The 71,662-nt window shown below is 47.5% G+C and overlaps 2 protein-coding genes and 2 long non-coding RNA genes across 4 annotated transcripts; 3 read left to right on the forward strand and 1 right to left on the reverse strand.

Moving 5' to 3' along the window:
* Positions 1–7,964: 7,964 nt before the first annotated feature.
* LOC126525765 (uncharacterized) lies at positions 7,965–11,359 on the reverse strand. The gene is made up of 2 exons (XR_007598287.3): positions 11,194–11,359; positions 7,965–8,131 (listed from the first exon to the last, which is right to left on the reverse strand). It is a non-coding gene; the product is annotated as an uncharacterized lncRNA (long non-coding RNA).
* A 329-nt stretch (positions 11,360–11,688) lies between these two features.
* LOC129383407 (uncharacterized) lies at positions 11,689–13,062 on the forward strand. The gene is made up of 2 exons (XM_055067971.1): positions 11,689–11,780; positions 12,626–13,062. The coding sequence occupies exons 1-2, from the start codon at positions 11,693–11,695 to the stop codon at positions 13,060–13,062; spliced, it is 525 nt and encodes a 174-aa protein (XP_054923946.1). The 5' UTR covers positions 11,689–11,692.
* Positions 13,063–15,288: 2,226 nt separating this feature from the next.
* Positions 15,289–32,360, forward strand: LOC129383268 (uncharacterized). Its single transcript, XM_055067650.1, has 7 exons — positions 15,289–15,574; positions 17,271–17,421; positions 18,408–18,520; positions 20,596–20,746; positions 28,179–28,352; positions 29,716–29,847; positions 31,915–32,360. The coding sequence occupies exons 1-7, from the start codon at positions 15,372–15,374 to the stop codon at positions 32,122–32,124; spliced, it is 1,134 nt and encodes a 377-aa protein (XP_054923625.1). The 5' UTR covers positions 15,289–15,371; the 3' UTR covers positions 32,125–32,360.
* Positions 32,361–56,719: 24,359 nt separating this feature from the next.
* LOC129383269 (uncharacterized) lies at positions 56,720–58,288 on the forward strand. The gene is made up of 3 exons (XR_011889945.1): positions 56,720–56,881; positions 56,957–57,155; positions 57,234–58,288. It is a non-coding gene; the product is annotated as an uncharacterized lncRNA (long non-coding RNA).
* Positions 58,289–71,662: the final 13,374 nt, after the last annotated feature.

A 71,662-nucleotide genomic window follows, 5' to 3' on the forward strand; every position in this document is an offset into this window, starting at 1 on the left:
TAAAATCGGCAATTCGCTTCGTTATATAGAAATTTCGTTGCATTGAAATTCGATCTGTTATGCAAATGAGTACAGTCGCCGATCGATTTTTATTGCACAGAAAGGGGCCATGCAATTTTCTGAACTATTTGGCAATAAAAAAAAGCGTTTGAATGAGAAAACAATTTATTTTGAGAAATATAGGAGTCAGCGGCGATGAATGATACGGTTTCATGCCACGTTGATATCTTCACATCAGCGGTACGAATTAAGTGACGCCATATGCTTTCGCGTGCACTCCGCCCCCAAAGCGTCGCCCGGTCGCACTGCGACGACGCTATCATGAAAAGCGCCGGCAGCTGGGAGCGAATGCTTCGTCTGCTTCTCGTTCCAACGGGTCATCAAAACTCGAGATTGCGCAACCTTCAATACTAAACGTACTGGAAAACAGCTTACATGATGCCACGCCATCTTGGCATCCCCGCTCTTTCCACATGCAGCAGATTACCTCTAGAGCAGGGTGCGCGGCTGCATATGCGCTCAGCCGCGCTTACAGCCACGCGCAGTCATGGCCGAGACGCGCGTCAACTTACCCCCCCCCCCCCCCACTCCGCCCCCTCGCGCGCGCTTGATCGCGTTACCGCCAGCTCGCTTTCCTTCCCCACTTTGCCATTGCTCGCGTGGGAAGGGCGCACTTATGAAGCCACCATCTTTCTTGTCTCACTCTCGCACACTTTCACTCGCACCTAAAGCACAAGTGCGCGGGGCGCGATAGGATCTGATCGCACTTGGACTTAATTTATACGGAACATGATGCGGCTCCAAGCTGTTCTTGTCGCGCTGCACGCCGTTTGAGAGGTGCGTTTGCAAGCAGCCGCTTGTAATTCAATCATTTGACTATCTGCGTCCGCGGAAGTTACCATTGATTGTCTTGGCACTCCTCTGCGGCAGAAGCAAAATTTCGTTATATTGAAATTGCACACAAACACACTTCTTTATATTGAGGCTCTAAAGGCATGGTGTTCTATGGAGAAGAGGTTATGAAAAGTTAAATACTTCGTTATATCGAGAATTTCGTTATACTGAGGCTTAACTGTATAGAGATTTGAATTTATATACCTTGTTGTTCAGCTCCTTGGGTCATGGTTTCTATGACTATGACTCATATAACTCTGTATCTGTTGAGTAGAAAATCTCTCTCGCCCTGTTTCCCTACCGTCCTACTTTTGGAGGAGGCCCCCTCTTGGTGCTATCCTTGTTCCACTCTTGGCCCACATCATTTCATAATCGAGGCATGTAAGGCCACAGTTCCTTATGCGATGCAGCTCTGACATCATGCGTACCATACAGAATTGTACATGAGCCTTAGCCCATGCATAACCATTCTTCTGATCAAATGTTAATTTTTAGACTGACGTCCTTCCCTCTTGAATGACAGTTATCTCTGCTGTATTGTTGCTGCTCTCTCATGTATGTATACCAATCAATTATATTAGTCAATTTCTTCTTGAACATTGAGTCCAATCTTTGCCAACTTAAGTGTGTGTTGAATGTTAATTTTTTAAGACCTGTCTTCGCAATCTGCCTCCAGCTCATCCATTTTAGCATCCTCAATTTAGTCACTTCTCCATCCTGACTTCTCATATTTCAGATTCAGATTTATTGGTTCCAAAAAAAAAGAAGTAATTACATGACAAATATACAGACGAGGGTCCCAAAGTGAGAGAACTGTAATGGGACCCTCGGTTAATAATAACAAGATTGATGGTGATATCAATAGTCAGCAAGTTGGCGTATTATAAACAACATCTACAGATCAAATACATCACTAGACATGTCATTTACAATCAAACACGAAAAAGCACGTTATAAAAGAAAGTCGGAAAAAAGCATGGGTGAAATACAAGAAATGACATGTGAGATAAAAGTCAAAGGTACACCGCCACATCACAGTTAACGCAGGAAATGATGCTTAAAATGATTTTTAAAAATTGCAAGAGAAGTACAGTATTTTATTGTTGATGGTAATTCATTCCAAAGAGAAATTGCAGCGAAGGAAGATGTTTTTTTGCCATAATTGGTATGAACCATGGGTAACAAGAAATTGTTGTTAGCCGCAAATCTGGTCATATTTTTATTCTGCAAAAGGTCAGTTGCAATGAACGGGAACGTAAGGTTATTATGAAGCAACTTGTGGAGTAAGACGAGTATGTTAAACTGGAACAAATTATTAATAGGCAAGATATTATACGCGCGAAGTAACAAAGAGGCATTGGATTGCATGGAGCTAGAAGTGATAATGTGTATTGACTGATTTTGGATATGTTGAATTGATGATAAGTGACAAGCGTATGTGTTGCCCCATGAAACAATGCCGTAATTAATGTGACTATGAATGAATGCATAATACAACGCTAGCAGAGCCTCACGAGATAAAAAAAGGCGAGCTTTGATTAATGCACGTATACCAAACGCAGTCTTGTGCTTGAGATGTTGGAAGTGAGAGCGAAATGTAAGGTTAGGGTCAAGATGTATGCCAAGAAAAGTGACATCGGTGCTAATGGGAATTGAATTAATTCCAAGCTTTACTTCAGGAATAGAAGTTAAGGCCCTTTGAGCACTTTTGAATAACATAAATTTAGTTTTTAAAGGATTAAGAACTAAGTAATTGTTGCTACACCATTTTACATTGTTACTTAATGCAATATTTAACTTAGAAGTAAGAGTAGTAACAGATTTGTCAGATGAAGATATGGTTGTGTCATCTGCATATAAAATGCAATGAACGTAGTTGGTGGAGTTAAGAGAATCCGGAAGATCATTAATATATAAAAGGAAAAGCAAAGGGCCCAGAACTGATCCCTGTGGTACACCTTGGTTAATACATTTTGTTACTGAGAAAGTATTTGCTGCATGTACTGTGTATGGCCGGTCAAGTAAATAATTTTTTAAGAATGTTAGCGCAGGACCGGTTATACCATAAGAGTCAAGTTTATTAAACAGGACTTGATGGTTAACCGTGTCATAAGCTTTACTGAAGTCTAAAAATACAGAACCAACTAAGTTTCCCAAATCAATACATTTTTTTTATGTAGTCAGTTAGAGATAGGACAGCTAGATTCGTGGAACTTCCTGGGCGGAAACGAAATTCATTGTTCTTTAGCAATTTAAACTTTGTTAAGTAGTTATTAAGACGTTTAACAAATAATTTCTCAATGAGTTTACTAAGGCAGGAAAGAATTGCAATTGGTCGGTAATTATTAACTGTGTACGTGTTTGTCGCCTTATTTAAAAACAGGAATAATCTTGGCATTTTTTAAAAATGAAGGGAATGCACCTTCTTTGAACATAAGGTTGATGATATTACAGAGTGTGTCGCAAACTAAATGCGCAACCAGTTTTAAATGCCTGACACAAATATTGTCTAAGCCAGGCCCTGTATTTTTAAGGTTAGCAATCGTGGAGCACACTTCATTTGGTGTAGCTGGTAACAAGAAGAACGATTGTGTCGTACGGCTCAAACTATTATGCAACTGCGCATGTGTGTTGTTATTAGTGTAAACAGAAGAAAAGTAGTCCAAAAAAGCATTAGCAATTTCGTTGGGCTCAGAAAGAGTGAGGCCATTGTAATTTATTTTGGTTATAGAGGCATCAACAGACGATTTGTTAAGAAAAGAGTTCAATAACTGCCATTGCTTTTTGGGGTTATCCTTATTCTGATCAAATTTATTTTTGTAGTACTTTTTTTTCACATGTTTAAGTAAAACATTCAGTAATTTACAGTATCTACTATAGCGTCTAGCTAGTCTAGTATTAAAGGGCTGACATTTAGTTTTCTTGTACATGTTTTCCTTCTTTCTTAAACTTTCTAGAAGACCCTCCGTCATCCATGGGTTGCGCGGATATTTATACTTTTTCCCAAATTTACCGTGCCTGTGTTAGTCGAAACGGCCAATAAAAATAAAGTGCAGAATTTGTTTAGTGCTTCTTCGGGATCAGATGACTTTATTAAAATTGTTTAGGTTCCTTACATTATTGCTGGTCATGTATTGTCTTGTAAGTTTATTAGACAGTGAAAATCTTCAACTTGACTGGAACCTGTGTAACATAAATATCATAATGCATCTTTTCAGTTTTTCCAAACTATGTCAATTCTGCTGATTCTGTGGGCTGTCCAAATTTTCCATGTTGGTGTTTTCAGTTATCATTGAACCAAGGTATCCGTCTTCTCTATGGTTTACCCTCAAGGCTTCCCTTTCATCTACTCTGAGAAATTGGCATGCGGCTACCAGATGTGGGCAGCTTGCCTCACAACACATGCACATGCTGAGCTACTTTTGCCAACCTTTGTGCTAGATGTCAATCAGCATGAGCGAAGCAGCGAGAATGGGGAATTATGAAATTGAGGCAGAGGTTCGAGCATTAAGGGAAGTCATACTTATGAGGTGAGTACATGTGAAGAAAAGTATTCAGAAATGTTGGGAATTTGCAGTTTCCTGTTTATTTGTCTATTAAACTCTCCCTAGCTATTTCAGTTATTTCATCATGTGTTGCAATTTTTAGTTGCAATATGTTCTTCTTAAGTGCTGCCACACTTACTACTAGAAGTTTGAGAACTTATATTTCTTATTCACTTGGTTCATTCATACCTACAAGCAGCCGTCTTTTCACTTTACATCAGCTATTGAATGTAATGCCCAGATATGTTCTCAGTCTACTTCAGTAGGAGTCACTAACACAATGAATGATCATGAAGCATGTGGGTTCTTAGAAAGTGCCTTCATGTAATGCAGCTGTAAGTTAAGGTAGGGGATGCTTTGGAAAGCATGTTATGTGGCTTACATGAGAATTATTTTATGCCAGAAAGCACACAAATATTTGTGTTTATTTCTGGTGTTCTTCTTCCTTAATTACTTTCTTGATTCAGCGCATATATATGAAGCAAGAGATCTTGGCTTGTTCTTTCTTTACATTAATCATATAATAGCACACTTTACATAATTGAGCACATTAAAAGTCACTTGGCGAGCAAAACATGTACTTGTCTTTTTGAGTATCCCAGCTTAATGTTTTAGTGTGTGCAGTTTGGACGTGATTCTTGAGAAGCACTACGTCTGCTTCAAGTATATGAGGTATAATTGCTTTTGCTTAAAAATAATCCTAATCTTCCTTGATAGCTGTCCTTTTTTTACTAGACAATATAAGCATGGTGCTTAATTCCAAGATAAATATGCCTGCTGTAACTGTATGCATCAGTGTTTGACTATTCGTTACCTACTATTCCTATTAGAAAAATGTATTTGCCAACCTCCAGTTATTTGCATTGAAGTAGTGAAGAGTTTGACGGCAGCCTGTCTGGTTTGGTCAAAAGAGGCACGGTAAGTAGTTTAAAATTAGGTGCTAACCATAAAAATGAAAAATAAGAACTGGTTCAACTGGAGCTTTGTTCGCAATCTTTGCGAACAAGGCTTTCAAGTGGGAGCCGAAGCATCTATCTTGTATGCCCGATCTTCATTTGCTTATTGTTATTATTATTTGAATTCATCTAGCCCTAAAGAGGTGGCAATTTATTTCAAATACTACTCTTTGCATTTTGTTTCCATTGCTGATTTTTTTTTTTTTAAGTAACTTCATGCACCACACAAGTACAACTCAAACATTTTCATTCTTTCAAGGAAGTCACAACTAGTGGAAGGTATTCTGCACTAACATAATTATTTTGAGATTTCCAGTAAATACGTAGTTCTCATAAAAAGTATCTAAATAATTTTGGCCTAAGCGGTTATACATTAACCATGTAGGCTTCATCAACTTCTGACATCACTTGGTCTTGGCAAACTTGTGAGCTGACAAGCTTGAGCATGCAGTCACTTCCCTCCATATTTGTTTCGATGAAGGCTTGCCCTTTGGTGCTACTCTGGATCCACCCCCGTTTCCTGTGATTACCACTATGGGCTTCAAGGCACACACCCTCAGGAAGACTTTTCATGCACAAACCTGGTTCTTTCACACTTTTACTAAGACAGACATTGAAAGCAAGGATGGCATAGCAGGCATGTTGGTTACAGAAGTACTCTATTAAATAGCTTTGTAAGTATTCATCTTGTGGACATGTCCATATCCTCTTCTGCTGAATTAGCTGGGGGAGCATGTCTCCTTCTCATGCTTACCCCAGCCCAGCCAATCAGAACTTCAGCAGCGGATGAAATGGACATTTCCACTAGGTGGACACGGAATACATCCCCTGTGCTCTGTCCTATCTTTCCACCCTTCTCCATGTATTTTACTCAGTAAACTACTGGTTCAGCATGTTGGCCACCTTAATCAATCTTCCAGTAGCTCAGCACTTAAAAGGTATACAATACAGATAAGGCACTGTAAACCCAAGCAGTTAGGCTGGCGATTGCTGCTGTTATGCACCATACAGGCAGACGCAATGGCTTCACTGTAGCTTTCTAAGTTAACTTTACTGAACTTTGAATTTAGAGAAGGCAGAATATAAAAACAGACTAGCATCTTTCTTATGTGCTTCACGCCTCTGCTTTTTTGTGTTACTAAAATAAGTATGTTGAACCTAAATGAAGTAGAAGGAAAAGGAAATTGTCACACAAATTTCATTTCACTGTCTTTTTAAAGGTATAGCAATATTTTTTAATTGCAATACAAGTTGTTACTTGTTTCGATCTTAATGTTCATTCCTCATACTCCAATTGGACTACAACTGTTCCCTCATCCACAGCTATCAAGGCCTTATGGCAACTTTGGAAGCTCTCTGAACTGAGTAAATGCTATGCATTGCATTATTTCTTAATACATTTTCATGGCTGCCTTTAACCTCTATAGTTCCTCATTAAAGCCAGCATCTCTCTTGTGACCACATTTAAAAGCTTGTGGTAATGTATGCCTAACAAGAAATATGGGTACTTTGTAGTGCTAGTATGCTCTAAGTAAATTGTTCTATGCAAAAATTTCTGACATAATTGTCTGACAAATACTGCATCATGTTTGCTATTTTGCCTTCTGTTTCAATTTCACTGCATCTATACATTTTACGAGTGCATGAGTAGGGTTTAAGGCTGTTCTTTAAAATGCTCATGAGCACTTATCATGATCAGTTCCCCATATAAGTGGTTTTGCTGATGAGAATACAGGAATACGAGCAAAATTGACATGGAACCAACATATAGATAACGTCTGCATGACTGCCTATCAAAAGTCATATTTTCTGAGAAAAAAAAACTGGAACGTGCATCGCGTAATGTAAAACTTATTGCGTACACCGCCTTCATTAGGACGATACTAGAATATTCAGCCGTTGTTTGGAGTCCCCATCAAGTGACGCTTAAGAGGAAGTTGGAAAGGATACAGAGTCTGGCGGCACGTTTCATTTGTTCGACATACCGAAGGAAGGAATCGGTCACGCTTATGTTACAGCGTTACAACTTCTATCTTCTTGAGGTACGTAGGAAAAAAATATAGGCTGAAGGTGCTTTATCAAATAATGCAGGATCAACTTTAGATTGATAAGCTCAAATATCTACATGCTCTAGGCAAAAGATACCCGCGAACTAACCACGACTATGTCATGAAGCCGACCGTATCAATAGTGATACATATCGATACTCATTTTTTCCTGGATGCGATAGAAATGTGGAACCAATTGCCAAACGCTATTGTTAGCCTAAAAGATGTCACCGACTTTGAATATGCTGCTGAGGCATATTTATGGGAGTTTTCGATTTAGTTTTGAAGTGCCAAGTGATATGTGCAACTTGATATTCATTGTACGTATTTTGATAAATGTCAGAAGTGTGCTGAACAGCATTCAAGTGAACATCTTATTCACTGTGAATTGACAAGTGTTAAGCAACTTTACGTACATTGACATTGTCCATATTTGATTTATGTAATTGGATTGTCCTCTCTGTTATGACCCTCTATGAGGGTTGACAGTATTAATAAATAAATAAATAGACAACGAGGGATGTGGGTAAGAACACTTTATTTTCAGCACACATGTTTTTTTAATGAACGGCTGTTATACTGCTAAAATCTGCACATTTAATAAAAGTACACTGCTCTGCTTCATCACTCCATGCTAAGTGCAAGTATCCCGTACCAGGAAGTCAAACCAAGACGTGGGATGTTCAGTCTGTGAAAACAAAAACGAGTTTGAAACATTAACGTGCAAAAACTAAAGCACACTCAAGAAAATAAACACAGCACAGGAACATATCCAATGAATCAGAATTACCTTTGAGAGCAAACATATAGTTTCTATGGCACAGTGAAGAAACCTTATTCCTCCGGCTTTTTTTGTGCGCGAGAAAATATGAAAGTGCATGCGTTCTCCCCATATTGTGTATCTGTCACCTTTTCACACACAACAAAGATGTTGTCTCAATGTACCCAACTGTCTTTGCATATCCATTTCTCTGCTCTCATACCATGATACCTACAGTTAAAGGCTATAGCAATGCTTAGCTTGAATGAACCAACACAAGCTACATGCACTGTGCTGTTGAACATGGCATTGTAAGTTAAGATTCATGCATAGCACATTCATGTGCTATAAACATTTGATTGTTATTGTAGGCAAGATAAATAAAAAGAAGGTATGTAAATAAGGATGTTCCCTAATAAGCTGTGCAGAAGTGCTCTCCCGTTTGGACAGAAGCCGAGCACAGCTGCAGTGAACAAGAAGCCAACTTATACAGCATTTAAAATCTAGGTTCTAAATGTGCTACAGATTTTTCTGAATTCATGGTCGAAAATCTAGGTGTTAAAGGTGACAAACATTTAAACAGGTCTCTGTTCGGACTGGTAATGCAATGTGCCGCCTAGTTTGATAAAATATGCCATATCACTGGTCTCCCAAGCTAAGGCTGCTGTCTAGTTGCAAGTGCAAATCACTCAATTATGTCTAGGGCACGTTTCAGCAAAAGACAGCCAAGATTACTGTGCCACTGAGGTCTATTTCCTGACATCTGATTTCTTCTCAGAAAGCTACCTCTCTAAAAAAAAAAAAACCTTCACAACAAAATAACCCAAACCTTTCTTGAGAAAAACCATCACACTGGTCCTTGAACACTAATTACACAGTGGCTCCTTGCGATGTAATGTTATGTACGTCAGCACCTTACAAAGTACAGGAAAATTTAATAATGGCAGCGTGACAGGTACACAAAAGAAGTAAAGAGATAAAACATCACACAGGCTGCCATCAGTGTTCATATCTCTAGTTCAATGTGGATGTTTTTAGCAGTGAATACATGTTCTCATTAAACTGAGTCATAATATTACAAAAGCGAAGGGCAAGGGTCTTTACATTCTAAACTGACAAATGTGCTTTATTACGATTCACCGCAATACAGGAGGTGTTTTGCAGTGAACGGTCACGTAAGGTTTTGGCTAACTACGGCGGGCGTGTCCTGCAGCGAGGCGTCTTGTGTATTGCGGTAAAGCGTATTATTGTGACAAGAGCTAATCTGGCATGTATGGCTTTAGCCAACAAAAGTTCTTAAGACACCATGCATCCTGCCGCAAAAATCTGCTTTGTTGAGAGTAGAACATTAGGTTCGTCGCCAACAGAAACCATACATTCCAGATTCACGTAAATCTTTCCCAATATTGGCATGCTTCACCGCAACACACAACTATGTTGCGGTGATAACGTTGGTCGAACAGACTGGTGCAAATGTTTCGACAGGGGAGCGTGCCTTCATCAGGGCAACTGCTTTCCTTGGCAGTTTTCATATACGTGAGTCCCCCCAATTCCCAACAGGGAGATTTAGCTGGACCTTTGCCAAGAGACGTACCGACAAGCGTTTGGTAGTGGCTGGTAGAGATACAGGAGTCTAAAAAGCGTTGCTAAATTCGGTTCCGTAAGGTTAGCTTCACCGCAATACAAATAGATTAAGCAGTTAGAGATAAATGTTTTGCGGTGAATCATAGCAAGGGTACCTGGCCTTTGATGCAAAGCAGCTTCCCAAGAGGCACGCTAATCCAGTGGCTAGTTATGCAGTTCCCCGCATGCGAGTGAGTTCCCTGCGTTCGGCGGTTTCCCAGTGACATACAAAATGACATTGATTGACTGTGTTGTAAATGGGCGACGGCACTATATGCTGATCGATGCAAAAGCGTCGTTTCGCTTTCGAAAACTGCGCTCGGCTAAAGAAAACACCTTGACTCGCATATGACCAAAGCAGTTAGACAGGAGACTACGAAATTACGTAGCTATTATGGAAGAAATCAACAGTTCAGAAACAAATGGCTGTGTAAACATTAACTCAATTGCTTACGAGGCCGACAAACCAAAGGTTCAAAGCATCACAGCCACGTCCGAAATAGCGCTGAAGGCCAGCCAGTACACTTATTAGGCGCCTCGGCGCGCGTAATGTAACAGGAGACGGCAGGTGCACGCGTACATCATTAAGGAACACATATTATATATGTCGGTGAAAGCGGTCACTCTTCACTTCTGACATGCTTCACCGCGTAACACTAGTCTACTGCGGCGAAGCTGACTTCAGGACGCCGATTTATTCAACTTATCTAGCGAGGCAGGTCCGTTTAGCACGCTTGGCAACGTTTGACATTTTCTGCATTAATTTCGTTTGTTCTTTTTAATTTTCTTATCATAGTGACCCTGTATCACGCAGTAGCAGAGCTGGTGCCGCGTCTTAACTGCGTTAGGAAAGGTAAGCGTATATGCAGCAGGCACGGCGGCATTGGCTCTTGTTTGGAAACTTCAAGAGACGCTCTTCCGCGGAGCGATGCCATTCGTATTATTAAAAGAATGCAGGTGATGATTAAATGAGCCGCAGCAAAGCTGTAAAAAAGCAGTAGTAATGCTGTTCTAAGATCCTCTCGCTCGAGCGAGATGGTCTTAGACAAAAAGCACGACGTAACGCGATCTGACGGAACAGCTCGTCATGCCAGTGTTTTCTCACGTCCTCGTTCTTACGCGCAGCCTCCCCTGAAAAAGACTACTGAATGGTTCTGTGCACGCACTGACGATCCTGACGGAGGCAATACCACTCACATATGAGCAGCTCCATATAAGATGCCACGGCCCATTCCACATGCCGGCTGCAATTTGACGCGGCCATGAGGCAAAATATGCGCACAAGGTACCTAATGGTAACGCATCAAACAGCTCACAGCCCCAATCCTTTATTACACGCATATAGCGTGGAAAGATGAATTACTCACGCTCTAAGTGGGCACGGAATACGAACCGCTTCGCAGCGCAGCCGACTCCGCAAGACAGACGCCATGGAAATGAGCGGATGTGACATCATGGGTTATAGCGGACGTGACGTCATGGGTGAACGTAGACATTTCGGGCACCTTTCGTCTGCTGTGCCCCGGGCACAGCAGACACGGCCTATATATATATATATATATATATATATATATATATATATATATATATATATATATATATATATATATATATATATATCCGTATGCTGCAAGATTAAACCGGTGCCTTTCACTATGCGGCATCTCTCCGACCGCACTGTGCCATTTCCGAACGTTAAACACAACAGTGAACGCCTCGGCCTGCCTGGCACTGTGGCAACCACGTGACCACGTTCTTGTGGCAGAATGCGCCACTTAGTTTCCTTCGTAAATGTCACCTTCTTACGTGTGCGACCGCGTGACCTGCTTTGATATTCTTTACTTTCTTTTGCGCAGAGGGGTCAGCATGTGGCTGATCGCGATGGGGCTGTGCACCGCCACGTTGCTTCTGATCGGCATTTCAGTCGCCGTACTGGTATTCCAGAAGAACTTCGGTGAGCCCCCTTTCTCTCGTTCACGAGTTTATTGCCGAGTTTCTACGTGCTTTTACTTAAATACAGGCTACTGGCACTAATAATCTTTCATCCTCTGTCCCGCTCTCTCTCTCTCTCTCGCTGCGATGACATCTTAAAGGAAGCTTTGTGTAAACTCTGAGTTCTCTATTCAATGGCACGTGACACGCATGATTACTCTGATTTGAGGACGGCTGGATCAAGTTGAATAAAATGTGTTTCATTTAGGAGGGAGAGATAAATTATGTGAGTACCCCAAGCAATGCCGAGCGCGGCATGTGAAGTTGACAGACATGCATGAGAACAAACAAACGTCGGATCCGGCCAACTCTGATGCACGTTGTGCGATACATTGTCGGACACATCATCGATACAGCTCGTCACATGCCGTGCAGGCTTGACTTTTCTGCAACGTATTGCACGTTCGTAAGCCTTACGGCTCTTCATGAACACCTGTTTCAGTTCGACAAGTTATGCTATGCTATGACCGTAGTGAGTGCTCTCAAACGCGACCATTCCTGCTCGGACAAGAAAAATACAGGCGGGCTGAGCCTCCCTGAACGCCGCTCGCGAGGCTGAAGTTTAGCACCGACTGCCTCATGCATGGCGCGACAACGGCGCCATCTGCGCCCACGACACGCGTATCTCAGAGTGACGGTTTCCTCCCTCTACACAACGATATCAAAGTTTAGTGCATACGCAGTGCGGTTGCAAAGTTAATGCTGTAACATGCTTTCCTTACATCTGTTTCAGCGAGCGATCCCCTTTGATCTTTTCTTTAAGGAACGTTTTACTCACGTCAACATAACCACACGTTACCCTCGCAGAAGGCACTCCCTCCAAACCGGAAGAGGTCGACTTCCCGGAGCTCGGCGGTTCTTCAGACAGTTCTCCGCCTGATCCAGTGCCTATTCGCATGCCGCCGGCCACATCGAGGATACCGGCGCCTGTTGTGACTAAGACGCCCCGCGCAGTGCCAGCTATGGGCTCCACACCGCCCACGATGCGCCCCACAGCGCCCACAGCGCCCCCTGCTGAGCCCTCCACAGTGCCCACCGTTCGTCCCGCGGCGCCCACAAAGCGTCCCGCGGCGCGCACAAAGCGTCCCGCGGCGCCCACAAAGCGCCCCACAGCGCCCACAGAGACCCCTGATACGACCACGGACACCCCTTATACCACCACGGAAGGCCCCCTTGATACAACCACGGAGACCCCTGACACACCGCCCATACCCGAAGAAGGCAAGTCTAACTCGCCGCGGTAGTTTCGCAGCTATGGTGTTGCGCCGCTGAGCTACACGTCTCGGTTTCGGTCCCGACCACAGCGGCGGAATTTCGATGGAAGCGAAGTGCAGAAACGCTCGTGCACTTATGTTTGGGAGCACCTTATAAACCTGCTCTGCATCTTGCTAATAGGATTTACATCGGAAGACAGAATAAGCAAGAGACACGCTGACAGGCAGGTGAGTAGATAGGCAGACGTCAAGGTAGACAAACACACATATGGATAACTAGACAGGCAGGAAAGTAAGTAGGCTGTCTAAAGTTATGTTTAGATGATGCGAGTTGTGGTTGTTGCCAACATTTCGTGTGGAGCGTGAACAGTTGAAATTTGTTCAAGGCACAGATGTTCAATGCATTACGTTGTCCTGCCAAATGCATAACGTTAAGAAGTTAAATTGTGAAGATCTATGTATAGCACTTGCTTATAGGCCAGTTCGCTGTTTCGGAACCGAATGCAATGACTAATATTTTGATTTCCTTCGCATTGTTGTTGTTAAAACTTTTGGTAAAGTAACCATAAAATGTTTCCGCCCCCAGTACTTGGATCCATTAGGGCGGGAAGAGCGACAAAGGAGGAGGTCAGTTCAGGTGTTATCGACCATCTTTGAGTCCCGTGGAAACCGAAGTAATGATTGCAGTATGAGGCACCATCTCTCGCGGGAGCCAGTGAGAAGGCTCGAGACGGCGAAGTTCTGAGGTCTCAGAGTAGGAGGGAGGGTGGATATCGTTCCTCCAAAGTGCTCGGCGAAAGCCGAGCAGAGCCAGAGTATGTGTTTCTGATGCAGCAGCTGCTTCCCTGGCCAGGAGCGGCAAGTGGCTGATGCCAGGTTTGGAGGCGCATCTTGGCGCGGCAGACTGGTGTCGTTGCTGTCTCCGTGACGATGCCTCGCAGGCGTGTGGCTTTAGCACGAGTAAGCTTCCCTGGCAGAGGCGTAGGATTTTCTGGGAGGATGTTCTGGAGCGCGACCCTTGGAGCCTCATTCTCCTCTGCCACGACTGTGTCCGGATCGATGGGGTATGGGTCGTCCGGCACCATGGCCAATTTTCTGAGGGCCAGGAAAAAAGCTCTCTTGCCAGAGAGTCTGCTATTCGGCAGCCAGTGAGCCCCGTGTGAACTGGTATCCATGTGAGGCGGACACTGCGGCCAGCCCCGTCGGCAATTCACATCGCCAGGTGTGTCGAGTGAACAGCACCACTACGCGAGTCCAACCGGGCGCAGGCCTTTATCGAGGCTTGCGCGCCTGTGTAAACAATCTGATGAGTGAAGGCTGCAAAAGCAGGCTTGAGGACGGCGTCGGAGGCAGCGGATATCACAGCGACGTTCGCCGTTAATGGGTCTTTGCAGGTCGGGCGGCGGGAGGAGCAGGCTGCGGTGCTACGTGGGCAATAGGCTATGGCTGAAGCTTCGTCACCAAGAGCAACGTTCTGTGTAGACAGCACAGTGAAGAGGAGAAGCGTCGCGAACTTCGACTTAATGCCACCTTGTTTAAGACAACTGCCTCTCTTACGTGATCGGCATTCTCGTTTCGGGCATCGGTGCTGACAATCCCACGGAGCAGGAAATTAGAGATGAGGCATCAAGGTGATTGACAGGTCTAGAAACGAGTGGATGCTGCGACCGAATATCGTTGTTCTTAGTCGGAATTGATGTGCATGCTTGGCAGTCTCGGCTGTTGCCTCGATCGAATTCATCCAGGGTCATTTTGGCAAGGCGTTGCAAAGGTGTGAAACGCGGCAGGCCGGTGACGACCTTCATGGCTTCGTGGTTCAGAGATTCGAGTTTTTTTTTCGATGCTTTTGTGTAAGACTGTGGAAATCATAGGATCGCACCGCTCATGAGATTAGTAGAGTAGTAACGAGACTGAGGAGAGTCCGCTCCTCACTGCCCCCGCTTTTGGACGCGATGTGGTGGATTAGGTAGAGTATCTGACGCCAGGTCAGAGTGATGTTGCGAATTCATGCTGCTGCATCAACACCTGTGTCGATGTGGAGGCCTAGAACTCGAACACTGCTTTGTGAGATTCCCCGCTCATCTTAACCGGCGCGGAAAAAAAAAACACATACCACATTATTTGCTAATATTTTATTGCGGAGTGGTTATAATTGAAGAGTGAATTTCATCTCTCTTCAGTGAGTAAAATACCACTCAGCAAGCGGGAGTTGAGTATCGACTTCGCCTGCAGAATTGCTCTTTCCATGATATAGACATGATTTTCATGATCTGGACGATGCCCGTTGCTGTGTTGTCCTTACGAACACTTCCTGCGCAGCAATCGACAAGCAGCCCGTGATGTGTACCATGGGCGATAGGCCTATCATGACTCCGGTGTTCCCGCCGGACGCGCTGTGCGACTTCCTCTTCTTCGACTCGCTGTACAAGGGAGGCCACAACCTGCTCCCCGACAAGGCGACCTACAGCACCAGCCTCTACACTTTCCTCTTCAACCACCGCTCTTACCGACGTACAACCCTTGGTGTTGGCTTCGCATTCGAGTGAGCGGCCGGAGCCATTTTTAGTGTCCCCAGGCGCTTACAAGTGTTCCAGATTGTCCCGATGCATTTCAGTGCCCCAATTAGTGTTAATATTTAGTGACAGCATTTCTAGCATTCCTCAATTTTTGGTGTTCCCTTAATTTTACCTTCCCCATGTTTGCTTTCAGTTCACCGCGCATGCTTCCATGATTGACACGTCGCCTAGTTTGCAACGACCTTCTTATGGAATTGCCTGTTACGAAGTGATCGCCACAAACTAGCACCTCCGGCCTCGCTGCGTCAAAATTCGCATGCTTCTATCTGCGCCAGCCGCAAAACCGCGTCGTCTCGCTCTTAGGGACTTTGCGCCCTCACATTGGTGTTCCATTATTTTCGGCAGGCTGAAAACGTCAGTGTATACGTTACCTCCTTCTTCCTCGTTTTACTGCCACCAGACATGGAGCACCCTACAACTACGCAGAAAGCCATCTCATTAAAAAAAAAACAATTACATTCCACTCTGTGAAAGTGGATGACCAGTGAAGCTATCTAACACATGACACAGAGGTGACACAAAATTTTGAACAAAGGTGCGAATGCATTTATTGTCTTTATCGGGGGTCATCGTGATGATAGGCATACGCACACACTTTCTCGTATCACCCCTGTTACTATTATAATAAATTCCAACATATTCACGTATAGTCCGGACTCCCGAGGAGTAACGTGCCTACGAAGAGCGACGGCAGGAACAGAGACGAGAATGCAATCGTCGCCGGCGGGTGTCAAAAACCATCGATGGAGATCGTGCAGAAAACGTCAAGCGCCTACGAGACGTCGCTCTTCCTAGGCGCGCTGCTCCTAGGGAGTACGGACTATACGATTCCTCCCCATTAGGACGACAAGAGAGACGGGAAATTAAAGAATTGAGAACGGCAACTTGTGCTTCCGTTCTTTTTTATGCATGTACGTACGCGTGGACGATGGGACCGCCGCCCCGAGGAGGCGGAGGATAGCAGACACGCCTGAAATTTCGGCGGTACCTCCACCAGGGGAGAGTGGAAGGAAAGGAAACTGGATACGCAAGCGCTTGAAAAACCGACAAAGAGAGGGCGGTGCGAACGCAGACATGGCCGACCTAGTTCGGCCTTTCGGGATCCGATCGTAGCATCAGTCCTTACCCTTGTGTCTGGGACCTCTTTGGGCCTGCAGGAGTGACAAGGGTATTTGAAGGACGCGTTACAGGTCCCGGAGCCCTCCACGTGGAGTCCACAGGGGTATATGCACCATTGCGTTTGGACCCTGTGTGCACTAAACTCGTGGTTTTCCATGTCGAACCACATTTTTTGTTGACGCAGAACAATAAATGCCCGGAACCCTAGCCTTAAACAGCCTTGCTGTAAAAATGTGAGCACGACGTCGGCTGGCACCTTCACTACACCTTCAATGGTGGTCAGTCAGAGTTAGGCGATTTATTGCAATGGCGGATTGCTGTCCCACGATTCCATTGCTGTAACGCGAGTACACCCTATGCATAGCCGACGAGACCACGTCAGTGTCCCTTGAATAAAGATGCTACACGCCTCATTGAGGACAAGGAACAATAGACCTTTCCCCGAGCAGAATGCAACTAGCGTTATAACTGGTGAACTCCACTGATAATGGATACGATGCCTTTCAGTCTTAAGGTTTTTTTTCTATCTTTTCTTTACTGCAGCTATTTGGCGACGGCGGAGGACGCTCTGAAGGTTATGAACCCCAGTCCACTTGCACCCTTCTGGGAACACGGCATTTTCCACGTCGGTATCCTCGACACACCCGCGACGGCTGTTCGAAACCAGACGAAAGCGGCCATCGCCACACTTAAGGTACAGTTTCACGTATCGCACATTTGGAGAGAAATGACACGAAATGTCATCGGAAAAATCAATAAAGTGTAAGAATCGACGCTTCTGGATCCATCGCCGTTAACTAGCTGCGGGTCAGTGGAACGGGTGCAGTAACCAATACGATTCACTGAGAAATGTTTGTTGCCAAAATAAAAAGAAAGGATATGCGAGTGCCACGTAGCTGGACAGAACCGAGGTGACGTCGTTTCTCGTCGATTGGATCAAGTCACACTATCTTTCTTGAATTTCACCTAATTACGTAATTAGGTATTGTTAAGTAAGAACGTTCTCAAATATAATCACAGCGAAATTGTGAAGTAGGAAATTGCAGACCGTCATGCAAAATTCCCGATCCAGTTTTCTGCTGTTTTATGCATGTTCACAATAACCTTTTTCCCGGTGTATATATATATATATATATACCATGAGAAGCCAACAAACAGACACCAAGAACAAGACAGGGAAATTACTTGTACGTTCTCCCATCCACCTTGTTTCTGGGAGAACGGCGCCGCGGTAGCTCAATCGGTAGAGCATCGCAAGCGTAATGGGCAGACGTGGGATCAATCCCCGCCTTCGGCAAGTTGTTTTTTCATCTACTTTCATTTCCAATAATTTATCATTCCTTTCTGTTAGTAAGTACAAGTAACTTCCCCTGTGTAATCCTTGGTGTCTGTTGGCTTATTATGCTATGATTAATGAATATCGGGCCCCCCGGTTAAACCCATTTCTTCTCGTTCATGTATGTATGTTCAACGACGTCCAGTTTTTTCTCGCTTTGACACTCCTAATGCTAAAGCATTAAAAACGGGTTTTTGCATTCTACCATGAAAGCAGTCAGACTCGGAAATAATAGCCAGTGTCTAAGTTCTTCGCTATCCGCTGTCGTTGTTTTGCGGTATGCCTGCTAAGAGTTGTTGTAGATCGACTTTACCCATTCTTTTTTTTTTTTTTTTGCCACGCAGGCGATGAACCGGCTGCTTGACACTCAGAGAGCGCAGGGCAACTTTTCAATCACGGCGCTGGCTATGCCGCAACCGGATCTGGGATGGAGTTTGGCTTTTGCCGCGGATTGCAGGTCAGTTTGAAGCGCGCATTAGCACACTTGTGGTTGTATGGCGTGTGCTTGGTCAACTGCCGTCACTAACACCTCCAGTTTTAAGGGTTAAGATGAAATCGTTGATGAAGACAGGTGGACTTTTCTTTGTTGTGGCAAGTTAACGTGATTTTAGCTGCGATAGACGACACGAAATGTAAATCCGATGAAATAATACTCTGATAACCATCGCTATCAAGCTTTCGTGTCAACATTTTGGTTCCCACCGTCTGGTCAGAATGAACACACAGTTTTCAACTATGAGTTGCCTCATCGTTGGTGTATTTTCACCTCGCTGTCATGTGCTATACAATGCCTTAAGGGTAAAGGTGTTAACCATGGGACAAACCACCATCTTTAATGGTGCGATAACGCGTACCCATCCGCTGTAATGTTTTCAAGTACCGTGTAATGAGCCCACCTTGAATGTTGGGGATGTACGATTAATACGAATTTCGAATACGGATTCGAATAGTCATTGTAATTCCATTCCCATTCGATTCCAGGATTCACTGTTTCAAGTAACACTTCCGGAACGCTTCGGAGAGAACTCCAAATTGCAAATTATGGTCTTTTATGAGTTATTGCGCTTCAGTGAAGCTGTGATTGCTGCGTATAAGCATAAGCTGAAGAGCATTTATTCACATAGAGCAGTCAACTTCTTGCTCAATATCTTTCAATGAAGATGCCTCATCTATAGGCCTCCTGCAAAAAGCAAAAAATCGTTTTCTCAATTTAGACAAAGCAAAACAATATGCGGAGAATCTCATTGCTTTTGAATTGTTTTAAAGAGATCTGCCGTGACGTACCAGCGGGATTTTCTGTTTTAACTACTGCAACACTACACGCGTCTGGTGCCTTGGTGCCGTTGTGTCTCATTAATGTCATCGCGATGGTGCTCCAGGTACGAACATCTGTCAATTGTTTGACATTTATAAGCTCTTCAATTGATTAGAGGTCCGGTTATAAACGGTAGTACCTGTTTGAAATTATGCATCTAAGCCCTCTGTTTCTTTTTTTTTTTTTGCCAAAAGGGAACCAAAAGCTCTTTAATTTAATATTGCTCGGAAGTGAGAAAATATTCATTGTACCAGTCTACATTAAGAGGGAGCCTTAGCTCGGGTGCTCGTATCTAAATACATGTCAAAGGAGAATTCGTTTTTCTCGGCAACCACTTCACCAAATTTCGGGAGGGTTGTTCCATAGAAAAGGAAAACTTAAAATATAGTGACTGTTGGTTTCGAATTTCGGAGTTAGGTCGTCAACTTTTTATTAAAAATTGGGAAAAATCGAAAATTTTCAGCACACGAAACTATCATGTTTACAACTCTGTAACTCAGCAATGAAAAATGATATCACAATTATGTAAATTCAATATGTTAGTACATCTAAAGCGGACAAAATTGATATGTTACATATGAATCTAAAAAAATTCAGTAATACGGAAATATAGCTTTTTCAGAACCCTCCCACACAACGTAACGAACTCACGTAAGATATAAATTGACATATTGAATTTGTCCGCTTTGAACTATCTAATGAGTGCCGTTTACAGAACCGCGATATCTTTCTTGATGTAGAGTTATTAATTTTGTAAACTTCGTGCTTCTATCTTTTGCAAACTTTCGTATTTCTGAAAACCAGTTTAACCAAATTCAGGCCCTAAATCGAAATTCCGCTGCGAACAGTCACTGGAATTTAACTTTCTTTCTCAAATCCAACAAAGTTAATTAAAATCGGTCCGGGGGTTATCTCGGAAAAACGTTTTTTTCTTGCGTTTTAGATGTATCTGAATAGGCCGCGTCGGAGTTCTGCCCGAGCTAAAGCTTCCTCTTAGGAAGTCGTTATTGTTGAATGTCGGCATTCTATGCGACTGGGAAATTTCGATATCCAAACCCAGCCCGAGGCGATAGAAAATAAGGTAATTCGGGTAGGGAATTTCCAAATTGAAAAGCACATCGCGCTGCTTGGGTTCGTCTCTCGACTCGCGTTCGAGGATGCATCTTGGACTAAGTTATCTTCCTTATTGTTTGTTTTCATCCGTTATCGCGAAACAGGGACCTCGGTTTCAGTCCGTACCTGTTCATCGCGTTCGGTCACTACCGGTTCGGCGACAACATGGTGCCGCACTGCGCGGTCATGCCTCCAACGCGTCATCCGGACGACACTCCTCCGGATGACATCGCCCGGGACTACAACTTCGACCTGGTTGGCACACGTTTCACTCTACACACGCCTATACGCAGAGTTCATGTGCCTCGCAAACAAGGGCGTCAGCTAGCTCTTTCAGCAAAACTTTGTACCGCGTGCGAATTTTTTCCCCATACATTAAAGCGTAGGAGGCAGTGATACACTGCCTTCGCGCATAGTAAGTGACAATGGTTGCGTTCATAAAGCTGTATCTTGTTGAAAAACGACCAATTTGCATATTCGTGAAGTGGTTTGAAGTGACGAGGACGAAGTTCACCAGCAATCGTGTAGTTCGCATAGTGCGCATTATGGGTGCACCACCGTGCTTGCAAGAGGCGCACACTTATAGCGACCGACTTCACTACAGCAATTTTACAGCGAAGCTTTTAGTGCGACTAGAAGCATTCAAAAAACATCGTGTCAGTTTTCTTAGTTTTGTGAAAAACAGATACTCGATCATGAAGTCTATATTTTTGAGAAGGTGTGGGTAATGTGGGCAATACGCAGCGAAATCTTGAAATGCGTGCGCATGCGCAAAGGATCTGAAGCGCCACGAGTGTGTTCTTCACGATTGACGCACCGTGTAGAATGCAACGTGACATAACTACAAATGTCACCAAGGTCAAAGTAAAAAAATAACTGACCGCTATGGCGAATCTGTGTGCGATGTTCAATGCGTTCGGATCAAACACAGCTCATGCAAAAAACAAAAAAACAAAAAAAAGATTCTTACCAAGTGCCACAAATGCAACGCGGCCATTAACCTATACGTTTTCCAATGTACCGAGATAACTCTGCGTTAAATTTTTATATTTAATGGAAATTATGGCCATCCCAAGAGCAATGTGTTGCAACATTTGAACGCTTCTGACACAATTAGGAGCGTTGCAGATAATCCTCGAATTCTCGTTTTTTTTTCTTTTTTCGTGCATTATATGACCTTATCCCAGTGTCCCCCAGGGAACTAAACGAGGCACCTTGTTTATGCTTAGCCAATGTAAGGGTCAGGTTCCGAGTGGTGTTTAGGAAATGTTAAAAAAAAAATGTGTGGGTTAATTGCGGCTTTTGCAAAACATTGCCTGTGCGAGCACTTCGGAGCGTTAGGTTTGCGTCTTACGAGCGGTGAAGAATTTAGCACGTTGCCCACAATTAGAAAACTGGAGGTAAACCGAAGGTGATTCTCTGCGCGAAGTAAAAGTGCCTGTGATTGAAATGCAGCTTCTGCAAGAAAAATCACTTGAGTTTTCGAAAGTGCAATACAGCTGCCTAGAGCTATGCTGGCCAATCTCCCCAGGTGACTCTAGGTTGCACCAGGATTATGTTTCGTGGTAATGGGGGTCATGTTAAGTCAAATGGGTGGCGAAACTTTCCCATTCCTGGTCTAATTAGAAGGGCTGCATATATTACCGAACCCTCTTTCGCTATATTTACGCATCTTATACCGGGCGTCCCAGCTAACTTTTGCCAGAGTTTGAAAATATGCGAATGCCACGTAGCTGGACAGAACCAAGGTAATGTCATTTGCTGTTGCTTGGGAGTGCCCAACTTGTTATTTTTTTAATTCTGCCTAATTAGATAATTAGCCTGAATAAGGAACTTCTGAAATATTATAGTTAGATGAAATATGTCAATGAGGAAATTGCAGAGCGACATGCAAAACTCCCGATACAGCTTTCTGTTGCTCAATACACGCTTCATAACAGTGTTTTTCCGAGCGTGAAAGAAGCCCGCAAATGCAGGCAACATGCACGCAGACTTCAGCTGATTTCAGTTGTCTCATCAATTCTGGTGGACCGGTTGCATTCGATGTCGTTTGAAATGCTGCCGTTGCAACGCCGCTCACTCGTAATTATCGAGTGCATATACCTAGTATTAGAACGAAAAAGTGCGTCAAAATACTTAATTCACTAATTCAATAAATAAATAAATAAATACAAGGAGATCAACAAAAACAAAATAAATAAATTGTGGTGAAGAATGCCTGGCGCTGCAGCCACATCGCCAGTCGTCCGGGAGGCGCGAGCTCGAGATTGGCTGAGCTGCTCTGGTTGAAACACGCTGCCCGCTGCTCTCTTGTACTGTATTCATATTAGATTCTAGTGGAGATGCTGCTGTTTTCCCCCAGCCTGGAATTACGCACCCGAACTCTGCCATCCGTCATGCCTGACGAGCCCAGACCTATACCCCCCCCGGTTACTCCTGCCATCGTATGTGCCGGTGCCCAGCGTCAGCGGGATCCTGATATCTTCAGCGGCATCGATGAGAAAGACGTTGAAGATTGGCTGGACGCGTATGAACACGCCAGCAACACCAACAAATGGGACGATCCCCTCAAGCTCAGCAACGCGACCTTCTATTTATCTGGCGTCGCCAAGCTGTGGTTCAAAAACAACGAAGCCGATCTCCGCACGTGGGCTAGCTTCAAAACCAGCATCGCAGAAGATTTCGGCCGCCCTGGCGTGCGCCAATTTCGCGCTGAACAACGCCTACGAAGCCAATCCCAGCAAACTGGTGAAACGTTCACCACCTACATAGAGGACATCGTCTACCTCTGCCGCCGTGTCAACCCGACGAGGGCAGAGGCTGACAAGATACGCCACATCATGACGAACATTCCCGACGATGCCTTTCATATGCTGCTGACCAAAAACACAGGCAGTGTTTCTCGGGTCATTGAGCTTTGCCAAAGTTTTGACGAGCTCTGCAGACAGCGTCTTCTCACGCGGCGACCCCTGCGTCCGACGAAACCCTCGCGAGCATGACCGCGGCTCCTGAGATGGACTCCCTGCTTTGCCAGATAAAAGAGTTCGTCCGTGCTGAGGTCACTCGTCAGCTTTCGCTGCTGACCTTCCCCTTTGCCGGCCAACCTTCGCCAGATCGTCCACGAGCAAGTTTGCGCAGCTCTCCCTTCTACCCGCGAGACTCCGCCTGTGCCGACTCCCGTTGCTTTTCCCGAGGTGACTGCACCTCTCACCTATGCCGAGGCTCTCGCGCGGCCACCACCTCCGACCTTTGCGCCATCCCCATCAGTCGTGCCACTGCGTCCAGCTCCTCACTTCGTTCAGCCGCGGTACATACACAGCAGTGGGCAATGGCGTACTCCTGACAACCGGCGAATATGTTTTGCCTGTGGTCTATCTGGTCACGTTGCGCGATTGTGTCGTCGCCGCGCAACGGCCTACCGCCGTAGCTTCGACGCCGCAACATACGTTTCCCCGTACCCGACATCCTCCGCGACTCAAAACCCTGGCCACATGTCTTCCTACACGGACCACCGCCCTTTTGCTGACTGCCGTTCGCCATCGCCTCGACGCCGCTCGCTTTCACCGATGCGTCGTTGTCCTTCTGCGCCGGAACGGGAAAACTAATCGTCCCAGTTCCAGAGGAGAGAACTGCGTCTCCCACGAGCAGACCAAGGCTCTCCCTTCTCCGACTAATGTTATTGATGTATATGTGGACGGCGTCGCTGCACTCGCCCTCGTTGACGCTGGTGCTGCAGTTTCAGTTAGTACTGCCAAACGTTGTGGTCGGTCAGAGAAGTTATGACGCCACTGTCAAACGTGTCACTTCGTACTGACAGCGCAGACCGGATCACGCCTGCAGCTGCGTGTACTGCTCGCGTTGTGACCGACGGCCTCCTCTACATCGTCGAATTTTCGGTGCTGTGTTCTTGTTCCCACGATCTTATTTTGGGCTAGGACTTCCTTTCCGCTAATAAGGCCGTCATCGACTGTTCTCCTGCTGAAGGGGAATTTCAAACGCTGTGTCATGCCCGACTCCTTGACGCTCGTGAACCTGAAGATAAAAGTATTAGTTTCCGAAGATTTACAATTCCACCGCACGCGTCTGCCTTTTCCACAGTGTCATGCATCATTGTTGCTGATGCCAGCGCACTTTTTACGCCATCTGCAATTTTCGCTCGTCGCAAATGTTCCCCGCTGCCTTTCGCTCTTTTGTACGTTAATGCCGGCGTCAGCAAACTGCTCGTCGCCAACCGATTGCCCTGTCCTCTCACTTTCCTACATGGGAAGTGCGTTGGCCGTTCCCAATGTGTCGACCCTCCTGCCATCATTGACACGCCAACTGGTTCCATCGCCACTCATGAGGTCGCCGGAATGACCTGTAACCCCGCACAGGAGCCGACTTCGTCCGATGTTTTACATAGCTCCATCGCCGGCACGTTGACTGTTTCGCAACGCTCCCAGCTTCTCGACAAGTTCCGCTCGTCTTTCGACTGCCAGCATGTTCCCTTGGGCCGCTAGTCAACTGCTTGTCGTCGCATTGACACGGGTACCAGTGCGCCACTGCGACAAAAACCATATCTTGTACCCGCGACAGAGCGCCGTCTTATCGACGACCAAGTTGCTGACATGCTCAAGCGCGGCGTCATTCAGCCTTCGCATAGCCCCTGGGAATCTCCCGTTGTTCTTGTTAAGAAGGATGGATCGATTCGATTATGTGTCGATTACCGTCGTCTTAACGAAATAACACGTAAAGATGTTTACCCTCTTCCGAGAATTGACAACGCCCTTGACTGTCCCCAATGCGCGGAGTTCTTCTCTTCTATCGACTTACGGAGCGGCTGTTGGCAAGTCCCCATGGCACCCGAAGACCAACCTTAAACGGCCTTTGTAACACCAGATGGCCTATATGAATTTTGTGTCATGCCTTTCGGACTTTGCAATGCCCCCCTGTAACATTTTAACGTATGATGGACAAGCTTTTGCGTGGTCTCAAGTGAAAAACGTGCCTGTGCTACTTAGATGATGTGGTCATTTTTTCGCTCGATTATCCCACCCATCTCTGTAGGCTGGAAGAAATGTCACTTCGCGCAAGTCAGCTCACCATCCTTGGCCATGTAGTATCTAAACACGGTATTCATCCTAACGCCGCCAAGCTCCGTGCAGTTGCTGATTTTCCCAAACCTTCCTCCGTAAAAGAACTTCGCAGCTTCCTTGGCCTGTGTTCCTCCTTTCGCCGCTTAATTCGGAATTTTGCGTCCATCACCGATCGCTTGAATCAGCTTCTACAGAGCGACTTGAACGATTACGGCTCGTCTTCCGCTTGTGACGATGCCTTCCAAAAGTTGCGCCGTCTACAGCCCTCGCTGCCTATACTGCGCCACTTCGACCCGACAGCTCCGACCGAAGTACACAAGCGGTGTTGGACTCGGCGCTGTGCTCGCGCAGCGCAAATCTGGATTTGACGAGTACGTCGTTGCATACGCAATCCGCAGCCTCACCAAAGCCGAGAATAATTATTCCGTTACGGAGAAGCAATGTTTGGCCATAATCTGGGCACTTGGTAAACTTAACCTACCTCTATGGCCGCCCCTTGGACGTGATTACACACCACCATGCACATTCTTGGCTGTCCATGTTGAAGGACCCCTCAGGTCGATTAGCTCGCGGGGCTTTGCGGTTGCAAGATTTCAACGTGCGCGTTGTCTACAGGTCTGGCCGCCGCCACACCGATGCCGACGCGCTTTCCCGTTCGCCCGTGTCAACCGAAAGCGATGCCTGCCTCTCTGCCGTTGACCAAGTACTTTCGTTCCCAGCAGGCTGCGACATGGCTTCGGAGCAACGCAAGGGTGCCTGATTAGTACTTATCCGCTTCCTTTCAAACCCGTCGACTTTTCCTTCACCTTCTCGAGCTTTGCGCCGTCAAGCATCTCACTTCGAAATTCGGGATGGACTTCTCTATCACCGGAATTACATCTCTGACGTCCGCAAGTGGTTGCTGGTCATACCTCGACATTTTCGCGGGGAAATATGTTCTGCCTTCCATACTCACCCGCAGTGTGTACATGCGGGTGTCTCCAAGACGTACACCCGCCTTCGCTCTAGGTTTTATTGGCGTGGCATGCACACCTTTGTGTGCAAGTACATTCGGTTGTGCCCTCAGTGCCAACGCCGCAAGGTTTCTGCTCAGCATGTCTCTGGTCCACTCCAGCCAATCCCGTGTCCTGACAGGCCCTTCAATCGCATGGGCATTGACCTGTATGGACCCCTTCCGAGCACGGCTTCCGGAAACTGCTGGATAGTCGTCGCCATCGGCCATTTGCCGGGATACGCAGAAACAGCCGCTCTGCCTGCTGCCACCGCTCGTGATATAGCATCCTTCCTCATGAGAAACATTATTCTCCGTCACGGTTCACCTCGCGAACTTTTGAGTGATAGAGGACGTGTCTTCCACTCCGAAGTCGAAACCCGCTGCTTGCTGAATGTCGCATCATTCATCGCACCACCACCGCCTGCCATCCTCAAACTAATGTTCTGACGGAAAAATTTAACCGCACCCTTGGCGACATGCTCTCAAAATACGTCGCCTCTGATCACACTGATTGGGACCTCATGTTGCTGTTCATCACGTTCGCCTACAACACTGCACCACTGGCGACCACAAACGTCTCCCCATTCTTCCTCTTGTATGACCGCGAACCTTCGACTACCCTCGACACCATTCTTCCGTACAGACCCGACTCATCCGAATCTACGCCCATCTCTGAAGCTGCCCGCCGCGCAGAGGAATACCGTCAGCTCGCGCGTTCCTTTACAGCCGTCGACCAATGGCAACAAAAATGTCGACGTGACAATTACCACCCGCATTGTCACTTTCGTTCGAACTCCCTTGTTTGGCTTTGAGTTCCTTGCGTTCCTGCTGGACTGTCATCCAAGCTTGTTTCCAAATATCAAGGACCCTACCATGATGTCGCGCACACATCACCTGTTAACTATATTGTCGAGCCTGTCACGCCACCTACGGACCAACGCTGCCGTGGTCGGGAAACCGTCCACGTACAACGCCTGAAGCCGTATTACGACCCCATGAGTCTATCTTCACCATGAGTCGCCAGGATGGCTCCTTTTTCTATGGGGGGCGATTGTAGTGAAGAGGAATGCCCGGTGGTGCAGCCACGTCCCCAGTCGTCCGGGAGGCGCGAGCTCAAGATTGGCTGAGCTGCTCTGGTCGAGACACGCAGCCGGCTGCTCTCTTGCACTGTATTCATATCAGAAAATAAATAAATAAATGAATAAAAGCACTTTATTTTCACAGACACAGAAAACGAATACAGAAGTATCTGGATCGACAGCCGAAGAAGACTAGTTTCCGGTGCAGCAAAAAAATAAACAGGCCTAGCTTTAGAGGTAGCGTGAAAACACATTGGCACGATTGAACAATGCGCGGTTTTGGTGGAACATTGTTACAGATCTAAAAATAAAAACAGACCAATTCAGCTACAGGTTCTGGTTCCCGAGAAAAAAGAAACATTTGCAGTTTCGCTTGAACTGTCGTGCTGTTTTAGACCAGAGGGCTTATAACGTATTCCTTTTTTTATTTTTTGAGCCGCAGAGTTCAAATATTCCAACATATGTGTATAAAGAGGTGTACATTATAAACGTAACTTTATAAAAGAATGTGTGTTCTTGATGATTCGTCTACATTGCAGTCGACCGCCGTGTCCAGCCTTCGCAAGCTCTTCTCCCTGGGCGCGCACACTAGAGGCCTCGTGTCAGTGACCATGAAGGGGCGTTGGACAGAGCCTCTGCACCCGGATTTAGTTGACTTCTTTACGCGTTGTTCATCTGACGCAAACATCGAGTCGTTCGGCAGCTACACTGAGGTAAGCGACCGTAACGTATATGGTCCCAAATCTTTGGTTGGCATGCTCGAACTTCTATAGGAAGCACTACACACTCCGGTTTTACGACGTTGTGCTCCGGACACCGGACGAAGCCGGACGCTCGAAAGGGAGGTGTCTCGACTCCTCCTGAACCGTTTAGGTGACGTGGCCTTGGATGGACAGGAGGATTTCGGGGCGTTGGGGGAGTTGTAGATTAGGAAAGCACCAAGAGTGCAGCTTTATAAAGAAAGTAAAATGGGCGCAAGATAGATAAAGGGTATTGTTGGGTGCAATATAAGTCCCAAACGGTGCGAATTTTTTTAGAGCATATTTCGGAGGTTCGATGAACTACAGTTGTGTAATCGATTCCTGAAGCCCGTCCCTAAGCTTGAAATGGTGGCAGCAAGTCAGCGAGACAGCCTTTCTTCGTATGTCGCCTAAAATGAAACTTTCGGTCGGGGATGACTGAGATTTGCCTCTGCATATACATGTAAAGCGAATAACTTTTTTGGCCAAACAATTTCATGACCAATGTGAATGAAACTTGTTGTTTGAAAAGCGAAATCGGCACTCTTTCGACTGCAGGAAGCAGAACATTGACTTAGGACTGGAAATGTTTCACGAAAGAAGCCCAAATGGGTCAAGATTAAAAAACATTAACCACGAAGTTTACAAATCCATAAATCATCACACAAAGACACATAACAAAGTTCTGTCATAGGCATCTGTTAAAACATCTAAAGCGGATAAGTTCTGTGCGTAAGTTTAGGTTACGGGAAAGCTGACAATGCTTAGGAAGGCTTTCCGAAATTTCCACCCACAGATAAGCGGTGTACTTGAAAGCGGTCCAAAATACATCACTTTTCTCCTGTTTAGATGTCTAATGTAGCTGCAGTTTGCAGAATTGTGATGTCATTGTTTATTACATAGTTACAGTATTAAAAACTCGCCTATTTGTCTCATTTCTAATGTTCTAATTTTCAACCGTTTCTTTATAAAACTCTTGACGCCTAAGATAAAAAGTAATCTGTGCTGTGCAGGTGGCAAACTTAAACATTTTATTTAATTGTAACAGACCTCGTCAACTTCGGGGTAGTGGTTGCCCCCCCAAAAATGTGCCTGTGTTGCTTCCTATTTAAATAGGACCTTCGCAGGTAACGCTTTCTCCTTCAATATGGTTCGTACTTACACGGGGGGTGGGGGCGGGTACATACCTTAAAGTTGGGACACACCAAACACGACAGCAGCTGTCACTCTCGCGCCTGTCGCCGTCTCCGCGGTGTTTACTCATCACGTGTTGATGCAGCGACCGACCCGGATGCATACCATACTAAAGATTTGCTTTCGCGCTTTGCTTTCTCAGGTGTGTCCCGGTGGTTTTTCTGGTCTCCAGGCTCGGTTAAATTATTCGGAAAAGCACTACGCCGTTATTACCTACATCGAGAGCATGAATCGCACCTTCGTCTACGACAACGAGAAGGCATTTGCTGCCAAGGTGAAGAACAAACTTTTCTTCTCTAGAAACCCATCACGCGTCTAGCTGCACCGCTTCACACAGGCAGCAGCCACTATAAGCGCTTATTGATTATTAGCGACGATTGGCAGTGGGCCTCTTCGAATATCTGTCGCTGGCACTCCAGCACTGCACGAGGAGGTGCTTTCATCCAATGAGCGTTGCGCATGCAATGTTACGGGCTGGCCTGGGCTGTCCGAGACGGCCAATCGAAGAGGCCCACTGTCCAAATGCCCAGTGTCCCCGGCGACCGTTGTCACATGACTGAAACTGCAGGATTTAGAAACCTCTGCTTTTGCAAACTGCATGAGGTGGGATTGATTGTGGGGCCGGAAACCAGTCATGGACGTTATGTTTTAGGCAGCACCTATTGGCTGAAGGAGCACTGACACATATTTCAAAAGTTGTAGCAACTATACCACACGCGTCTCGAACGTATACGGGCAATGGCTGCAATATGAATTTCACGAAACTACACATATTTAATGTTGATGCTGGAGCAGGTCTTGACGTCGCTGACATCAGCGTGACATCATGACGCATTACGAAATTCACTCCAGTTGTGTAGCAATATTTATCTAGGTATCACAACACCGCTCATCAAAGCAATGAGCATTTTAGCGGGTTCCTACTGGCCGCAAATTGAAAGATCCAGTGCATGACGACGCCGTGATGCATCCACCTCCTGGATCACGACCATCATCATTATCATCAGCCAATTTCATGTGCAACTGCAGCATATTGCATATTGTCTGTAGCCAGCATATTGTGTGTAGTCCTGGACATCGCTTCCCTTTCCTTGGCATCCATTATGTAAAGTAATGGTCAGCCTGTCCTACACATGACATGGCTTGCACAGCTCAATTTACTCGTTTTAATGTCGACCAGCATTTCGGCTACCCCCGTTTGCTCTCTAAGCCACACCGCTGTCTTCGTGTATCTTAACGTTACGCCTAACATTTCTTGTTCCGTCGCCCGTTGCGTGCTCCATGCCTGCTTTTCAACCTTTCCAGTCCCTCTTTCCCGTCCCCCGGGGGAGGGCAGCCAACCAGACGCATTTCTGGTTAACATCCCTGCCTTCTCTCTTCAGTTCCTCCTGCTCCTACTCCTGCCTTCTTTGTCAAGCTCTAAGTTCCACTCCTATATGTTGGTGCCCGTTAAATTAAATGATCACGCACTTTTGATTGTAGATCTTATTGGAGACGAAAACTAGTGTTATAGTGGTTTTTCTTGTAGGGGGGGGGATTCTCATGGTCACCAGTATTTTTTTTTGTAGAATTTAAAATGTTCTGACCTTTGGTTAACGCAAAAAAAAATTACAAGCCGGAAATGTCGTGTTGGTACTCGTGGCACCGAGCACATTGCGCGTGACCGCTTTCCCTTACCTGCTGTGCCCGCCGGCCAAAGTTTTGGAGCCTCATAGGTGCGCCTATTACCGCGTATAAGTGTGAAATGTGTGCAGAATCATTGACGCGAAAATGTTATAAATGCAGTGCACAGCCGTGTAATTCCATTTCCATGACACCCTATTGTGTGTGTATATATATATATATGATAAGAAAGGAAGAAAGGGGGTTAACCGAGGGGCCCGACATTTATTAGTCATAGAATAATAGGCCAAAAAGCACTGACACCAAGGGCAACATTGGGGAAATTAGTTGCGTTTAATAAACGAAATAAAGAAACGATAAATTAATGTGAACGAAAGTGGATGGAAAAACAACTTGCCGCAGGTGGGCAACAATATATATATATATATATATATATATATATATATATATATATATATATATATATATATAGGCCTTGCGCTGCAGGGATCGAGGTGGTGGGTGCGATCGCGGCCGCATTTTGACGGGGGGCGAAATGAAAAAGAGATACATATACCGCTCTTGTACTTGATTTGGGTGCCTCGAAATCGGATCGTGGTTTCGGACACGTAAGACCCCGGAATTTAGTTTCGCTTCTAATGAGCAGGTATACGCTGTGCAATACCCCTTTAGTGAACTGCGATTCATTCTTCCATCACTTTCTTTTTTTCGTGCGCAGTTGTGCCACGCGAAGAGCATAGCGCCCAACGTGACGTTCGGCATCGCCGTCTACGACATAGACTACGACGACTATCATAATATGTGTACGGCCCTGAACAGATACCACCGCAACAGCCGATTGAGGGCGGTGAAGATGGTGGTGGATTCCTTCCGGCGGCAGAACGCGGTTTTTAAAGAGGATGTTTGCGTAAGAAGCGCGGCGCCCTAAAAGCGCCGCCGGCTGCGCTGGTCCTCGACACAGGGCCGATTTCTCGTGGAATGCGGTGAAATATAGTATAGTTCTGGTCGCGCGTACTGTATTCTTCAGAGCAGCCGTTGATGAAGCCGCCCGCCTAACTGACTGTGCGTAACGCGGTCAGTTAGGCGGACCACCCTGGTTCCTTCCCCTTGTACCATTGTACGTATGTAGTAACCTTGCGCAATAAATAATCACTTGTTATCAGCGCTGATGCCTTCGTCTCCTTCTGTCGTCCTGCTTGTTCTTTTGCGCTTTACCTCGAGTGATACGTTACCAACTAGCCCGCCAGTCTGTTCTTTCGTTCGTACACATATCGTACTTTCTCGTCCGTCTCACCTTCCCACGTCACAGAGGGCCCGCGTTGTCCGGACTCGTGGACAGAGAGAGAGAATCATGTTTTATTGACGCCTTAGTAAAGGTTGGTGCGCGCTAGCACCAGACGGGGTCGAACCTTCTCGGGTCCCATATGCGTCCAGCAGTTCCAAGCCCCTAGCCGCCAGCGCGAGCTGGGTCGGTAGGTCGGGGCTGGACAACAAGGTTTCTCATCGCTCGAGGGGGGGGGGGGGGGATGGGGGGGGGGCTTCTTGAGCTTAGTGCACTCTGCAAGGATGTGTGCTAGAGTGCCATCTGATCGTCTACAAAACGGGCATGAAGTGTCATGCTCTGTTGGGAACACATTGTGCAAGAGCACGGGATGCGCTAGCGACCCCGCTTGCGTGCGTCGCACGATCGTTTGCTGCCTTCCGCTGAGTTGCGCATGCGGAGAAGGAAGCCTACATCTGCCGCTTCTGTACATTTGGGTGATGTCCTTGTAACTTTTCACGGGGTGCAGTAGCTCTGGCTCATTTTCGGCCCAGATTGACAGTTCTCGGGCATAGTGGTCGGGAAGTGCGTTGCCTTCCGATTGCGAGTGGGCCGGAACCCACACGAGCTCAACGGCCCGTCCCGGTGATTTGCGTTTGGTGAGAATCGCTAGTGCCGCGGGAGAGATGTTCACCTTGCGGTAGCTTGCTTAGGTGGTTTTGGAGTCTGTGACCACGGTCCTCACTCCCGGTTGTGCGAGTGCGAGGGCCACGGCCACTTCTTCTGCTTCGACTGCATTCGTCGTCCGTATCGACGCGCCTGCGACCAGTTTATCGATGGTGGTGACGACCGCCGTTGCTCTGGCTCTGTGCTTCGGAAGCGAGGCGTCCGCGTAGAGAACCTCGGGGTCCTCTTCCAGCTGTCGAGCCAGTGCCTTGGCCCGCGCAGAGCATCTCGTCGTTCCTCCCCGGCTGCATGTTCCGGGTGAGGGGCTTGGTCTTAATAATGTCTCTCCACGTTGTGGGGAGCGGCTTCGTTGTCGGTTGCTGTTCAATTTGCCATCCTACCTTGCGTAGGACGGCCCGGCCGTGCTCTGTCCGGCTCAGCTTTATTCTCTGGTGGGATAGGTGTGCTTCCACCAGCTCTTCCACCATGTTGTGGGCACCCATGTCCAGCAGCTCCTGCGTTGACGAGTAGACTGGGACGCCCATCTGTTTGTCGACCTGCTCCATGAAAGCCAGCGACTGCACCATTGCCGCACGGATGCCACGGGAAGCACACCGCTGCCGCAAGCGGTAAATGCGAACACCGAGCCATCATTTAACACTCTTTGGCCGCGCCCCCTAGGGGACGCCAAAGGGGCAATGAGGAAACCATAACTGGAACCTGGATTTGTTCGCAAGTTCATATTTATCCCCCCACCGGTGACCACTGGTTTACCTGGACATCCTGCGCTGACCGCCTTATGATAGCTTCAGGCGATTTTCTGATGCCTTGTTGGTTGTTGGTGTTAGTTTTATGTTAGCGTCAGGAAGATGCTTATGCTGACGACGATGCGCATACGGCACCCGCAACAGAGACCACACCTGCCCCAACTGCAAACAAGCCAGTATACGACGCATCGCCAAACACTTTTGCACAGCACGCGAAGTGGTGCGGAGAACACACCTTCGCCAGAAAGACACGTGCCGAGCTACGAGGAAAGTACAGACCAGATTATTTTATCCTCGAACTCAGGCTGCGGGCGCGTTCCTGTACTCTCGACACCAGGTGCCACCTGTCCGCGTCGACTGCGGGAATCGGCGGAGTAGCTTGTGCTCGTATTTATGCGTAGCGCTTGTTTGTGGCGTTGCCATAGTGTGTGTCGTTGCTACTAACGGTTACGGCGAGTAGCGACAATGTACAAAAGCTACTCTTCGTCGGCTGCACGAGCAATCAGCGCAAGCGCAAGCACGACCCGGTCGAGATGCGTCAATCATTTCCAACGCAGACCCACGTTTCGTATATGGCCCGTCAGAGTCAGCTTGCGGTGAAGAGACTTTCCCTTTCATTAAACACGTCTCTTTGTCAGCCTAGGCAAACGAGGAGCTGACCCACTTCCCCACTTATTCGTAGTTATACGAGTACAAGCTCTTGATGGCTCGGACATCCTCCAGGTCGTAGGCTTTTGTTTTCAGGCAGGTAACACGTAATGTGGTTTCCTGCAGGGAAGGCGAGAGTTTCCGGTCTTTCCATTAGTTGGCCGCGATAGAAAGAGGATGTGGCAGAACGCGGTCGCCTACGGTGGGGAAGCAAAAAGAAAAAGTGCGAATTGCAATATATCGTCATACATGAAAACACACAGAACAAAAAGCTCTGGTGGGGAATTGTTCATTGGGTGACCTTGTGCCTCTAAATAAATTAACACGATGAGAGCGACAGCAGCAAGAGCGATGCACGGTCATCGAATGAAGAATGGCTTCGCTATAAGCCCTGCTCATTTTAGCAGCGAACTTTTGTGATAAGGCTCTTAAAATACCGAAACGCATCACCAACATCCTACGCGCTAAATAGATATCTAGTATTTGGAGAGTTATTATGCCAGACAACAAAAGTTGTAATTTATCTCGCATGCTTTCCCTGCATTATCGCCTCGTGCCCGGTACTTTCAAGTCACAAGCGGCACGGGCTCTATCAGCGCGTTTAGCATTCTTGATAGGAAGGTGGCGAGCGCCGAGTTTTAAAAATTCCGTTCGGCGTTATACTCTTTGTAACACTTGAAGGCGAAAGCCTGGTGCAAATTTAGCCATGCATTCAGTTATGCATTAAGTTACGCATTAGGCTGTACATTATCAGATGATAGGCTTTCACCACGTGTAAAATCCCGTGTGGCGCATACCCGCTTGTCCGTGACATGCGTCGCACGTGATCGCGTATATGCATTTCCATAGAGCCACGTGGCATTATTTCGCCATCCGCGGCGATGCCGGGTTTTCGACAAGAGCATTGTCAACTCTCTCTTAAAGGACGCCTCTGCATGATAGATATAATGTTTCGTCTTAATAACTGCTGGGGCTTTACGTGCCAAACCCCGACATGATTATGATGCACGCGGTAGTGGACGGTTCCGGAAATTTCGACCACCTGTGGGTCCTTAACGTGCGCCGACATCGCACAGTACACACGGGATTCTAGCCTTTCGCCTCCATTGAAATGCGACCGCCGCAACCGGGATCGAACCCTCGTTTTTCGCGTCAGCAGCCGAACACCGTAACCACTGCACCAACGCGGCGGCGCCGAGCGACGAGTTTTCATGAAACGCTAGAAAACCAGATCATGATTATTGTTGCGTGGCAGAAGGTCTCTCCAAGTATTCGCTTTTTTTTTTTTAAATCGAAAGCTTTACTGGCCGCGAACTTGCGATTTCGCCGTGGCCGCGCTCAGAGGAGGCACATGACATCACACCGCTTTCCTCGTCACACCGCGTTCTTTGTTGTTGCGTTGGCCTCCGCTCGCTTCGCCAACACCGTCGCATGCCTGATAACATGTCGGAGGATTGAAAAGGAGAGCTCGTGTGCGCCACAACCACAGTTAAGGCGGCAGTATGGACGGCGACAATTCTGATAAGCAGGAGGAGGCCTGGAATCGACATCGGAACGAGATGAACAGGAAACGAATCGCCCCGGAAACAGACGAACAGAGCGCCGAACGACTGGCTAAACGCCGCAACATATAGACAACCAGACTAACCTGGACTCTCAATCAAGATTAACCAAGGCCAACCATGCTATGCCTTAGCTTTCACTACGTATATCCTGGCGTAGCCGAACTAAGCCACTGCCAATTTTTCTTTATTAGAGCGTTCAAGCAATCACGCTTTTGTCACGTATCGCGTAGCGAACTAGGCTATTAGAGAAGCCTTCATGGGCGGTTCAAAAGAAAACAAGCACTGCTTCGCGACAATATTGTTAATGTCATCGCATCCTTCACTCAGTAACCTTACATGGGGTGCAAAACTCATTTCGAAAACCGCCACCCTGTTTGGATAAGTTTGTCGAGGTATGAACGAAGTCTAGTTTTGCACCTTGTGAGTTTTACTCTTGTCAACAACTAAGGCTTCCCCACAACACAGTGTCATGCCACTGCAAAGGCTCTGCGACAGCGCACGTCGACGTAGCATGCAGCTGTAGCATGTTTATTGGCATTAATTATCTTGCCCCATGGCTGGCACTTGCCAGAACACTTAATCTAATAAAATGTCTCGCTTTATGACCCGCGAAAAACCAATTCATATGCCTTCCGCAAACGAAAATGCGTCGCCCTCATTGTGATTATCACGCCGCAAAACTTCACCAGAAATCAAGCGTGCCCACGATCCGACGCGTGTTCCACTGCGTTTGTGATGCGTACACAATGCAGAAGTGAAACGAGCATGTACTCACCCACTTTAAGCGTCAACGACCCGCTTGAAGAACAGTTCGTTGCCACCGCTCCTGCTTCCGCAAGTGCAGCGATTCGCGGTAGCCGCAGCCAATGCTCGCACCGCGGCTCCACCATCGCTAGAAAATGGCGGCTCCGGAGAACGGCACCGAATTCTACTCCATACGACCAGCGGGCGGTCTAGAGGAGCGACGCGCCGCCATGCAGTCCCGCCTGACGTTTTCCAGAAAAAATCTACGCTCTTACACTGGTTGTATATTCTGCTCCTTGGACCGCGCCTTCTCCTCCCGACACACTTTTTTTCCTATTCCCCATTACTCGTACAGGGACAGCCGATATTCTAATTCACGTTAAGAGAAAGAAATGGAGCTGGGCAGGTCATGTAATGCATAGGTTAGATAAACGGTGGACCATTAGGGTTACAGAATCGGTGCCAAGAGAAGGGAAACGCAGGCAAGGACGGCAAAAGACTAGGTGGGGTGATGAAATTATGAAATTCGCGGGTGCTAGTTGGAATCGGTTGGCGCAGGACAGGGGTAATTGCAGATCGCAGGGAAAGGCCTTCGTCCTGCAGGGGCCAGAAAATAGACTGATGATGATGATTACTCGTACGAGGCGTAAATGGCCATGCAATAAACCAAACATTTCGCGTGCGACGAAATTCGCAGGGAGCATAGCGAAGGAGCTATTAGTGATATTCTTGTTATAACGCGCAAGGCGTGTATCTACACGAAGCATGGCCCCCAAGGAGCAGATGCGTGGCGGCGGTAGGTTTCACGTTCCTTTCGTGCAACGGCGCCGTAGTTTCCGGTCGAACTAGAAGCAGGTTGACATATAGGCCTGCCTGGACGTGCCTCTCCCCGTAGTTCATTTAGGTTTCTTATAGGTGAACAAAGACTTGCAAAACTTAACTTAGGTTTCTCATTGGTGATCTTGGGTACGATAGATTGCCGGATATATATCTAAACTGACAGCACTCTGTGGCACATACGGCCGCAGATTTCTCGATTTTTCAGGTTACTGGCGACGTATTACCTCCAATGAAGCCTAGCGCTGCAGAGAGTGTGGCTCGAAGTTAGAAAGTGTGAAGTTTGAAAGTTTATTTATCTTAAGTCAGCTGCGCAGTTACGAGGTAAATACGTTTAGGGCTTAACATCTTCGTAAAAATGTCCCTACCAATTGTTATTCAGAAAAGAAACGTTTATCGCAGAACGCACTTTTATATTCTAACAGCACAACGAAATGAGCCGAATTAAAACAATATGGTACCTTGGCCGCGAAAATTTCATGCACGAGATAGCAATATTTAACGATTTTATTCTGAGCGCATCAACACCACCATGCAGGGAAAACATGAGGCTGTATAGATGAATTAAATTAAAAGAATGATTAAATAAATTTTTTCAAAAATACATGCAGTGTTCGTAGCTTTTGGTTATTATTAAGGCTGTTCCAAACCTAGGCGGCTATAAGTTCAAGCATAAATAGTAGTCGCATTGTGCAATAGAAAAACGCCGGAGTGTAACACGCGGCCGAACGTTTTTCTTTTTTATATTATATGACTAATCATGATCAAATAATACCCGGTCGGTTGTAATCAAGTAAATAATCACAAATCTCAGCCTATTCGGTGCGCCTTTTCGCCAATAGATGTCCCTCTAAACTTGTACTACCCGCCGTGCTTGCCCAGTGGCTATGGTGTTGGGCTGCTGAGCACGAGATCGCGGGATCGTATCCCGGCCACGGCGGCCGCATTTCGATGGGGGCGAAATGCGAAAACACCCGTGTGCTTAGATTTACGTGCACGTTAAAGAACCCCAGGTTGTCGAAATTTCCGGAGTCCTACACTACGGCGTGCCTCATAATCAGAAAGTGGTTTTGGCACGTAAAACCCCATAATTTAATCTAATTGCACTTGTACTGTGCCAATGAAACTCCCTAAAGCCCAATGAGAGTGGTTTTGTGCGCGACGGCGACGAGCGACGGAACGGGGCGTCGCTCGAACAGATCGTTCGCTCCATGTCGCCCGAGCGCTCGGTTCCGGAAATCTAAAATTCGTCGCCCGTCGCCCACAAGCGCTACGAGCCGGAACTGGGCGTACCTTTGTCAAGTTACTACCGATTGTCGCACGAAACGAGCAAACGACTAAATTTTGATACGTGCAAGGATAAGAACATACCGCAAGACCTTAAGAAATATCTTACGCTGCTCCTTAGAGTAAAACGCATCAACTTAAATCGCCATGCCACGTGCAGCAGATGACACAGCGGCGGCGTCTTTGCCGATGCGCGCATTACACTGTGCACCTGATATACCTACGTCGTGTTCGTACACGGATAAGAGCACGGCGCAGTCAGCTAGTCGCCGTAAGTTAGGACTCTCGTTAAGGCCGATCCACACGACGGACCAAGTCTGCTGGCCGATCAGTCAAGTGATGCGACGTCATGGCCTGCCGCGGTACGGTCCGGTGCAGAGCACATCCACACGGCGGACCGCTACAGCAGATGGCAGAGCAGACCAACCAGCTACGCTAACGCTGCGCGAAACTGGCACCCATGCTAAGCAGCTGCCTTCCTTGGCCACAGACATCGAACCGACGACAACTCGTGCTTAGCACAAGAAGGCCGTAGCTCAATGAGGCCACTGTTGAGAGGTCGCCGCGCAAAACAAAAACAAAACAATATATAAATAAAGTTATGAAAAAAATTAGGAAGTAAAGAAAATTAACTCTATATACCATCGACCATACCAACGGGAAGGAAGCAGTTGGTAGGACCGGATGCACTAATCTTTGGTAAATGAAGTTTTCAACAAGGAATCGAAATATGTATTTAAAAGTGTTATTTGTGATTAGGTGCTTTATAGAATAATTTTGTCATGATATTTCTTGCGGTTATGAAATCTTCGTGCGTGTGATTTTCTCGTTCCAAATCTCTCGCGCTGTCTTTTCGCCGAGTCATTCAGAGTAGAGGAAGAGCGGCTTTCTATTAACTGAGCTCTTCGTTCTCCGCCTCTCTATTACGTTCCCAACAAAGACAGGATGCTAGCGTTTTCGGACACCAATATCCGGAAAAAGCACAAGCGGCGCAAATCAAGTGGCTGTGGGCCTCCGCTGCTCAGCTCCAGGTCGAGGGTTCGATTACAGCTGCGGCAGTCGCACTCCGATAACGGCCGAAGTGCAAAAACGCTCGTGTACTTAGCTTTAGATGCGCGTGAAAGAACCCCCGGCGGTCAAAATTAGCCCGTTAGTGCGCCTGCTATAACGCGTCTCATAATAAGATCGTGTCGTTCGGGCACGCAATTGAAGGCATGGAATTTATTTTTTTTTGTTCCAAGAGAAAGGGTGCGGCAGGAGCAGGCGACTGCGTGTACAGACAACTCGAACCACGTTGCGAAGCGCGCTCACGAGTTGCAAGTCATGCTCGCTGCCGGAGCCCAACGCGAATGCGAAGGCGGCCACGGAGCCGCGGACCGCGAAGGTTCCGTCGGCGGGTTATAATATCGATAAACTACGGCGACCGCGCTAACGCCATTCCGTGTCCAAGAACACAGTGGAAGCATGTGGAAGCTTCTAGAACATTCCGGGTTCGGCAACTGTACGCAGTCTTTTTTTTTTGTTGTTGTTGTTGTTCCAAGAGAAACGGTGCGGCAGGAGCAGGCCACTGCGTGTACAGACAACTCGAACCACGTCGCGAAGCGCGCTCACGAGCTGCAAGTCATGTTCGCTGCCGGAGCCCAACGCGAACGCGAAGGCGGCCACGGAGCCAGGAACCGCGAAGGTTCCGTCGGCGGGTTATAATATCGATAAAACTACGGCGACCGCGCTAACGCCATTCCGTGTCCAAGAACACAGTGGAAGCATGTGGAAGCTTCTAGAACATTCCGGGTTCGGCAACTGTACGCAGGCCGCGACATTTTTTTTCTTTTTTATTCCTTTGTTTTTACCATCCCCACTCGCGCCGATCGCGGTGATAACCGCGGCGCGACGGCTAGCGAGCCGGTGACGTAGTTCGACATTAGACCAATGAGAGAAGAAAAGAAATGGCCCGGGCGTATCAACGCATGCGCCGAAGAGCTTGGCATCGCGGTCGTCGTGGGCGTATAGCGAGCATCCGGGGGCTCGGGCCGCCATTTTGTATTTTCAGTCCACTTCGACGTGCCTCGTCTAGGCTGCCTTCTGCGCCGCCCCATACCTCGATGCCCTGCTGGTCTTAATTACGCGCTAACAGTGGCAGCGCTTGTCGGAGTCACGCGCTGCGACTTGTTCCCGCCTTCGGCCGACTCTGGAAGCACCGGCTTCATGCCCCGGGCCTGCAAAACGTGAGGCACGCCTCGAGAGACTTGTAGCCCGACCCGCCTGCCGTCTCGGCAATTCCTGGCCCGGCTTTCGAGCTCCCGGAGTATAAGTGACGGCCAGCCGGCATTACTACGTTACTGTACGCGAACGACACTCCGGTCGAGCCGGCGCAGCGTATAAAAGTCGCAAGTCGTTCCTGCCGAGTACTTGTTCTTTTGTTTGTGCGCGTTTCCACCTCCTCGACGACGCCTGGACTATTGAACTTTGGATGAACTCTGAGCGTGGCCACTAACCCCAGGACCTGCGCGGCAACCCCTCTTCACGGCAAGCGTCGCCTCTACGAGCTTCGCATCGAGCGTCCTAAACGCTCAAAAGGCCTGTGTGTGCACTTAGTGCATTTTTTCTAGATGGTCTAGCTGGCGAGGGTGGCGCATGCCTTAGAGAAGTTAACTGTTTGTTCAGTTGCACTAGCTAGCGCTCACTAGGGTTGTATAGCTACAATATAAAATTGCGTAAAGTTAGTGTTGTTGCTTAGCTGTAAGCCCGAGGTTTCGTGGGCATGGCTTGCGGCCACACGGGTCTTCTCCGTGCCGGAATCGAAGAGGACGGGCCACGTGTGCGGGGTGGCGGCGTATAGCTTCAGGTTTAGCTGACACACAGGCTTAGCTCACACTGCGGAGGCTACAGCTGATAGCCGTCCTCTCTCGACTGCGTCAGGGACATGGACCCTTCCGAATGGCCTTGCGACCCGACCCCACTATTTCGTGACGGAGATAGCCCGCGCGCGTCAGTGCTATCGAGCGAAATGTGGACTCACGGAAGCAAACGTCATTCGGGAATTGCCTCGCCAGCTATTAGGCACTAACCCGCTCTACGCAGCACCTCGACGCCGGACGTGGCCTGCTGTTTTCGTCGGAGCTGGGCCGGGCAGCAGCTACAGTAAGCGGCCCGTTTCATTGCCGCTGTTGCTGTTCGTTTTTCAGTGTGTGCTTACTGTCCTCGCTATTTTCCAGAGCATCACTCGTGCCGCGCGCGGCCTACCGTGTTCCCTCGTCGGTGTGGCTTTGTGGCCCTGCACCGGGTAAGTACCACGTACAGATGAATAGTACTAATACATCTGTGTTCTCGAGTGCTTAAAAATGCCTTGTTGTCGTTTCAGGATCCCGAGGTCCGCTTTCGAGATTGCGGACCACGAGTAAGAAGGATATCCAGTGTGCTGCTCCACGTTCGCCATCCTCCCTACGTCCCCCACCGGAGATGGCCTTGAGCACCTCTTACCGTGGCTGACCGCGTTGGCTCCTTTGCATTTCCACGTCCATGGCGTCCTTCTGCTACGGTGGTCTTCGTTTGCAACTACTGGTAAATATCGCTTAAACACGATTCGCACTATCGCTATGTCTTTATTATTATTATTATTATTATTATTCCTTGTCAACGTGTGACCGCTTTGCCAGGTGCTCGCATGTCGTAGGTGATACTGAACGCCATAGCGCATTAAAAAAATAAATTATGTGGCTCCCACGCGCTGTTGGAAACGGTATAAGCGAAGCTTTCTTTACTGTGTGTGTTGATTGACGGCATTGGCGGCGATTTTTTTTTTTTCACATCGTATGTACTATCGGCGTCAAATGAAAGTTGAACAGCGGAGCGCGTGGCCCAAGCATAAGTGCAGATATAGTGCGCGCTGTCCAGTCATCACCATTGACAAGCGCGCACATCCGATTTGGCCGCACTGCGCGATCCCACTATAGTGAGATAATTTCGCTTCTGTCCTGGTTCTTACATTTAAAAGGGAGGAAATAAAAAATACGAAGCTAAAATATTGCAATTTAAGGCGAGTCTGGTCGCACAGATCGCCGAAGCCACAGGTGCTGTCAGCGCGAATAGCGGTGCGCGTGGTGCAGTTTGCACCATCATCGCCCGCACCGTGCACCGTCATCGCAAGGTAGATTCGCCCGCGCGGTGCGGGCGATGACGGTGCAAACTGCACCACGCGCACCGCTATTCGCGCTGACAGCACTTGTGGCTTCGGCGATCTGTGCGACAAGACTCGCCGTAAACTGCAATATTTTAGCTTCGTTTTTATTTTTTATTTCCTCCCTTTTAAATGTAAGAACCAGGACAGAAGCGAAATTATCTCACTAGAGTGGGATCGCGCAGTGCGGCCAAATCGGATGTGCGCGCTTGTCAATGGTGATGACTGGACAGCGCGCACTATATCTTCACTTACGCTTGGGCCACGCGCTCCGCTGTTCAACTTTCATTTGACGCCGATAGTACTTACACCAGCGGTGAGTTCATGTGATATGTTGCCTTGCATAAACGACTTGTTTGTCTACGTGTAGTACACAGGACAGATAGCGATGCCGGATTTGCTTGCGCAGCCATTGTTCATAGCCGGGGAGAAAAGTCAGCACTATCATTGCCTCACAAGGCGAGTGGTAAACGTTAAATAAATTACGGGACTTCACGTGCCAAAGCAATATGTGTGGCACTTTTCCAGAGCGAGGTACCGGGCCACGAGGCGGGAGATTCCACACAGCGCACACCGTAACTAGTTCTCATATTACCGCGGCGTGTTGATGATGCATGTTAGAACGATCGAGACGGATGACTGCTTCGAACATAAATAGTTTATTGAAGCAGCTCACGGCAAGGAGCCTTTCTCGTATTCGTCTTCGAATACTTTGGTGAAGGCATTTTACAGGCTCCCGCCTTCCAACTTGCCCGGAGATAGGCTCTGGCGGGATGTTTGAGGCACCCTTCAAAGATGTTCGCAAGTGTTCCGAGATATTATTTGTTGCCTTTCTGACTTAGACAAGCCCTTGTCGTTTCGCCGCGTCCAGGGTAACTTCTTTCAATTGGGCACATTTTCCAAAATGTTCTTCCACCCGGTGGTCACACCGCGCCGCCTTTGGACAATGGTTTCGCTCGTCTCGTTTTTTCTTGAGTAGCACCTATTGAGATATTCGCGATGCCATCTCATTCACCAAGCTTTCACGAGTTCGCATCTGCTTCGCCATGCTTCTTCAACGTGTCCGTTGTCTAGCCTTGTTTGTCCACTTTGAAGCGGTTGGCGTCAGCCTATGTTTGCAGGTATCAGTTGCATGGGCTCATTAGGTTCGCCATGCACGTATGTTAATGGTCAATTGTTGAGAGCTCCTTCAACTTCTGCTACAATTGTGCGTAGCTTCTCCACTGTAGTTGTACTTCTTGAGATTATTTTTCGCATCGATGTCTTCAGGCTTCGTATGAGGCGCCCGCAATATCCTTTCTCCCCCCCCCCTCCCACCTCCACGGGGCGCACTCGGCTATTGTTTTCCATTGGTTTGTGCTGCAATAATCCTTCACCCGTTCGTGCCCAACAGCTTCGAGCATTTCCTTCTCGGCCTTCGTAAAGGTACTTTACGAAGGCCGAGATATTTAACCATAGATTTCCATACTGTGGCGCATAGCCTCAGCGGGGGATCGGCCAAGAAGTGGGTGGTGCAATGGCACATGTACAGAACGGGTCATTGCCGAGGAAGCAGCCGGTATAATTAAAATAAGACACGAACAAATCCAAGCATGCTGAGGATGTCGCATTGTGTAGCGCGGTTAATTAGGCAAGAGAACGTGCACGCGCCTGTTTTCTTTCCGTCAAACACGCTGGTATGAACAGCTTCAAGAAAGCTTCATTTCACAGAAATTCCAGCATGTTGGATGACTCCGCATTTGTCTGCAATGGCACTTTGTTGCAACGGTCGCACCAGACGCGTATGCCCGATTGCTGTTGCATAGCTTGTCGAACGCGAGCGACTTTTTCATGCCTCTTACGGATTCTTTAGTCCCGTCTTATAAGCCTCTTTCTCAGTTTTCGCGCTTTTCGTGCCGTTTTCCTAGATAAACCATATCCGTATTATTCAATTTGTAGCCTCATTGAAGTATCGTTCGTCGAGACTTCGGGAGCTTACATATAACACGGCATGTTTTGCCTTTCGTTCTGCCTTGCATTAACGATGGATGCGTTCAATAGTGACCGCTTCCTGGCCGAGCGCGTCCCGATTGTGTAATGCCGAAGAGAGCTCGTGTGCCACTCCTGCCTCTTGGCTGCTGAGATTATGGAAGGTTCGGCGCTGCAACTCGCGCTTGCGTCTGTCGGGAATGGCTCGGCCGCTCTGCGCACGATTCCACGTAACGTGGCTTCCCGCTGTCGGTAAACCCCGTAGCAACGGTAACTTCTACGTGCCTCCTCGTTCGCCATAGACGTCATATGTCGTAAACGATATAACTTCACAACCTACCGACATTTTCTACTTCGTCTATTATTTTGTTTCAATCATTTCATTCATGCTAATAACCTAGATTTCACAAGCATTGAATTTTTTGGAGCATCGTTCACGAGTTGCCTTTATTCAGCCAGTCCCTTTTGCTTACTGTCTTTAATATCGACAGCAGTTTCAAGTTCCTTGGCCATCTGGTCTATGCCCGGGTTAGTTTCAGTGTGCCCTCTTATAAGAAGCAAGCTGAAGTACACAACCGTGTCGATCACAAAGAATGGTCGTGGGAAGGCCAGCGCTACTAAAAACGTATTGTTCGCGCTAACACACGTACCACGTTTACCCACCTGCACAATGTAGGTGAGGGGGTTAATTTGAGACCCGAGTGCAGGTAGTGCTGCCACGCCCGGTCACGACGGCGTTGACGGTGCGGCGTTATCAAGTTAGAAGGTATGGCTGCGTTGGGTGTCGATATGTGCAGAGCGGTCCACACGTGTAGCCGTTCAGCGCCGTACCACTTAATCCGACGAAATGTGTGGCAGGCAGCAGCATGTGGCGATGTGCACCTGCGCAGCCAAAACCGCATCGAACCGCACCTCTTGTTCCAGGCGGGCCGGCAGATCCGGCGGGAACATTTGCTGCAGAACGTAGAACTAGTCAATTAAGAGGTCAGGGCTGGTAGCACTGCCATGTCCATGCCTTACTGAACAAGCAACTAAACCTGCGATCAAGATGCATACACAACGCGAATAAGTGCACAGGACGATGGTAGTTGAGTCGCTTTATCGTAAAACGAGCATCGTCCTATGCTGTTCTTCGCTGTGTATGCGCCTAGTTAACTGGTTTAATTCCTCCTTCGGTGTGTACCAACATCCCCCCGCACTTAGCCTTACTGCATCCGTGCCTTATTGTTCCAGAATCTTGACCTCTGCTTTCGATTGCAGCCCACGTGTAAGGTGGATATCCAGCCCGCTGCTCCACGTTTTGCCATCCTCACAACGTCCCCCTCAGGAGATGGCCTAGAGCACCGCTCGTACCGTGACAGACCGTTCCCCTTCCCCGGTGCGGTCTCGCTGGCAGACGAGATTGCTCATCGCCCTTCTTTGCTACGGGCAAGTACCACGTACAGACCACTCGTACTACGGCTGTCCTCGAGTGATCGATAAATAAGCCTTATTGCTTCAGTTCGTTTGATTCGCCTTCCCTTTCGTTACACAAATTCGTTTCATCGCTTGGACAAGTATACGACAAAGGAAATAGAATACGAGGAAAATCAGGGAATACAAGTACTTGTCGGTACCTGACTAGGTCCCTGTCCTCAATATTTTGCACTCGAGCAACAGCGGTAACTTATCATTGTCACTGAAAAAAAAAATGAAATGTAAATTTTTATGCACTTGATCAAAATTCACTTATCTGGACTACCAGTTCACAAGCAAGCATGAACTGCATTTACTGTGTGGTAATTGTAATTGAACACATCACATGACTAAACAAAGCTTAACGTTCTGTCAGCAATTACGTATTTGTTCAATTACCTCACAGGCTCCCGAAGGAGTATTGCGTGAGGGGAGGATACAGGGAATTGGCAAAAGGGAGTACAAGGTGTACATTGTTATCGAGTAAACATGAATGAACAAGTATCTAACAATGTTAACGCAATACAAAACAAACGTTTTTTTTTTTTTTTGGGGGGGGGGGCGAAGAAAACCCTCCTAACCGTTTGTTGCGTAAACTTGGATAGCCCAGAAAAAAAACTGGCATCTAAAATACAAAAAAAGAACTTAGTTCTACCAAAGCCTAGGGGAAACACTATAGATTGGTAGCATGCTGAAATGTCTCTAGGACTTTGCTTGCTGAATTTCAGTTTCAATATTGCAACCATTCACGACAGCGGGGTTCAAGAGGCTCAAGGCTGTCTGCCGTAATTTGTCCTTGGTTTTTCAAACTCTTTGTAGATATCTTAACCTCAGTATTGATGTCGCCAGTATGCACGTGTGGTTGGATTGCGAATAGCAATTTGTAACGATCTCGGGAATCCTTAGTGGTCCGTTCTTTGGCAACATTGAAGCGAAAGGAAATGCTTTATTTCGTCGTTCGCCTTTTCATTTTGGTACTAGAAGTTGTGCCCCACATGACAATACATATTGCATCTGTGATTGACCTACATCTAAGTGTCATTTGGTCTCACCATTACTAAAGCACCTATGCTACCAGATTGCTTCATGTTTAAATTGCCAACATGGTCATTCCAAGGTAGTCATGGAAAGCATCCAATAATATTATGCTGTTTGTCCGCTCTATTTGATCAATGCCCATAGAGACCTAAAGGCTTTACTCCCGTGATTCGAAACCTTAAACTCGCTTCGCTTTGCTTTATGTGCTTCAATTGAAACTCGTTCACATCTGGCAACTTTGGCAACTCCCTTAACCAGCTGCTTGATTGTACTCGTTAAGTCAGCACTACATGAAACAATTAATGTAATCAGCGTACAAAAGCTGTCTATTGGTGGAATGGTAGCGATATTATTCACCTAAAGCTAAAATAAAAGCTGCCCTAAAATACCTTTGTGTTACTCCTTTAGTCATTGACATTAGCTTGGAGATTGATGCAACCGTGAAACACATTGGTACAATTTTGGAGATATTTTCTAATTAACTTAAAGTCCCCACCCACTAATTCTATAAAAACACCCTGAAGAGTACCCGCCGTGGTTGCTCAGCGGCTATGGTGTTGGACTGCTGAGCACGAGGTCACGGGATCGAATCCCGGCCACGGCGGCTGCATTTCGGTGTGGGCGAAATGCGAAAGCACCCATGTACTTAGATTTAGGTGCACGTTAAAGAACCGCAGGCGGTCGAAATCTCCGGAGTCCTCCACTACGGCTCGCCTCATAATCAGAAAGTGGTTTTGGCACGTAAAACCCCATAATTTAATTTTAACATCCTGAACAGTACTTAGCATTTCACTTCATCAAAGGCCCATCTTAGGTACAGAAATATTCATACCGCATTCAACTGCCGTTCCGTATTTTATTATTGCTTCCTTTGTTTGCAACATTGGCAGCTCAGTTAACTTGCCCTGTTCAAAAGTCCACTGGTGTCGCGAAATCCCTTTCATACTTTTTCAAGAAACCGAGAAATCTTTTTGTGTGTGTGCAAAATGCTTTGGTATGTTATAGTGGAAATGCTCAGTACGGATACTGTCTTTTCAGGATCCCGACATCTGCCTTCGATTGAGGCCCATGAGTCAGGTTATCCAGTGTGCTGCTCCCCGTTTGCCATCCTCCCAACGTTCCCACCTCGGGAGATGGCCTAGAGCACCACTCGTACTCTGGCAGACCGTGCTTGTTAAATTACATTCCCTCACCCATGGCGTCCTGCTGGCAGTCGGAACCTTGCTCCTCGCCCACCACTATACTGGTCAGTATCTCGTACTGACGTCTCGTACTTCGGCTCTGACCTCCAGTGGTCAACAACAAGCCCGCTGATGTTCTCGTTCTGCAGATGACCGTTTTCGACGGCGGTGAGCGAGGAGGACGTCCGAGGCAGTCTTGCCAAAAGGTGGGAAATTTTACATATTGTGGACAATATGTCTGAGATCTCGGGGGAAATATTATTCTGGCAATGAAAACGTGTTAGATTTTTTTTGACATCAGAAGTGCTTTTTCGATTTAATGTGCTGCACTGTACAGCTATGGGCGATAGTAGTTTATATGAGCAGACAACTGAAGTCAATGCGACATGCCTGAATTATTACACGGACGCTATATTGCGAGATTTCTAAATGTTATCTTACGCGTGGCCAGCTTCGGTTACGCTTTCTGCGGCTAACTTGAAGTTGCAATGGCAGACATTACAAAAGGCTCACATCAGCGACCTCAGCCACTTTTTTGGCGTCTCCAGTGCGAGTAAGACTAAATTTTGAAAGCAGTTTCAGCAAAGCTGGTTAGATCTTTTGTTAAAGCGCTGAATTGCTCCACTACGGGGTGATGGCCACCAGCTTCATACGTTTTGGGCCATCATGTGTTCAGACAAAACGTGGCCATGTATAACAAACTGAATATCGTGTATTTTTTTTATTTTCTAAGCCAAGTATGACGCTTGAAACATGCCGATGAGGAGCTGGAAGTATAGCTTCTTATTTACAGATGGCTTTCTTGATTGCTATTATATATTGCTTGAACGCGGGAATAACTGACACTAGCACTCGATGTCTGCGGTTTGAAAGGCATTTTATCAAGGCACTGTACCTGGTTTTGAAACTTCCTTATTTTTTTCAACTGTCAGCCACTTAGGCGCACATATCCTGGACTCCATCGTGATTGTTTAGCGTTTCCTTGTCGAATGGGTTTTAGTTAAGTCAGCTGCAGGGAATTCGGCCTCAGATTCTCAGCAAGCGACTTCCCCGCCGCGTATAGATGCTTTTCTGAATAAGTATGGTCTTGGCGTATGGAAAATTTTCACCCACGTATGTGGCAAAAGTACACGTGACAATTTGGCAGCACTGGTTTCTGCTCAAAATTGCAAGCATTTCCTTGCCTATGTTCCAGATCGGATTCCTTCGAGCAACAATCCTTCCACGGCTCTGCAGGTTTGCACATCGGCCGGCAACTGGACATCCAAGTCTGAGCGTGGCAACTAACCCCAGGACATTCGCGGCAACCCCTTGACACGGCGAGCGTCGTCTCTGCGAGCTTCGCATCGAGCGTCGTAAACGCTCATCAGGTGCACTTTGTGCATTTTTTTCAAGATGGTCTAGCTGGCGAGGGTGGCGCACGCCTTAGAGAAGTTAACTGTTTGTTCAGTTGCACCAGCTAACGCTCACTAAGAATGCATAACTATATTACAAGATTGCTTAGCTGTAAGCCCGAGGTTTCGTGGGCATGGCTTGCGGCCACATGGGTCTTCTCCGTGCCGGAATCGAAGAGGACGGGCCACGTATTGCGGGGTGGCGGCGTATAGCTTCAGGTTTAGCTGACACACAGGGTTAGCTCACACTGCGGAGGCTACAGCTGATAGCCGTCCTCTACGAGTGCGTCAGGGACATGGACCCTTCCTAATGGCCTTGCGACCCGACCCCACTGTTTCGTGACGGAGATAGCCCCGGTGCGTCAGTGCTATCGAGCGAAATGTGGAATCACGGAAGCAAACGCCATTCTGAAATTGCCTCGCCAGCTTTTAGCTATTGCGGCGACCTTACGTCGCCTACGGTCTGGAGCGCGGCTCGGCCGTGCAGCAGCTGCGGTAAGTGGTCCATTTCTTTGCGATTCCAGCTGTTATTTTCTGGTTGTTTACTTTCCTCCTTGCGTCGCAGATGATGACCTTCACCACTCGTGCAGTCACCGACTGTCTTAACTCTTTCGCATTCCCTCGGCGGTGAAGTGTTACTGGTGAATTGGACTTTGTTCCTCGCCCGGCACTACTCCTGGCAAGTATCATGAACACTAGAATTGTAGTATGGCTGTGTTCTCGAGTGTTTAACAAGCCCTGCCTGATTTCAGGTTCCTACCGTCTGCTTTCCATTGCGGCTGTTCACAAGCATATCCAGCGGGCGCTTCTGCACATCTAGTCTCCGGTCGTGTTACGTCTGCATTTTTCTCGCCGGTGGCTTTTAGTTGGGAGACGGAGATTCGTTGAACTCCCTGCACTACTTCTGACAAGTACCATGTATACACTCCAATGGTACTACGGATGTTTTCTCGTGTGGCGTATAAGCCCTGTGGCATTTAATGTTCCGAATGTCTGCTTTTGAATGAAGCCGTGTTTTCCTCTGACGGCTATGGTTCGTGTTCTCTCAGTGCTCCTTTCCTTAATCCTGTTGCTACACCTTGCCGGTTCCGCAAGTACACAAACTTTGTGGGCTTGCGATGAAATTTGCTGCCGAATGTATTTACTCTGCAGACCTTCGGCGTTACGTTTATGCTTCGGAAAACTTCTTTCACCAGTTTCCAAAAGGCTGTTGTATGTCGCTGTCCGAGTAAGACTACGTTGAATTTCTTCCGTTTCTGGTTATATTTCTTGGCTGAGTTCATTTCCTCACCCGTAATTTCGTCTACTCGGAGTGCCACATTTTTCACAATGCTTTTGTCACTCCACGTAGTCTTCACTTTTGTCGAAGGTTTCCGTCCTATTTAATTTTTCCTCCCAGTTTTCTGGTTCCGCCCGTCGGGTCCGCAGAAGTTAGAGGAATATTCGGGTAAATAGTTCTCCCTTATGCAGTACACATCGGCCGATCGCTTTCTGCAGTAGACTTGAAGACTACGAATGAGCCTTTAATTGAAACCGCCCCCACACGGTGTTTTGCGGAAGGAATTTCTACTTGGTGATATATCAAAATTGTTCTGTTTATCGACGTAATGGTGCTGTGACCGCATTCAATCTCTTTAGTTCTCCTGAGTCTGGCATTGTTGCTGAGCACATTTATGTTCGACCTGAGAAACGCCGAAAATAGTGTAGAAAACCGATGTGAAGAGTCTCCAACAGTTTCGCAGTGTACACCTCTTGTCACGGCACATGTGAAAGTTGCTATACAAAGTTTGGCTATGTCTCCTTTCTTTCTTTTTTTTTTTTTTTTTTTGTAGTTGCTTCCAGCGCACCGTTGAAACATAGAGCAGGTATTTCAAACAATGTGGTCTTCCTTACTCTATCCTCAAGAGAAGGTACTTCGTCTTATAAGGATCTGGAGTTATATCTTTGCTACACAACGCACTGTCATATTATTTCTTTCACCTATTTTCGTCCTCCGATTACCCGAAATCTCGTCATTATACGCGCCGGTGTACCGCGTACTCCACCGTGATGTTTGTCCATATAGATGTCGCACTAATAGTCCACATTTCTTCCGTTTACATGTGACAGGGTGCTGCTCCTCTTGTGATACCGGCCCTATCAAAGGCGCCCTTGAAGTCTCATTGGGTCTTTGTCTTAAAATATCTGGTATTCGCATATTGTCTGCACATTCGCTTGCTTGCTGAATTTCTGCAATTATTTTGCAATACACACACTGTTCTAGCCAAATGAGGCAGGTTTCGGCGGTATTTATTTCTTCTGCTTTTAGTAGACCGTTGAACTTGTCCTCTAATATTGCCGGAACGACACATTCACGCAGTTGCTCTCCAAATATTCAAGTAACTGCCGTACCTGTCAACTTCAATGCCTCGTCTTGAGATCCTTTTCGACGTATATCTGACACGAGAATCATCTCCTTTCCTTTCATTATTAACCGGCATTTTGTAACGGCTATTTGGTCTGTAGCAACTGGGATCCCTTCAACAAAATTGTTCACTACATGTTTTCTACAGTGACTCCTGGTTAAATCTGCTCGATTTTTCCATACTATTGACGTATACCCATTCTTCTCCTACTGATTAATCTTATTTTTTTTTGTAGTCTGAGTTCAACGGTTACTTGGATGGATGGATACAACTTGTACGTCCGGCAAGCTTTAACGCGACCCGGGCTTAGGTCTCCCACGGGGGAACGTCAAGGCCCTGCCTCAACGCCGCCTCACGGGCTTGCTGGACTGCCCACGTCTGGATTCCGAGGTCTGAGCTACGCAGAGCGGCGGCCCACCTCGACGACAGGGTCTCCAGAGCAACTGCCATCCCTCCTATAACTACATTGCACTCCCACAGCATGTTTGAGTATTGCTGGTCCTTCCTGGTACAATTTGCACGTGTCGTCCTGATGCTTATTTGGGAAGATACGTTTCAGGCGGAATGGATTAGGGAAAGTGTTCATCTGGAGTTGTCTCCAGGCGACGGCCTGTCTCATGTTCAGTTTGGGACTGGGCGGTATATCCTTCTGGCGTTAAAATATGCACTGGTTATGTCGTATCTGGTGAGCCTGTCCCGTTCTGCGCGAGAAGCGTTCGCTATCGTGCGAGAGGCGTTGCCCGATTCGGCGCGGCGGGTCACGTTTCGCGCCGTCCGGTGCGCCGTCCCGTTTAGGTTCGGGAGCGCGTCGCCTTGCGTGGTGAAGTGCGCGGGTAACCATGATCCTCGAGCTCGCGGTTTCGGATCTGCCCACTTTCGCCAGCATGGACAGGGCTTCCTTGGGAATTCGACCTTTGGCGTAGTTCTTTACCGCCGTTTGCGAGTCGCTTAGTACGACTTCGCATTCCTGTTCTGTGAGGGCCAGCGCAATCGCTACTTCCTCCGCTATTTCCGAGTGTTTGGTGTATACGCCGCATGTGGTTCTGATTTTGGACTCTGTGTCTATGACTACGGCTGTGTATTTTGGCCGTTCGGATATTCGGCTGCGTCGACAAAGCGTGCGTTTCTCTCCCTGCCAAATGAATGGAGCAGAACCTCGGCTCTTGCCTTTCTTCTACCTCGGTTGCAATCGGGGTACACGTTTCTTGGGATGTTTGCCACCGTAATGGTGTCTCTGATTTTGTTGGGGATTTGCATTTTGTGGCCGTGCTGGTTATGGTACGTTACGCCGAGCGTGTTTATAATGTACCTTCCCGTCGTGGTGGTCGACAGGCGTTCGAGCTGCGAGATTGCTTCATACATTTTCTTTCTCCAATGCAGCACAATTGTACAAGTGGTTCGATACTTTACTGTTGCTCGCAACTTATAATTTGCGAGACTGACGACGGTGTTCATGAGCACTACTGTGTTCTTTGCCAGGACCAGCACTGTCTCCGCCCTGATTTAACAGAACCATGAATGCTGCACTTGAATACACCACCGGGCTTGCATCCGAGAAAAGTGTCGGTGCTTACGTTCCGTTTCTTGTTGTGGATATGCTTTGAGGCATTTAGTTTATCTTCCCCGGTATATTTCTCCGTTGATCATTTATCTTCGTCTGAAAGAGGGTTGTCCCAAGATTCCGGTTTTTTCACATCATTGAATACCGATATTAGCTATTGCAGTGCAGGACGTTAGAAATTCAAGCTGACCAAATATTTTTGCCCTGGCTTGAGATACTCATCGCTTCGTGAGCATTTCACTCGAGTCTTCGTAACGATGGGAAAGCAGAATGCCGTCGGCCATGTCCCAGTTCATTCCTAGACTACTTGTCTGGCTTGATCACGTAAGAACGGCATTTTGACACGAATATAAATTCATTTCTTCACTGTTCTATGTCCATTTCCTAACATTCATTGCAGCTCGGAGAACTTTCTTTTTTTGCTTCTATATACATGCCTTTTGCCTGCTGTTATGATGCTCCAAGCATAACTTCATCAACGCAAACTTAATTACGTTTGCGGTTATTGCAAGAATTTCTTAAAAAATTGATTAACAGTGTTGGTACATCTGCATTCAAATTACCTCCTGTCTGAAGATAATCATTCATAACATTCCTGATCTTAACCACGAGGTGTCAAATACTACGCTTAATTTTCTTGCTATAGTCGGTCTTCTCGAATTGCTTGATGGCGCGATATGGTAGTTATTCTTCCGAACTCGCTAGTTCTGCTTTCCAGGTGTGAAACATCTCGCATTGAACAGTACTATTTTTATCTCTGTGCTGCATTCGTCTGGCATCTTCCAGATAGTCTTCAGATTGCTACTTCGTTGATTTCCGCGTTAACTTGCTCTCTTCACCCTTCTGGAAAGTCCTTGTAACTACATAGTCCACTTTATGCATCGTTTCTTTCTCAGGAGCTAAGCCACTATATTCCGCCTTCAAAAAGTTCAAAATGGAAGTCGTCAGTTTGTGCGGCGTCAAGAACAATGGCGAGTTTCGCGCTTCGCAGTTCTCTTCAATCCAGTCGGGTATTTTCTATTTTCCACTGTATCTTCGTTTCGTCTTTTCACTGGGCTTTCCTCCTCGCCTGCACTACTACTGGTAAGTGTCGTTTACACGGGACTCGTATTACCACTGTGTCCTCCAGTGGTTAACAAATAAGCACTGTCATTCCAGCTTCTGCATGCCTGTTTTCAGTTGTCGTCCAGAAGCGTACCCAACGCGCTGTTGCACGAATATACGGTCTGCGCTCCAAAAGATAACTTCGGGCACGAGCATCACCTGTTCCAGGAGCGACTGCTATTGCTTCTACATTCCCTCGCCCGTGGCGTCCTGCTGGTAGACTGTACTTGTCTCCTCGACCTGCACTACTACTGGTAAATATCGTTTACACGGGATTCGTATTACCACTGTGTCCTCCAGTGGTTAACAAATAAGCACCGTGTCACAACAGCTTCTGCATTCGTTTTCAGTTGTGGTCCACTAGCGTACACAACGCGCTGTTGCATGACTCTATGGTCTGCGCTCCAAAAGATTACTTCGGGCACGAGCATCACCTGTTCCAGGAGTGACTGCTGTTGCTTCTAGATTCATTCGCCAGTGGCATCCTGCTGATAGACTGGACTTCTCTTCGCCTTGCACTACTACTGGTAAATATCGTTTACATGGGGCTCATATTATCACTGTGTCCTCCAGTGGTTAACAAATAAGCACTGTGTCGTTACAGGTTCAGCACTCCTGTTTTCGACTGCGTGGGTACCTAGCACGCCCCTGCACATGGACTCTCCGTTCAGCGCTCCAAAAGAGATTACTTCGGGTACAAGCATCACCCGTTCCATGAGCGACTGCTATTGCTTCTACATTCCCTTGCCAGTGGCCTCCTGCTGATAGACTGGACTTGTCTCTTCGCCTTGCACTACTACTGGTAAATATCGTTTACATCGGGCTCATATTATCACTGTGTCCTCCAGTGGTTAACAAATAAGCACTGTGTCGTTACAGGTTCAGCACTCCTGTTTTCGACTGCGTGGGTACCTAGCACGCCCCTGCACATGGACTCTCCGTTCAGCGCTCCAAAAGAGATTACTTCGGGTACAAGCATCACCCGTTCCATGAGCGACTGCTATTGCTTCTACATTCCCTTGCCAGTGGCCTCCTGCTGATAGACTGGACTTGTCTCTTCGCCTTGCACTACTACTGGTAAATATCGTTTACATGGGGCTCATATTATCACTGTGTCCTCCAGTGGTTAACAAATAAGCACTGTGACGTTACAGGTTCAGCACTCCTGTTTTCGACTGCGTGGGTACCTAGCACGCCCCTGCACATGGACTCTCCGTTCAGCGCTCCAAAAGAGATTACTTCGGGTACAAGCATCACCCGTTCCATGAGCGACTGCTATTGCTTCTACATTCCCTTGCCAGTGGCCTCCTGCTGATAGACTGGACTTGTCTCTTCGCCTTGCACTACTACTGGTGAATGTCGTTTACACGGGACTCGTATTACCACTGTGTCCTCCAGTGGTTAACAAATAAGCGCTGTCCTTACAGCTTCTGCATTCCTGTTTTCAGTTGTGGTCCAGAAGCGTACCCAACGCGCTGTTGCACGACTCTATGGTCTGCGCTCCAAAAAATTACTTCGGGCACGAGCATCACCTGTTCCAGGAGCGACTGCTATGGCTTCTACATTCCCTCGCCAGTGGCGTCCTGCTGGTAGACTGGACTTGTCTCCTTGCCTTGCACTACTACTGGTAAATGTCCTTTACAGGGTACTCTTATTACCACTGTCCTCCAGTGTTTGACAACTAAGCACTGTGTCGTTACAGCTTCTGCACTCCTGTTTTCGACTGCCGTGGGTACCAAGCACGCTCCTGCTCATCGACTCTCCGTTCTGCGCTCCAAGAGATTACTTCGAGCACCAGCATCACCCGTTCCATGAGCGACTGTTATTGCTTCTACGTTCTCTCGCCGACGGCGCCCTGCTGGCAGACTGGACTTAGCCTGGCGCCCTTGCACTTGATTCTGGTAAATATCGCGTACACACGACTGTACTGCGCCTGCGTGTTTTCGAATGACCAACAAACAGGGCTTGTGTCATTTCAGGTTCCCAGTGTTTGCTGTCGCTTGCGGCGCAAGAGAAACAGTCCAGCACTCTCATTTACAAGAACATTACTGGCCTTGCCTCACGAACAACCATCTTCAGCCCGGTCGTCCTGCCGCGTGCTCTATGCAACAAGCTTCCTCACACTAGTGAACTCGTCGCACGCCTGTCTTGGCGGTGTCCTTCACTGTTTTGACGGCGTGTTCATGCTCTGAAGGACTGCGTGTGGTCACCGCCCCGAGACCGTCCATCGGATGTGCTCCTACAGTTCGTTGTTGCCTTTTTCTGCAGGCATGTTTACATTTCGTGTAGCAAGTTTTTCTGTTTTGGAAGTGGCACGTTGCTTAGCGAATGGCTAGCGCTTCTAGGAATCGGGTTAATACGAAGCAGAACAGTAAAGGTCCGGTTAAGTGGACACCACTCGGTACTTAATAAGGACTGTCGATGTTTTCATGAGCCGATCTGTAAATTTTTGGTGGCGAGAGTAATGGACATTCATTCATTGTGCTCTTTTGTAGTGTGTGTGTGTGTGTGTGTGTGTGTGTGTGTGTGTGTGTGTGTGTGTGTGTGTGTGTGTGTGTGTGTGTGTGTGTGTGTGTGTGTGTGCGCGCCGCCTACTCTGTGCTCCTTTCTTTCGATCGAGAACGTATGACATGAGCTCCGTTGGTACCTGGCGCACTTCGAATTGTTTGTTTTGGTAGCATTTCCAACGTCAGTTGCTTCACTTTTCCCGGTTTATTCCTATTGAAAGGTTCCTGGTTTGTAGGTTTACTATCGTCTATGGACATCCTCTTTTGGATTCGTCGAACCGCTGGTTTCCTTGGCTTTGGTCCCTGTGTTGATCTCTTTTCAGCATTCAGCGGATTTGTTCAGGCGCCTTTCTCGTGCCAGAAACGGTCTTCACACATTCTCGGTTCTTCCACGTCGCTCATCACTGGCTCTAAAAGATTAACAAAAGCTTTATTGGTAGAAAGAACTTCGTTGCCCCTAAAACGGGGCAACGTCGTGTGGTCGGACCCCTATTCCAAGGCATCGCTGGCCCTCGCCATCCTTTCTGCCCTCCGGACGAGCCTGAGCTGATCCCCGAGGGCGGAGCTGGATAGCAATGCCTCCCACCTCGCTCTCGTGTTATCTTGTTCTTCTGAGTGAGCTGTGCACTCCCATGTGATGTGGTAGAGCGTGGGTGTGCTCCCGCACCAGGGGCATATGTCCTTGTATGCTGTTGGGTAGTATATGTGCAATTTATGTAGGTTTATGTATGTGTCCGTTTGGAGCCTGCGTAACGTCGCTGAGTCCGCGGCTGAAAGGTTCCTATGCAGGGCTGGTTAGAGCCTTCTGAATTCCCTGTAGTGTTGCAAGATCGCTTTATAACTTAGATCGATGGGTGTCGGGTCCTCCACCATGTTGCCATGGGCAGCTCGGCAATTAGTGAAACCTCGAGCCGCCTCATCTGCATGGAGGTTCCCAGTAACACCCTCGTGTCCCGGGGCCTATGTTATAGTTTGGGTATACCTGATGTTAAAGTCTCTGTTGATTTCGGTAAGTATCCGGCGTGCCCTCGCGCCGATTTGTCCCCTCTGATAGTTCCTACATGCGGCCTGAGAATCTGTGATTATTGTTAGTGGAGCATCGCGCTCTATGCCTTCTCCTATAGCTAAGGCGATGGCTATCTCTTCGGCTTCTAAAATGGTTGCTCGGGAAACCGAAGCACAGGCCGTGCTTTTCCCTTTACGGTTTACAACTGCCACCATGTTCTTTGCGTTTGCCCGATATGGTGAAGCATCCGTGAATCGTGCAGTGTCCAAGTATTTTGTTGTTTTGTCTATGTATTCTGCTCTAGCTTTTCTCCTTCCTGCGTGTAATGTCGGATCCATGTTTTGTGGTATTGGTGATACCCCATACAAAGCTCTAATCTGGCAGGGTAGACTTTTGGCGTTTTCGTATATTTGTATGCATTTTTCAAGGCCGATTCTTTGAAGAAGAGCTCTGCCGACTGTCGTTTGCGCCAATCGAGTCCTCTGCGCTATGAGTTGGGCTTCAGCCAGCTCATGAAATGTATTGTGGAGGCCGAGGGCTAGAAGCTTCTCATTTGAAGTGTTGCGTGGCAACCTCAGGGCTGTCTTCTATGCCATCCTTATTTTATCAGCCTTTTCTTCCTCCCTCTTCATGGTATGGTAAGGTAGGGAGTACATTAGTCTGCTAATGACCAGGCTTTTCACCAGTCTGAGGGTGTCTTGTTCCCCCATTCCTGTCCGATTATGAGCCACACGGGCTATCATCCGGTTAATTTGTTGCGTTGTTTTTCTGATCGTGTTTAAAGTGTGTAAACATCTGACATTAGATTGCAGCCACATCCCCAACACTCTTACTATTGACCTCTCAGGAATAATTTTCCCTTCCAGCCTGATCTCGAGTTTGAGTCTCGGGTCAGTTTTGTTTGTTTTTGTGAGGCGAATGAGTTCTGACTTCGCCGCAGAGCACTGCAGTCCTCTTTGTTGCGTATAGTTTTCTATTGGCTGCCCGTTGGAGCTTTTCCTCCTTCTCTCCCAAGTTGCCCTTGGTTATCCATATCGTTATATCATCCGCATATAGGGAATGACGGACGTCGGGGATTTCTTGGAGTTTTTTAGCTAGTCCAATCATGGCTATGTTGAAGAGTGTAGGCGAAATCACCGCACCATGTGGCGTTCCTTTGTTAGGAGGATGGATGACTTCAGATTCATCGTTTCCTACTTTAACTGCTGTTCTCTGGTTGGGGAAGCTTCGGATGTACTGGTACGTCCTTTGACCGCAGCTGGTCTCTGCAAGTCCATCCATTATCCCTTTGTGACTTACGTTGTCGAAGGCCCCTTTTATATCGACAGCCATGACAATGTGTTCTCCTGCCTTGGGGACGTTCGTCAATACTTCCTCTTTTAAAAGCAGGAGCATGTCCTGTGTTGACAGATCTGGTCTGAAGCCAAACATGGTGTCAGGCATTAAGTTGTTTCCTTCAAGATGGTGTTGGAGTCTAGTGTTTACTAATCTTTCGAACACCTTTCCTAGACATGATGTAAGAGAGATTGGCCTAAGGTTTTCTAAAGTAAATTTCTTCCCTGGTTTTGGAATCATGATTATCACAGAGTGTTTTCATTGCTGTGGTATCGTTCCTCTGACCCAATGGTCATTTATAAAGTTCTTAAGGGCTCTTATGGCTTCATCATTCATGTTTCTAATCATGGCATTTGATATTTGGTCCGCCCCTGCCGCTGTGTTCCGTTTTGTACTGGCGATTGCTGCTCTAACTTCTGCCACCGTGAAGAGTTCATCCATTTCTGGGTTTGGGTGTCCGGTGTAATCAGCTTGGTATGGGGGTATCGGGGCTTTGTTACAGATGCATTTTCTATGGACTGCCTGAAGGAGTTCTGCTTTTGTGCCTGGGTACGAGTGTAGCAATCTCACCAAGTTTTGTCCTTCGCGTCTGGTTTTGAGCGGGTCAATCATCCCTCTGAGGATGTTCCACGTTTTTGCCGTCCCTAGGGTTCCATTAAGTGATCCGCAGAAGCGTTTCCAGTTGGCTGTTGGAAGTTGATTAGCATATTCCTCGGCCTTCTGGGTTATTTCTTTGATTTTCATTTTGAGTTTGCGGTTGCATTTCTGTCGCTTCCATCTTTTGGTCAGGCTTCGTCTTGCATCCCACAGATGCAATAGGTGAGGGTCCATTTCAGGTGTTTTGTCCGTCCTGGTGATAGTTTCGGTATGTTTCTGCTTTATATTTCGTATGCGTTCGCACCAGTTATCTAAATCATTTATGTCCGTGGTTTCTTTAAGCGATTCGCTGTACGCTCGCCAGTCTGTTATTTTAGCTGTACCTATTTGTTTGCGGATTTGAGCTGTGCGGATTGTGGTGCTTATAATGCAATGGTCACTTACTAGATTTTTGAGGGTGTTGCACCACTCCGCGTTTGGACAATTTTTGGTTATTGTTAGGTCCGGAATTGTCTGCGGAGATACTATTCCCTGTTTTTGTTGGCCTTGCCGGGTCTGTTAGAAGTGTCATTCCGAGTGCTTCTATTTGTCCCATAATATTTTTGCCTTTATTGTTCTGGGTTGGATACCCCCAGCTTGAGTGCCTGGCATTAAAATCCCGAACTATCACTAGAGGTCTCCCTTTCGCCATTTTTGCTGTCTCTTGAAATAGTTTGTCGAACGTTGCTCTTTTCTGACTCGGCGGGCTGTAGACATTAATTATGAAGGCACTCTTTCCCTTGGTGCCTTTATATGTGATTTCTGTTATCATATGCGGAATGTCCGTTCCTTCTATGGATTTGTGACATATTGCTGTGACTTTCTTGTCCACCAATGTTGCGACCTTCCAATTTTCACCTTCGGTATTGACGGTTTCGTATCCCTGTAATTTTGGGTTTGTTCCGGCGTCTTGCAATGCAATGATAGCTGGATCTTTTTTGTGCCATCACCAGTTGCGACAGTTGTCCCATTTTACGCCGGAACCCGCGGCAGTTCCACTGCCATATTTCGCATTCTTCGGAAGCGTGCTTTTGATGTTTAGGCATTGTGTGTCGCCTGGGTCATGGCCGACAGGCCTGGCCTGTTGTATACTTTCTCTGCTTTTTCTCTTATGCTGCTGCCTGTGGCATGTTTTCTCAATGCTTTCGTAAATTCTATTTGTTGTGCCTGGATTTTCTTGTCCAGAGCTTCTAGTTTTCGATCTACCTGAATCATCACCTGCTCTATGATTGTGGGTATAACTTATTTTATGGTTTCTTTCAATATCGACAAGGTAATTACGGTGTCTCCTTCTAAATTCCGTAGTTCTTCTCCTTTCTGTCCTGTCTGGACCGGTTTAGGTTCTTGTTGTGGTTGCTGCATTTGTTGCTTTTTCAATTGCCTATTTTCTCTTTCGAGGTCTCCTATTCGCACTCGCATTAGCTCTAGTTCGCGTTCTAGGCATGTGAGTTGTTGTTTGGTGTGGGGGTTGGGAGGCGATTGCTGCCCAGCTCACCTTGTTTTTGCCTTCCTTGTTCAGCGTCTTCTTGCTCTTCTGCTGTTGTTTTGTTGTTTGGCCCCTCTATTGGCCACTGTCCCTGGAGTTGGAGCGGTCTCGGGAGCTGGACCTGGATCGGGACCTGGAACGGGCCCCGTCTGGTGATGCAGAGCCCTCACGGTCCGTGCTGAACAAGCGTCTCTTCAGGATTCCGTTGGCTTGTGGTCGGCGTAGACGTTGCGACAGTGGTGGCCTGCCCCTTTGGGGGACCCGTTTGAGTTTCTTGGTGCACTCCGATGCCGCCGTAGTATGAGCCCTCCCCCCCCCCCCCCCCCCGCACAGGACACACTCTGGATCACAGGTGTGGTCCTCAGGAGGGTCCCTTAGCCAACAATTGCTGCACGCCTTTGCCGTGGGCGTTGGACAAACGTCCGTTCTATGTCTCTTGCTTTTGCAGTTTGAAGTATTGTCTCGTGGGCTGATAAGGCACACATGGCATTTCGCCACCGTAATAGTAGACGAAGCGTGGCACTATCGGTCCATCGAACGTTATCATTGCGGTTTCAGACTTGCCGAGCATCCGGGCTTGGACGATTGTCACTCCTTGAGTGCGCACTCGGAGATGACTTAAAGGTTCATCTTCTGGGGTTTCGCGTTCCAGACCGTGTACCACTCATTTAAGGTACCCTTCAGGGGTGGTTATGTAGGTGTTCATCGGATGTTTAGTGCCATTGAGCTCCAGCGTTTTGATATTCACGATCTTCTCCGCCACTTGTTCGTATGGGGTACTTACAATGATTGTTTGACCCGTTACGGAGGCGAAGCAGAAATTTGTCGCTCCTGCAGGTCTCAGAGTCGCCGCTTGCACGTTCTATCGCTCGCGCAACTTCGTAGATTTTAAGTTTTTACAACTAGCCCTGGCTTGGGACGCATGATAATTTTCATGTCATTTCTGGGCAGCGGCGCCGCGCGCGTTCGACGTCGGGCTCGACGCTACGCCGCGTTTAGCTCGCTCTCCCGCAGGCGCCTTGGCGTTGCAGCTGCTGTTGCCCTCACCGCCGCCTCGAGCTCCGCTGTCATCAGAGGCTGCTCGCACTTATTTTCTTAAACCTTTTCGTGCTCGCAAAGATAGTGCAAGTTGACACTGACCGTTCTTGGCTTCGTAGTCTTCCCTTGCCGAGTCTTTCTCTTCGTTCTCGTCGGCGTCGCTGGTTGATTCCCCCTGTATCATCTCGTCAGGTGAGAAGTCCTCTTCAGCGTCGGCCGCAGATCCCGCTTGGTGTTCGATGGCTTGGTCATCCGTGTCCATGGTGTCCTGGGCTAGTTCCGGGCCGTCGTCCGTTGGAAGTTGGGCTGTGGCGGTGCTACGCTTGGGCCGGGAGCTGACTGCCTGGGGTCCGCGCTCCGCTACGCCGTTAGGCTTAGCGTGGCGGGCCGGCATGCTCGGGCGATGGTCTTATCTTATTGATGGAAGCCGGGTCCACTTGTCAAAAAAGGGGGTATCAGCGTGTTCCTGGTGACTTCCTACACAAATCCTGCGAATTCCATGGTGCTCACATTATTTTGACCGCTACTAGGCAAGACGGAGCCGATGCGAACACGTCTGTACTCCTCGGCACCACCTGGCGCTTTCCAAAAGATTAACATGTCACTACAAAAGGACACAATGTCAATGAATGGGAAAGGGGAGGGTCGTTATTCTCGCCAACAAAGATTTCCAGATTTGCTCATGATGATAATGACGTCCATCTTTAAGACTGGTTGGTGGCAAAGGTCACCGGGCTCGCTGTTTCTAGTCTTTTGCTGTCCTTGACTCATCAAATGCTTTATGGATCTACATGGTCCAACTTATGTATTACCTGTCGTTTGTTTATCGGACAGCGCTACCCGCTGTCGTCGCTTGTTCACCGCTTACACCGCGCCGTAGTTCGATATTTGTGTCAACTATCGCGTACTCTGCAAGATAAGTAAGAATACTGAAGCGCCATGGCGCCCTTCACGCGGCTGTGACGTCGTTGCCTGCCGATTGTAGTTCAGATTACGCACACTTGCGTAATTTCGTGATTAAAGTGCACCGCGTGAGCCATTGTCAAACAGCCGCTTCGAAGTGTCTACATCTACTCCCCTTATGCCAAGTCGTGTGTAAACGTCTCGAGAAGCGACGTGCACGACCACGCTCAAATAAATCTTGATTAGAAAATGTGTATTTTTATTGTGCTGAAGCGAATTATGTGTACCAGAGTTTCCCCCGTACTTTCCTTTTTTGCTGTACGCTGTGTGTCTTTCCATTGCTCTTCGCATGCATCTGAATGCGTTTGCGTTGAATAGTGATTGAATTTGCACATGCTACCGCTGTTGTCCTAATCTCGATATAAGGACGCACACTTGATTTATTACGATTCACTTTCATTGTTCTCAACCTAACCTGTAATAACCTTACCTCTGCGTTGCTCAATAACCAAATAAAGAATGAGCACTGTCCTTAATAAATAGCTCCGTATGCCGCATTGCTCTGCCTTTTTTTTTTTTTTGCTGCTTTCATACGGTGTGATGAAAGTCGAGCAACCACGCATGAGCAATTGTGCTCAGTCGAATGCATTTTTCTTAAACTCTAACATACACACAGCGCAATGGAGCCTTACTGTAGAAAGTGTCTTTTTATTTTCCATCTTCAGTTAAACGACAGTGTTGCAATCGCGCCACACAGTACTCGCAATCAGTACGATACGACCAGTGCGGTGATTTGGACTTCTTGATATGCATCCGCCATGGTTGCTTAGTGGCTATGGTGTTTCGCTGCTAAGCACGAGGTTGCGCCATCGAATCCCGGCCACGGCGGCCGCATTTCTATCGGCGAAATGCGAAAACGCCCGTTCACTTAATTTAGGTGCACGTTAAAGCATCCCAGGTGGTCCAAGTTACCAGTCTCCCACTGCGGCCTGCATCATCAGATTGTGGTTTTCGCACGTAAAACCTCATAATTATTCTTAGCATGTGTCATTGTAGGCCTTTCTTTTTTTTTTTTTTGTCTAACGCAACTGGTACGTCGACGCAGAGCAAAAACGAGACACCCGCGCAGCACTGAATAGTTCGCAATACGACAGCGATGCACGAAATACCTGCACATTCAGGTCATGATATTGGAGCATGTGACGTGGTCTATGTGGATCGTCGTCTAAAAATGTGTTTTAGTCCCTTTTGTGCGTTTCTCATCCAACTGGGAAAGTTCGAATACTTGCCCGCTTTCTCGTTTACTGAAAAATGCCGGAATCGTTTTTTCCATCTCCCAGCGAAGGTACTGTACTACGCTTGCCCATTTCAGATAACTTTTACAGCTTGAAGCTATATGAACCTCAGTGTATGCAAAGGAGTCTGTTACTGCGCCTTGACTTATGCTGTTATTTTCGGTTTATTGATCTAAGAAAACTGTTAGTTCTACATTTTTATACGTCGAAGTATCGTGAAGCTGAGAAATTTTCTGTGCTATGTAAATTTCGAGATGTATTTGATATGTATTTCTGTACAAATGCATAAATGCATGTTAATGCACTGTATATATGCTGCTGTTTGCAGGGATTAGGTCTAGTTATGTAGCATTGAATCGCTCTTAATTCCGTTTGCTTAAGTCATGTTCTGCGCTGGTTGTACTGAGTATGCATTGCATTAAACTGCACTTTACACAAATCATGTGTCAAAATAAAACTTATTCTTGTTGCCCGTCTTACTAACTCCATGTAGTGAAGACTGTACCGTGCCAGCCAACCGTAATCGCACATCCGCTGTCTGCAACTGGTCAAGCGACACCGGCTGAATGGGAGCATCCGCGACTGCAACCCACTTGTTTCCTGGTGTAGATTCAGGAAATGGGCCGAGAAGGTCTAAGCCAACACGATGGAAGGGCTTGGTAGGGATGTCGAGCGGCTGCAGGTAACCAGCGGGGAGCTGGGAAGGCTTCTTGCGTCGTTGGCAAAGTTTAAAAGCGGCGACGTAACGTCGTACGGAACGGGCAAGGCCCGGCCAGAAAAAATGGCGACGTATACGGTCATAGGTTTGAGATACGCCGAGGTGTCCTGCCGTTGGTGCGTCGTGAAGCTCTTTTAGAAGGTTGAGCGGAGGTGTTTATGTATGACAAGTAGGAACTCGAAGCCGTCCGGGTGGAGGTTACGATGGTACAGAGTACCGTCGCGGAAGACGAAGAAGCGTAGAGTGGCATCGGCCGGAGAGTGTTCAAAACGGTCGACGATTGCTCTGATGTAGGCGTCACGACGTTGCTCGTCGGCGAAATGAAGCAGCTGGGATAGAGAATACACAAGCAGCACTGGTAATATTGGAGGCGTCACAGTCAACAGGGTAACGCGACAAGCTGTCATCGGCTTGGTGCAGGCGGCCCGATTTGTACACCACGGAATATGAACGTTCTTGTAGCCTCAAAGCCCATCGACCTAGCCGGCCTGTAGGATCCTTTAGCGATAAGAACCAGCAGAGAGCATGGTCAGTGACTATGGAAAAAGGGCGACCGTAAAGGTAAGGAACTTCGCAACCACCCAGACAACAGCAAGACATTCTCGTTCCGTAATGAAATAGTTGCGCTCCGATGGTACTAGGAGGCGGCTCGCATAAGCAATAACGCGATCTTTGCCATGCTGACGCTGGGCTAACACGGCACCTACGCCATGACCGCTGGCATCTGTACGCAATTCTGTAGGGGCATCAGGGTCGAAGTGGGCAAGAATGGGTGGTGAGGTTAGAAGAGCGACGAGACGAGAAAAGGCAGCTTCCGAAGTACCCCACGAGAACTTTACGCCTTTCTTCGAAAGATTAGTGAGGGGTCTAGCAATTGCTGCAAAATCTTGAACAAAACGACGAAAGTACGAGCATAGCCCTACAAAACTTCGAACGTTTGTGACTGTCTTCGGAACCGGAAAGGCTCGGAGAGCACGAGTTTTGCCGGTATCAGGCTGTACTCCGGAAGCGTCAACGAGATGGCCCAGAAGAGTAATTTGGCGGTGGCCAAAACGACATTTGGACGAGTTAAGTTGCAGCTTCGCCTTTCGAAATACATCAAGTATAGTTGTTAGACGCTCAAGGTGAGTGTCGAACGTGCATGGGCGAGAAGACGATGCCGTCGGCGAGGTAGCAGAGACATGTGGACCATTTGAAACCTTGGAGCAAGGAGTCCATCATACGCCAGAGTGTGGCAGGGGCGTTGCATAATCCAACCGGCATTACTTTAAATTGGTATAGGCCATCAGGTGTGATGAACGTGTTTTTTTTCTCTGTCCATATCGTCAACAGCCATCTGCCAGCATCCAGAACGAAGTTCAATAGAAGAGAAATAGCTGGAACCGTGCAGGCAGTCAAGGGCGTCGTCTATACATGCGAGCGGATAGACGTCTTTCTTAGTAATGTTCAGATGACTGTAGTCTACACAGAAACGCCACGTGCCATCCTTCCTAACCAACACTACAGGTGACGCCCCGGAATTCGAAGAAGGCTCAATGATGTTTTTATCTAACATTTTGTTCACTTTGAATTACTCGGCGTCCCGACGCAGAAACTCGATAGGTTGTCGGTGAAAAGGTGTAGCATCGCCAGTAAAAATCCGATACTTGACCGTGAGCGTCTGGCCTAAAGGGCGGTCGTCGAAGTCGAAAATATCTCTGTAGGACGATAATACTTGGCGAAGGTCTTCATTCTGCGCAGAGGACAGGTCCATCGCAATCATTTTCTTTGTTGAGATCGGCGACCGAGGCTGGCGCGGGGGCCTCTTGAGCTCGCAAGAACCATCGGTCGATAACACTGCCACGTGATGGTCGCCGAGACAATCAACGTTGGCGAGGCAAATACCTTGCGGTAGAATTTGCTTTGCCAATCCAAAGTTGCAGACAGGCATGCGAGTACGGTTCGTAGTAAGTATACTGTGAGGCACGGTAACGTCAAACTGTAGTGGAATGTCTGGCAGAGGAGTGACGAGGTACTCGCTATCAGGAACTGGTGGGGAAGACAACAGTTCAATATAGGCTATTGATTTTGGTGGCAAGCGAAGAAAGCCGGTGGGGCATAAGTGGCACTGGGGTGCGTCAGAAGGTTCTGCGAGAATCGGTAACTCAAGGTGAAGGTAGTGGGTAGACGTCCTTCGTGATGCGGTTGAGGCGGCGGTAATCGACGCAGCATCTCCATGAGCAATCCTTCTTTTTGCCCAGCACGACAGGGGACGCCCAGGGACTTGACGATGACTCAATGATATATTTCGCTAGCATCTTGTCTACTTCCGTTTTGATGACGCGACACTCCGAAGCTGAAACTCGGTAGGGTCGCCTGTATGGGTGGATTATCACCTGTATGTATACGATGTTTGACAAGTGACATCTGGCCTGAGGGTCGGTTGTTCAGGTCGTATATATCCTTGTAGGAAAGCAATAGACTGCAGAGCTGTTCAGTCTCCGCAGGAGTGAGATTCGGGGCGATCATCTCCCTAATATCAGTACATTTGGCAGACCGCGGAAAGGCTCGCAGGAAGCGTCAACGGCAAAACTCTCAACGAAACTAACTTCTAAAGCAGTGATTGTAGCCAGGGTGATATCCTTAGGCAGAATTTGCTTAGCGACCGCGAAATTCACCACAGAGAGGTACATGCGATCGTCTGTGACCCTCAGTATTGTATGCGGCACAGTAACGCTGTGGGTGAGAACGATGGCAGTTATGGGAGCGGAGATGTAATCACCATTACACTGCGTAGAAGTGGCGTAGAAGGCGACATTTCGATGTAAAGACCTGTGGTGGAACGTGAACAAAATCAGTTAGTTTTAGGCGAATTTCGTGTGGTGTTGACGGAACGTCCAGTAGAGGCAAGTCAAGACGCACAGTACTTGAGGAACAATCGATGAGCCCTGAATGGACGGAGAGGAAGTCTAGGCCTAGGATGCTGTCACGGGCGCATTGGTCAAGCACAGTGAAAAGGACGACAGTATGGCGGCCGGGAATGTTCACACGTGCAGTGCACATTCTGACCACGGTCACCGTGCTACCGTGGGCGATTCGTACGAAATGAGTAAACGGCAGGCGTAACAATTTTCTTTAAATGGCGGCGTAGGCAGCTGGCCATAATGGATATGTGGCCCCGGTATACCTATGAGGGCTGTGAAGGGTGTACCATCAACTTGGACGTCAAGAAGGTTATGTCTCGTAAACAGCGTCAAAGGAGGATTTTGCGGCGACTCCGACATTTCAGCACCACCTCGAGGTTCCGCAATGCCTAGTTTTACTGCTAGGACGGTGCTGGGTAGGTCGGTGACAGCGATCGGTAAAGCTGGGGCGGACGTGGTTGGCGACGTTGAGGCGAAGGCGAGCAAGCATAGCGGCGAGTCGAGGTAGTGGCGTCGGAAGCATCGTAGGAGCGACGGGGTAAGGAACTTCGGGGCGAGCTTGAATTCCGGACGGTGTTTCGAGGAGGAGACGGCCAACGGCTCCGGCAGTGATGGGAAACGCGACCGATTCGGCCGCAGCAGAAACAGATCGGCCTCTCGTCAGGTGTACGCCAGTCAGAGGGATTCATGGTGGTGTAGGGATAATGGACACTGTGAGGTGGACAGCGATAGGACCGAGGCATGGAAGCAGGGCGGGTGTCAGGGCGACTCAAGGAGCAGGCCCTGGGAAGACCCATATTAGCGATTTCCTGGCGAACCATGGACTGGATCAGCGATATCGTCTCAGCAGTGTTGTTCTAAGACGTCTGTTGATGCGAGGCAGGAAACGCTGCTTCGAGTGCGCGGCATACAATTCGGGTCACGTTCTCGCTTGGTGGTGGAGAGCTAGATTGGTTGGTGGGGTCAGTACAGGAAGATACCGCTGCAGTATATGGAAGCCATGTAAACTGACTGTATATACGGTGACTCAGCGCATGCTCAAAACGGCGGCATTCCTTCATGATGGCGTCGACAGTCGATAAGTTTCTAAAGACCAGAAGTTTGAATGCGTCGTCCGCGGTGCCTTTGATAATGTGTCCAACCTTTTCCGCCTCTGGCATGGATGTGTCGATCTTATAACAGACGGCTAGGACGTCCTGAATGTAGGAGACATACGACGCGGTAGCAGTCTGGGCACGCCTGGCGAGATGTTGCTTGGCATCTAGTTGTCGACCGGTTGGATTGCCAAAAACGTCGGACAGATTTTCTCTGACGGAGTCCCCGCTGGTTAGCTCTTCATCGTGTGTGTAAAACCACGTTCGCGGTGTTCCGTCGAGGAAGTGGCCAGCACGACACACGACAGTGGCCAGAACTATGGTTGGGTCCCACCTGTTCACCTTGCTGACGCCCTCATACATCTTCAACCATTCTTCGACGTCGACACCATCGAGGCCGGTGAACTTGCCGGGGTCTTGTGGCTGAGGTAGAGCAACGTACCGGGTATGCGTAGTCGGCATTGCAGCCGCAGATGCGGTGCCTTCCACTGGAAGCATGGTCCCAGGCTGGGTGAGACGTCCGCTGCGGAGCTCCGTGGTGAAGACGCGTGCCCCGCACGTCCACCAAAATGTCACGAGTATAAAACTGTTTACAACATGTATTTACAAGTCGTATATAAACAGCAGCCGAGAATCCAGAGAGATGATGATGATGGCCTCATGTTATAGCTCAAACCCACGCTGGGGGATTGGCCCAGAATTGCGTGCTCAAACGACCACCTATTCTTTTGAAGTGCTACTTATCCGATAAAAAAAAAGAGAGATAAGGAAACATACAAAAACAAACAAATTACAAGACAAAAATCAGAAAGTGATTCGTTTTGTTGACTGTATGTAACCGCAAACGGCATCAAATATGTCCCTGTGGCTGACCCCTATAACTGACGCACCGAAAGATAGTATGATTTTTTATGATAACATTAACCCTAATTTAGCAAGCGGAAGTTCTAGATGTTCTTTTATTTATTTATTTACAGATACTGCAGGCCCTTCTCGGGCCCATGCAGGAGTGGATACTAAGGATACAAACAAGAGAAGTAAATTTAAGCTAATTACTAGACATAATTGCGAAGATATAATACATACAAAAGTGAGAAAAAAAACATGGCAATACACTGGACATAGATGACAAATGCATACTCGAACAAGACAATATTATCAACTTAGAGTGTACACCACTCGGACTCGAATTCAACAAAAGTTGACATTACTAATACATCCAACAAATGGTTCCAGCGAAGCGGAGTTAACTGCCTCCTCTGATAACGTATTCCAATAATAAATTGCGCGAGCAAATAAAGAGAACTTGTGAACATTGATGTGGCTGACTGGCTGGAATAGTTTTACTGTTGTGCGTTCGCTCTGATCGTTTAAAAGGATCCTGAAGATAGCGTTCCCGTGATAGCTTAAAGTTTTCGTGATAAAGTTGGTAAATAAATGTTAATCTAGATATTATCCTGCGCTGCTCAAGTTTTTCTAGGTTGGCC

This window comes from Dermacentor andersoni, chromosome 8 (assembly GCF_023375885.2).
Source record: "Dermacentor andersoni chromosome 8, qqDerAnde1_hic_scaffold, whole genome shotgun sequence".
Taxonomy (NCBI): domain Eukaryota; kingdom Metazoa; phylum Arthropoda; class Arachnida; order Ixodida; family Ixodidae; genus Dermacentor; species Dermacentor andersoni.

What these genes read in the sequence shown, in the direction of transcription:
- LOC129383407 (XM_055067971.1), top strand. Translation starts at nt 11,693, where the DNA reads ATGTGGCTGATCGCGATGGGGCTGTGCACCGCCACGTTGCTTCTGATC. An exon ending in GGTATTCCAGAAGAACTTCG is followed by an intron (nt 11,781 to 12,625) that starts GTGAGCCCCCTT and finishes TTACCCTCGCAG; the next exon opens with AAGGCACTCCCTCCAAACCG.
- LOC129383268 (XM_055067650.1), top strand. Translation starts at nt 15,372, where the DNA reads ATGTGTACCATGGGCGATAGGCCTATCATGACTCCGGTGTTCCCGCCG. An exon ending in CGGCCATCGCCACACTTAAG is followed by an intron (nt 17,422 to 18,407) that starts GTACAGTTTCAC and finishes TTTGCCACGCAG; the next exon opens with GCGATGAACCGGCTGCTTGA. An exon ending in CGTTCGGCAGCTACACTGAG is followed by an intron (nt 28,353 to 29,715) that starts GTAAGCGACCGT and finishes TTGCTTTCTCAG; the next exon opens with GTGTGTCCCGGTGGTTTTTC.